The following is a 72,089-nucleotide window of genomic DNA, read 5'->3' as shown; positions in this document are numbered from 1 at the left end:
GAAGAAAATCGAAGTTTGCACTGGAAATGCATTTTCACAGTGCACAATCACGAACTTAAGTGGAGAAATTACATAAAATGCTTGGTTACATCTTAAAAAGTAAGAAATTATAGTTTTCCATAACATATTCAATTCATATTCGATGAATATGAAGGCTAGTCCAGTGAACTTTCGTCTTGATCCAATATGCATCAGTTTTATTTCTATTGCGATGGGATTTCGGGCATTTACCTTATGGAATGCTCATGACGTTTGTTTACCCAAAGTGTTAACCACAACGAAAGCTTCCACTGTTATTTGTTTGTCAAAATTTGCAATTATTTTCGAACCATGTAACTAAAAGTTAATTGTTGCATATTATAAAAAAGTATTGTTTCCTATTACACTTTTTAGCGATCTTTGTTGGTTATGCAAAAAATGTACCTCCTTTATAAATCTAAGAAATAGGACTAATATCGTTCTGGAACATTTTAAATGGTTTGTTTTCCATCCAAAAACCACTCACCACCCCATTTTTGTTTTCTTCAAATGCAACCGTAAATAATGAACTTTTTATCTTGCCTTATTTGACCATAATAGTGGTCTTATTGTGCATTTTGAAGCTTTTTAAATACTATACACATTTTTATCTTCAGTGAAGTTACAAACCATCACACTAACATCAAATAAACACCACTTTTCGTTTGATTTTAGAGCCAACGTTTACGGAACGTGCGCGTGCAGCTAGTTTTTTAATTTTTTTTCTCTTGGCTCTTTGTCTAGGTGCTTCATGCTTTACTTTTACATTAAATCACTAGTTTCCGTTAATTTCAAAATTTTCTCATACAAATTTAGCGTATTTACCAACACCATTCACGACTGTGCATAGTAGAAGTGAATTTTTAATGTTAGCTTCTATTTTTGCATTTCCTATGGTACCTAATCGTAGCTCTTAGCGCAGATTTTGTTAAAATACACAAATTATTACAAAGTTGCACTATACTAAAACTTATTTTGTCCATGCTTTTTCATCGTTTTTACAAGATTTAAGAGCCTGCCTTTATTCTAGTGAACCAAACAAAACACAGTGTTTTGTCAGGAAATGCGAAAAAACGCAACTAGTAGCCAAACGGTTTCTGTTTTTGGTTTTTGTTTTTACAATATTGTTTGTAATAAGTTACTCTTTAAAAACCCAAAACCGAAAATCTGTTAAAAAACAAAAGCTTTAAGTAAAGGAACTTACAAATCTGTTCCCTTTATAAAGATCCAATCAACACAAATGAGACCATCAGACAGATGTCAGACTTTGAAGGAAAAATATTTTATCCATTGCAGTTTTTGTTTTTAATATACGAATTTATTTGATTCCATTTGTTTCCTCCTAAGTTTATAATTTATATACCTACAAAACAAATACGTAAATTAAAGTAAAACTGATTTCATAGAAAAACAAAAAAAAAATAATATAACAAAAAAATATTTTCACTTAAAACTACGAAAATAAAATAATGAATATTCATATTTTTTAATATTCAAATGAATATTATTATAAGTATTTTTTTTTTTTTTGAGCATTAGCTTTGCACAAACTCTCATCTCAAACTGCTCATTCCCTAATCTTTTGTTTTTTGGCAAATATGGAGGGTCACATAGGAAAACAATTTTTTCACTGCGGCTGACGACAACGGTAAAGCGCTGTTATACTTTACGAACAAAGGTTTTACCATAAACAACAAAATACCAAGACTGGAAACTTTCGTACGTCTTTCCCCCCAAAACCCTTTGGTGTACAGTGTTGTCTGTGAATATATGGGAAAGCCACCACGTTGGTAAATGACGTTAACACGCACACATTTATAGATTCACGACATCAACCACACATCGGACAGGAAAAAAGCGATAGGTTCACGACATTCACCACACCTCGCAGCTTGTAGGCAAACGTCAGTTGACCGCATAAACAAAAAATACCAAGACTGGAAACTCGGCGGTACACTGACGTTTGCCTACAAGCTGCGAGGTGTGGTGAATGTCGTGAACCTATCGTTGTGTTCGTGTTGGATGTGTGGTGAATGTCGTGAATCTATAAATGTGTGCGTGTTAACGTCATTTACCAACGTGGTGGCTTTCACATATATTCACAGACAACACTGAACACAAAAGGGTTTTGGGGGGGAAGACGTAGGAAATTTTCCAGTCTTGGTATTTTTTGTTTATGGTTGACCGCCGAGTTTCCAGTCTTGTTATTTTTTGCTTATGGGTCTCACTGATGGAAACGCTCAAAGATCCTCTAAGTTGGAGCATAAACAAACTATACCAAGACTGGAAATTGAGCGGTCTAATGACGTTTGCCTACAAGCTGCGAGGTGTGGTGAATGTAGTGAATCTATCGTTGTGTTCGTGTTCGATGTGTGGTGAATGTCGTGAATCTATAAATGTGTGCGTGTTAACGTCATTTACCAACGTGGTGGCTTTCCCATATATTCACAGACAACACTGTACACAAAAGGGTTTTGGGGGGTAAGACGTACGAAAGTTTCAAGTCTTGGTATAGTTTGTCGATGAGTTGGAGCATCTACTGATGAAAAACTTCAATTTCTCACTTTCTTGCTGAGCTTCTGGAATGAGTAGGATATAATATCATTGCTCGCAACATCACTAAAGTCCATAAAGTCATCGCTGTCCGAATCATCGTTTAAAGAACGATCTGATCTCGGACCTCTAATAAGCCTCTGCGCTAGACTTTTGACTTTCTCCTGTTTTTCTGGATCGAGGAGATTTATCCACGCAATTTTAAAACGAGGGTGCCTCATCGCAGCAATTGCTGCACATTCACCTCAATCATTTACATCGAAAAGTCTTTGAATCGAGTCAAGAAAAGAATTTTTTAACTTTTCAACTACAGGACCACTAAATTTAGGTCTTTCATTGTCTCGCAACAGTTCCCTTTTTTTTTTTCACCGTCAAAATAGTTGGCAGGAGATACCCGTAGTGGAAGTTTTCCTCACCTTGTAGAATATGAATACCTTTAGCCAAAGGCGCAGACCAAGTAAGGTGGTCGCTTTTTACAAATAACATCAATTTGTTGGATATCGAAATGAGTTCGCGAGTCAGGAGCTTGTCTTTTAACTCATAAATTTTATTAAGACTATCGAAAAAACTATTCCAGCGAGTACTGACGGGTTTTTTCAAACTACACTCTACACCCTAAGAACTTTTGCAGTTCCTCTCTACTTTTTGGTGAATCCAAGCATTTCCATAGAGCCTCTCATTTTTTTACCACGTTTAATGTATCAGTTTTGTGGTTGGACATTCGTTTATAGCCTCGCTTGTGTCGGTGCTTGCTATTAAATTCAAGGTGTGTGTTTGGGTGTATAGCGTAACTTAACCATAAACAAAAAATACCAAGACTGGAAACTCGGCGGTCAACTGACGTTTGCCTACAAGCTGCGAGGTGTGGTGAATGTCGTGAACCTATCGTTGTGTTCGTGTTGGATGTGTGGTGAATGTCGTGAATCTATAAATGTGTGCGTGTTAACGTCATTTACCAACGTGGTGGCTTTCACATATATTCACAGACAACACTGTACACAAAAGGGTTTTGGGGGGAAAGACGTACGAAAGTTTCCAGTCTTGGTATTTTTTGTTTATGAACTTAACCCAAGGTTGATAAATGCTATATATTTCCAAGACAATTTGAAACGCGAGGAAAGCAGAAGCATCATTACCGTGAATGAGGAAACCCCTACGCATAAGTTACCATTGCTAGCAATATATATCTGAATGCACAAAGAATCTTTTACGTTTGATAACCGGATTAATAACAGTCTTCTATTCCGATGAGAGATAACGAGTTGCCGAGATTAAACCCCATAAATGCCTGGGTCCATTTTTGCAAGAAGGTTTGGCTGTTAATATTTATCCAAGTTGGGGCATGCACTTTTACGACACAACTTACTAATAAAATTAAGCTTCCAGTAGGGCCTATTTTTCCGATGTAAGGGCGAAGTAAACGATTAGCTTTTGTGAGCATGGGACATTCTTCGTGTCGATTTTCGGCAGTGACTCATCTGGTATTCTTTAAATTTAACGAAAATCGTTTTTTCACAATTTTCCTGATGCCTTGCTCATGAAAATGTTATTGGGTCTGAAGTAACGCCATCAATATGAACAAGTAATTTAGGGAATGGCAGCTCATTTAGATGCAACAAGCAAACTATCCATTGTTATAGTCTGTTCAATCTTTTCCCAAACGAACGGATCATCCCTCAAAATTTTCCAACATTGACATTGGTGCCATCACATCCTTTGGCTACCTACTAATTTTTCCAAAGACATGTTTTCTGTCAGGAAATTGTAATACAATTCTGGATCAACACATTTAGCAGTACCTGATGTTGAAGCAATGTTACCTAAGTATTTTGATTCTGGTTCACTTATAGGCGAAATATGTTCGTTGATCCATTATTCGTGGTAGCATTTTCCATTTTTGTACTGGTTGACTAACTTTTTCTCTTTTCGTCATCGAAGTAATAAACTGATCTCAGAAACAGACTTTTTTTTTAATACTCTCTTTGTCCTTTTTTTACTTCTTTCTAACTTTACTCTTGTCAATAATGATCAATTTACATAGATCCTTTTGATGTAACGTTAGGTTTTTTAATAAGAACAGGACAATTTTAGACGTTTTTGCATGGCAAGTTTTTCGATGCCTGTTTCCAAACAAATTTAAAATTTCAATTGTTAATGCTTCGAAGAAATATTATAGGCAGATAAACTCTTCCAATTAAAAAAAAAAAAAAAATATTTAAATAATTTTTTTTTTGACCCTATAAACCTCACCTTATTCACATTAATCTGCTGAAATCGGTGTATAAATAAGATTTCACTTGCAGTTCAGACCCAATTCGTAGTTGCATCAAACGTTTGTACAACTTTCCCCTAATTTTTCAAAGTTCAAGACGAAAATATAGGTACTTCATAAAGTAAAATTTCCATTCTTTTTTACTTAACCACATTAAAACACACATAACTTCTTAAAAAAAGCTCTTGAAAAAAAAACCAAATATTTGTTTAAGCTAACACAATAAATCTTCTTCACACATCAAACACTAAAAAAAATCCTAAAGTATTAATCTCGTCAACTCTCGAACAATAGCACTTGAGAATACAAAAAAAAATTCTTATATTAATTAAGAGCTGCATTCCAAATGGATTTAACGGTATCAGCAAAGTTATTAATCATCTCGAATCGCGCGAATAACGAATGGTCTTCCTGACATTTTAATCCTTCCAACACATTTTTGTGGTTTCTTGCATATACATGAGCACCTACCTCTCTATTCACTATAATTATTATCCGTGATTACATTCAGCGAACAAAGAAAAGCCTCCAACCATCCAGCGTTTTCTGGAGTCTGGACCTGAACTGGCCTTCGCACAGCTAGCCAGCGTCTTCATCAATGCTTCATACAGACACAAAGTCAACCCAGGCTTTGGTCAATTAACTCTTCGGCGGCAGCGAGCAAGGTGGTGCTGTTGATGGTGGCGGCAGTGACGGTGGCGGCCGGCTATGTTGGTGGTGACCATGATGATGAGGTGGCATTTGTTCTGGGACACTCTACTCCTGACCACAAAATGGAAATTTTATTGCTTTCAGCTCTGAACACAAAATTTCCCATAGAAATAGAGACTCCGCATACAACAGACACAATGTGTGTTGCGTGTATAGACTTATCGCACAGGGCATCAAGAAATAATTTCTGAAAAATATCCTAGCAGTTGATGACGTAACACATCATTATGGTAATTAACATATTTTTTTTAACTCAAAAATAAATAAATACAAAAAAAAAACGAAACAGAAACTGGAAAAGTGTCACACTATATGGCAACAAAATTATACCTACACTTATGGAGAACGATCATAATCTGAAACTAATCATCGCGCATAAAACGGCAAATTAATTGCCGTGATATCCAAGAGAGTATGAATTGAGCTGCCAGAGTGACCAGATAAGTTGTTAAATCGTTAATTAATTTGTGACGTTAAGCTGTTGCTGCGTAATCAATTCAAAAACCAGATTTGGAGGACCACCATGGCTGCCAGTCGTTGCTGTTAACACTGAATAAAAATTTAATCGGTTTATTTATGTCTACGAAAGACTGGGAGTCAATTAATTCACTATTATTTTGTCGAATGACATTTGTTTTCCATATAAAACTTAAAAAATGTGTGTATAGTAGGAAAGCTGTAGGAGGTCTGATATGATCTGGTCTCGACAGGCGACATGACTTTTGAAAGGAAGAGTTTTTTTTTTCTTTTGTTTATAAGAAAAATGAATAAGTTTATTTATCTAGAACTTAATGCTGATCCAGAATTTATAATTTTAATTGTAAATTATGATGAGTTTGTGAAAAGTGGGTGACTATTTAACGAAATTGCGACCTTTTTAATTTTCAAATTCTAAAAAGTCCAATGATCGGGAATTTGATTTCGAAAGTTAAAGAACCGAGCCTGCGTTAAGAATAATGAATTTATTGATGTAAATACATATTTAAAACAAAGCTCTACCGAGCATCAATACTAACTTTTCTTTTGTTGGCATTCAGCAACTAAATAAAAGCTCAGGAGACTCGTTAAACGCTTACGTTACGGAGTTTTGTTCAAACAATTATCCTTATGGTAAATTGGGGTACATTCATTATCGGGGCACATTCGTCAAAGTCATTTTTGGTTGAATGCACTCTAAATTTAGAAATTAAAATAACACTAAACGCATCTTTTACTGAATTAATGAATACGCTGTTAGTTTCACATTATTGTAGTTTCGCGGTAAAAAAAGTTGTGTATTGTTTTGTCATTTTGGGATCTTGGGAGATTTTTACTAATGAATAAGTACCTATGTACCGCTACAATACAATATACCTGTCCGGTTTATTCATTTTTCCCAGCTTCTTACCATTGAGTTCAGGCGGTAACTAGTTGATCTAAAAATGTGTCTTTCTCGGGAGGGCACATAAAAGTCGGTCGGTTTTAAGGGCCCTTTTTATCCATCCAGCTAAAGGAAAAAATTGGTGTCAAATTAAAGGTAATAATAACTTCTTTAATATTTCAGAAGTCATCCTAGCCATACCTACTCGAATCTTGGCAGTTTAAAAATCACTTTAAATGTTGGAAACGATAAAAATGAGTTTCTTGTTAAAGTCTTTGTTTTTGTGATTTAAGATATATTTTGTTTTCAAATCAAAATTAACAACAAGAATTTACTAAATACAAAAAAAATGTTGGGAACATTTTAATAGTTTTCATGTCGAAAATCCCCTATAGCATAGAGCCATAGGCTATAGTTCTGAGCAATTAACAAAACAAAAATGATGTGAAATTTTATAGTTATCGAACTTAAAGCCTAGCTGAAGCGAAACGAAATTTTCCATACAAAATTTCATTAACGAAATCTTGATCGAAAAATTTCGCTTTTCTTTTCGTTATTCAGTACGCAGCTCTAGCGAAAAATTGGAGAGTTTTCACTCATTTGTCACTTACTTTTTACTGTCCTGTGCATTTTTCTTGACTCAAAGAGCAGTGTTGACCGTTTTTTTTTCACTTTTAATTAATTTATTTCTCCCTTTAAAAATTATTTTCTGTTGATTTTTCTTGATTTTGAATTTTTTTTATTTTAACTTGGACAGAATACTCGATGATATTTTTTCGTTAGCATTTTCGTTGTCGACTTTGAAGACTTGAAAATTTTTCGTTTCTCATCAGAAGCGTACTAGGCTTAAACATGAAATTGAAAATTTCAGAAGTCTTCAAAGACAAAGCTTGGCAGTTTGGTCACGCATTCTATTCAATCGTCGAAAGCTATTAACGGATTTTTTTACTAGTAGACCGAGAGCCTACAGCAAATTTTGGGATTGGAGGCATAACCACAACTTGAGTTTGCAGTTTTATAGCCTCATGTCGTTTTCTATTGACGAATCTCAGAATGAGATTTGTGAATTTGACAGCTGAAAGGGGGGGTGAAGAGGGGAAATAGTGGACAAATCTCAGATTTCATGATCTATTTGCGTCATGAGATTCAAAAAAATGACAAAAGAATGAATCTGAGATTCAAGAATCTGATTCTGGATTATTATCAAGATTCACGCATACGAACACACGCACTTTCACACACACTCCTCTGTTTGACATTTGTCTGAACATTTGTTGTTGTTTTATTTTTTTTTATACGCACAGATTTCGCACACAATTACAAAACTAGATTTCATATTCTATTTGCAGTGGAAAATCTGAGAATTTTACACAAAAATCTCAAAAGTCAATAGAAAACGACATAATGTATTCTAAAAACGAATTTAAAAGTCTGGCAAGCAGCTGCAAACCACATACAGGCTGTATCCAGAGCTTTGGGCACCACATTTTGAGCGCAATTTTTTAAAGCTGTATTATACAGCTTTAAAAAATTGCGCTCAAAATGTGGTGCCCAAAGCTCTGGACTTTTTTCAGTTTTTCTTGGGCCATATTTTTTGGTAAAGAAACCCATTATTTGGCAAAGAAACCCAATATTCACATCATTTTTGGAGTTTATATGTTTTGAATGGGAACCAAATTCATTTTTTCTACGCCATAAATAAATAAATCTGTTTTTTATAAAGACGGTTTGAGCTTAAAATAATTTGTTTTTAATGTTTGCTTTACCAGTGCTTGAATAGGAACTCAACTATTGCTTTTTAAAACTCAAGATTTAAAGGAATTCTTATACCTGATTTGGGTCTATCTACTTCCGTCAGTTTTTTCGTTTAAGATTTTTGATGGGCAGTGATTATTAAAAATCAAAAACAACATGAATTTCCTTTTCAAAAGTTCTGAATATGTTTGTTCTCATTTCCGTAAAAAATAAAATGCGTCAATGAAAAGTACTTTGTGATTGAAACATCCTTTTTGCATCTAATGAGGGTGCACCTGGCGAAAAGGGTTATTGCTTACAAAATCTCAATATCTATTTGATTCTTAAGGCTGAGTGCTAGTAAACTGAAAAGTGTTGACATCTTAATAATAAAAGTAGACAATTCAACCTTTTAGGTACTTGTTATCAATTCCAACAAGTCAAACTAAATCTATGTGATCACACAACGAATATAAATTGAAATTCCATTCAAATATTAACTGTCTAAAAAAAAAACAACGAAGTGTTGGAGACATAAAAATATTTATTTGGACAAATTCGAAGGTCACAAGTCGAGTAAGTGCTAAAATAAAAAAGAAATACCTTGAAGTCGTAAAGCCAGAACTATAATTGTCGGATGCGTCGGATGAAACGGAGGGGAACAGCGCTCGCAACCGCACTCGACGGATGGAAACTTATCGAAAATACAAAGAAAACAACAACAATTGACAGTAGCTTCCGACTCCATCCGCCAATTATGGTTCTGGCTTAAGAAGTTCTCATTAATTTGCCTTTAACCGAAATTTACTTTTGAATACTACTTAGGAACTTTCGTAAATGAAAACCTTCAATGTATAAGGCGCAATTTTTTAGTGCAAAACCATTCTGATGTCAGGGTTAAAATTTTAAGTCTGTCCTGATATCTGTCCGGATTAACAAAATGTCCCGTTTTTGTCCCAGAACGATAAGTTAACTCTGCACTGAGAAATTTATTTTGAAGGGTTAACAATTCGAAATTTAACTCAAGGTTCACATCGAAAATCTTAATTGAATAGAATTTTTGTTAAGGTTTTCACTTAACTTCGACTTCAAAGTTTTTACTAAAAACATAGCAACAGAGAGCCTCTAAAACTTTAAAACTCATATTCAGTTCAATTTATTTGAAGTCGGTGTACAAGTAAGACATGAATCTTTTATAGTACAATTTAGTTCGGTTACATAATTTTATAGTTAAATACATAGGCGGATTCAGGGGGGGGGCACGGGGGCACGTGCCCCCCCCCAGAACTTAAAGTTCATACTTAAAGGAAATCAAACTATAAGAGTTTTAAAAATATATGAATAATAACAGAAAGAACTTGAGTGAAATTCTTGTCTATTTCTGGCTGAAAATGCGAATTTTGTTGATTGTTTCATCCCTTTCCCATGAAAAGCTCCACCTCACAAATAAATAAACGATTTTTCGATTAAAAAAAAAGTGAATTTTCAAAGTGATTTTGGTGAAAAATTTTGATATGGACATCGAATGACATTGAATGATATAAAAAAAATTCATACAGAGGGGTTAAAAAATTTGCACTTTTTTCGTTGTTTTTTTTCAACATTAGTGTTTTTAAAATAGCGGAACACGTCACAAAATTGCATAAACTATACATTATAGAACTGCTATATATGTAGAACAAACTTGCATTTCAGAAGTTTGCCCAAGTTTGCACCCCGAAAATAAAGACCCCTTGAAAAAAAAACTCCTCAAAAGCGACCCTTACTTATAGATTTTTATAAATATTATTTTATTGAGAAAATTTCTCCAAGGATACCTCTAAAAATATGTAAAAATAATAGTGTTCTAAATTTCAAAAGAATCGGTGCAGTAGTTTTGAAGTTATGAGGAGCACCGGCGGCGTTGAAAACATTAGTTGTGAGGATAACGATTTAAAGTTTTGAACTCTGGACTAAAAGACTAAAACGTTCCTAAGGGTAGTATTAAAATACTTATAACTTGGTCAATTTGGCTCCAAGAGACCTACGATTTGAACACAATATTCTTGAGGTATAAAACAATTTAACCCCTTGTAGCCCCATGTGACATTTCTGTAACAAACCGAAAAAGATTGCATAAAAACTCTACAAACTATTTTTTTTTCTTTTGAAGCTTCTAATATTATAATCTTTAAGTATTGCTTCATCGAAATAGTACTTCAAATTTCTAATAAATAGCACCAAAAGTTTTTAATTGACAGTTAATGTTGAAAGTTGGGCTTTTTTTGAAAATAAGCAAATTTGTATAAAAACTACGAAATTCAGAAAAAAAATAGTTTTTGTTAGTAAACCCCACTGGGTTTTATTTTTGGATTTTAGGAAAGTGCCTAAAAATTAATATTAGATAGTTTTTTGCTTGAATTTTTGAATTTTTATATAAAAATAAATTATTTAAACTTTTTTTTTACTCCCAAAATATCGAAATAACTAAGTAAATAATGACTTTGTTGAATTTTAAAAAAATACGTGTTTTATTAAAGATAAAGGCCAATCGATTGACTTATTAATTTTTAAATTTACGACCTTGGGTTACAAAAGGTTAATGCAAATAAAAAAAAAAAAACTGGGTTTCCCGGCAAAAAAGTAGGATTCAGTTTTTTTGTTATTCTTAGGAACTTTAATATTTATTAGAATGAAGTCTTTAGTATTTGACTAAAAACTACTAGGTCATTAACTAATGGTATAATTATGTCCATAATATTGCAAAATTTTATACAAAATCAATTAAAAAACGTAAACATTTTTTTTTCAAAATTTCATCTTTAAAACTAATTTCTCAAATCTATTTGGTGAAACAACTTAAGTCAAAAAATTAAACAAAGAATAGATTACTAACTTTAATATAGCACAGAATTGTACGTGCATTTTCTGATTTTACATATTTTTTTTCTTCCGGCTAATCCAGGAGTAAGAGGGTTAGCACTTAAGTGGCTTTTACTGTAACAAGAAAATGAAAATTTTTCCTTCCGAATAACTTTTTGGTCATTTGGTACCTATTTGATGTGGGAAATGTGCCTAAATATTTTTGGCCAGGTTTTAGACCACTGTGGGTCGTTAAAATTTTCTGCTTGTTAGTCAGTCGAATGGTACTTCACTTTATTTCTAACTGTTATTGCTGTTTTTTTTTGCCAATCCGTCCCTTGTGCCCCCCCCAGAAAAAAATCCTGGATCCGCCCCTGGTTAAATATTTAAGTAAAACTTATCATGATAAAAAGATGTAGGCTTTCTTAACTTTGAGATAAAACTGAAACAATTATTTTTTTTTTAACAATCTTCTTTTAAGCCTGAAAACACGATAATGCTCCATGTTTTTGGGTAGGTTTTTAAAATGGTGCAACGTCAAAAGAAAAATTATCCATGCTTTTTCTTACCTTTTCGCAATCCAAATATCAAACAAATATCAAACAATTGGTTAAACTAAAAATTTATATTTCGTTCGTATATAATACAAATAAAAACTAAAACAAAAAAAAGCATTTATTTTTCAATAACAAATGCATTCACTTCTTATACATTAATGTATTTTAATTACAATTTCAAAATCTTTTTATTCATTAACTTCATGAATTTAATTTTGAAAGAAAAAATACTTATTTTCTACATTTAATACGCGTGCGGTAAATAGTTTGCCAAACAATTTATACATAACAATTATTATTTTTTATTTGTAATATTAATTAAGTAACTCATATTTTATAATTTATCACAAAAAAGAACTAAAAAATAAATAAGCTATTACAATACATTTTGTTTTTTTTTTTTAATATTTTTCTGAAAAAAAAAAAAACTTAAGTGTCATCTCTATCTGCATGTGCTCACATCTCTACGCTGCTGACATATACTGCAAGTCACCTCGCAACACCACTTAAAAACGCATTTACAATTGACATTTTCCTTAACTATTCGGTGGTCATATCCCCGACTGCAGCACAGCAAATCACATCCGTCAACGCCTTGCGATGTAGCATTACACTCCCTACCATGAGTACCAATCGAGCCTGTTTTTGTGTTGACCTCACAAAAGTCTGGCGACTCATCGGCGTATACAATGTCGTATTTGCTAGGCATTTTTATGGTTTCGCTTTCGGGCATAAAGCTATTGCCATCATTTCTTGCAACAACCTTAAAAGCACCATCGAATCTCTCTTTGAGACGTGCTCCCACTTCTCTCAATGTTGGCATCTTAAGCCAACAAGTCTTGACCGTACATGAGCCTGATAGACCGTGGCATTTGCACTCTAGTCGCATAAAATCGCGGATTGCCTATGTTAATGGAAATTTTAATTTTTTGTTCAATTTTCAGTTTGATTAAGTTTAAACTTACCAATCGTCCCGCATTATTGTTATGAAGTTTAACTAGATTCCCCAAGTCACTACGTTTCCGGTACTTGGCATCGAGGAAGGCTCTGGCTTGACCAAGGCCAAAGTTTACATTGTCACCACATCCACCCCATTCCCAGTCGCCATCAGGAAGAGGAATATTCTTGAATATTCTTCTCTTTTGTTTCGCCACGAGAGGATGGTTCTTCTTTTGCGATGGATCTTGGTTCTCTGTTTCGAATGTACTGCCACCCATCGACCAAAGAAGATTCTTGCGGGGATGAGATTTCTCACAGGAACATTGCACCAGGTGACCCATTGTGCAAGCTTTTGTCATGGCAAATGTCACACCGGCTGATGTTACGGCATTCATAAAGCCTGTCTCTCTAGTATCTGTAAAACAAATTTATAATTTATTCAAACTCAGTAAGTAACGCGAATAATTTTTCAAAAGTGACGTGCGTCATTTTCTAAAGCGGCGCGGGTCATTTTTCAAAAGTAACGTGCATCGTTTTTTGAGGCACGGTATTTTCAAGAGGGACGTGGGTAATTTTTCAAAAGTAACGCACGTCATTTTCACAAGCGACGCGGGTCATTCTTCAAAAGTAACGCCCATAATTTTTTTAAAAGTGACGTGCGTCAATTCCAAATTCACGTCATTTTTCAAAAGTGACGCAAGTAATTTTTTCAAAAGTGACGCACGTCATTCTTCAAAAGTAACGCCCGTCATTTTAAAAAAGTAACAAGCGTTATTTTGCAATAGTGAAGTGTGTCATTTTTAAAAATTATTCGTGTCACTCTTCAAAAGTAGCGTGCGTCATTTTTAAAAGTCAATTTTTAAAAGTGACGTGCGTTATTTACGTTATCGATTCGAATAGTCTATTTATATCGCAGGACTATTATTTAGTTGGTCATCAATAGAAAATATTTTATAAATAAGGATTTACTCAATTTAAAAGCAGTATTAATATGTCAACACTCAAGATTCTATTCGTATTTTCTATAAGACAAACAAGGTCCAGTCACCCAACGTGTTTATTTGCTTAACAATTTTAGACCTATATTGTGAACTACTGAAAAAGGCCTTTAACACCTAGTCCATTGTAGTGTAGTGGGATTATTTACTGTTTGTGACAATCAAATACTTCCTAAGGTTCTTTCCTGTGTTTCATGTGTCTATATAAGGTGTCGTCGAAGCATTTACCGAATTTGAAACTCACTAATCACCGCTAATTGTTACTGTCTATTTGCGCCTCCCATGAGAGCAGTCTATGAAATGTTAAAATAACAAAAAAAAATGTATGAATAGCGTCACGCATTTTAACTAAGACGTAGGTATAAAGGTACGTGACGAGTTATTTATGAAAAAATAAATGACGGGGCAGTATGTCACCGCATATAGATATTCTAAATTCTACACCTCCTTCTGGATTTACGTGAAGGTAAACACTTTCCTACTTCATTTGACAATATTTTTTTTTTCGTTGTTAATTTTAACAATAGTCCGCTAATTACTTTGAAAATATTTAATATCATACTTATTTGTGTAGTTTGCAAAATAGGCTGTATAAGAACTAACAAAAAAATACTTATACGGAAGTTAAATGACATAAAAAGGTGGGTTTCATTATGTGATGAAATTTTAATATTTTGGTATCAATGATGGGTATCTAATCAAATAATTTTTGTTGAAATTAAACTGTGGCGCAATCAGCAGTGATTGTTGTCATCATTTTCAATTCGCGTTACTACAGGTCAATGGCATCCATTTTCATTTCGAACATTGGAGACCATGCGTTTCAAAATGAAGTGGGTGAAGATATAGTACAATCAGCTGAGTGCCAAAAGTCATGAGAAATAATTTCAATTGAAAAATGAGGAGGAGCAGTTAAGGTCAAGTCGAACCAAGAAAGGAGGCACAGGAGCAGAGATACCCAAAGGAGATGGGAAACTTCTGACGTCATGCAGGTTTGCCTACAAGCTCCGTCGGACATTTTTGGCTAAGTATGCGTGAAAAAACGGACGCTTTTGGCTAAGTATGCGTGAAAAATCATGCATTTTTGGATAGGTGTGCGTAAAAACACTGTGGCTACACTATGTGTGTTTTTCACATTTATTCACGAATACAAAAGAGATAACAACACGAAATAAACAAATGGGTTTTGGGGGGTAAAACGTACGAAAGTTTCCCATCTCCTTTGGATATCTCTGCACAGGAGTCTTCTCAAAGAGCCACACAAATTAAGAAGGCAAGATTTAGCCAAGAAAAGGGGAACAAAATAATAGCAGCTGAAGAAGCCCTTGTGCTCATAGTAAATACGAAAATGAGCAAGTTTCAATATAAGGCTATGCGACAGGAACTGAAAGAGCTTAATGCAAATATTTACCCGCCATACTACCTAGTTCAAGAAGCCAAAAAAAACTGCTACCCTGCAGAAGAAGCATTAACGGTCACTGATGTATCTGCACAAATAAAATTACCAGCCTCGTTAGATTTAACAGTAAAGCGCATCATTAAAGCCTAAAACGATCTTGAATCCTTCCAATCTCTTAATACAAAATACCCAGATTGTTTCTCTTCGCCTCATATCAAAATAGGGATGCGATGGAAGTTCAACGCAAAGCAGATATAAAATGAGTATGAATGATGCCGAATATAGCGACGAAAACCTATTTTCAGTTACTTTAATTCCACTTCGATTAATCGATCCAAAAAAAAATGTATGGCAAAACCCGAGGCCGAACTCAACAAGGTACTGCAGGCTGATAAAATTTATATTTAAAAAAGAAAACACTCATGAAAATGAAGCTATGCAAACAATAGTAGCGTTACCCACTTTTTTTTCAAAAATGAGTTTTTCATAAAAAATGGGTCTCTTAATAATAATAATATTTAATAATATTAATATTTTAATAAAAAAAAAATAGAATAATGCAGCTTAAATAAACTCAAAACTAGATGGCACTCAAAAGTGTTGTTTTAAAAAACCTTGTATCTTCAATCTCTTGTATTTTAACTGAATTTTATGGCTTACGCCACTATAATGAAGAGTAGGAAATGCAAAAACATATAAGTAATCTAAAGCCAACGAGCCTTCTTGTAAATGGTGTACCTAATAGCACATTGCAAACATGAGCTTCTTTTTACAATGGTTGATGGAAAAGTTTGTAGCGCGCTATCGCGATATAGGTCCTCCCAAAAATGCTTTATTTGTGGTGCCACTCCGAGAGAAATGAACACCAGAAATAATATATCGACAGAACCAGAAGAAAAAATGTTCAGCTTTGGCATTTCACAATTACATTCTTGGATTCGGGATTTTGAGTATCCTATAAGTTGGAAATAAAAAAGTACCAAGCAAAGACTCCAATAGAAAAAGGATCCGTGGCTGAAATAAAAAGTCTTTAATGCCAATTTCGGGATCGAATGGGGCTTTTAATTGACATGCCAAAGCAAATTGCTGGAAACACCTATGACGTCAACACAGCAAGAAAGTTTTTTTTTGAAATCCAGAAATAGGTTGTTTCTTAATTCGGTAAAATCTAAATTTTTTGTTATCAGTAAAAAACCTCTTGAACAAACATATTTTCTAAATAATGAATAATTCTGCTATTGAATTTGTGCAAAGGGCAAACAATTTGGGATGATTTTTAATATAGGACCTTGAACTGGAATACCAATATAAATCAATCAGTGGGAAAACATATGGAATGCTTCGGCAAATCAACGTTGCTTTTAACAATACAGCGCGTTATATTTACGGTTTAAAGAGATTTGATCATATTTCTCTTCTCTCTAGAAATATTTTTAATTTCTCCTCTGACATCTTATCTTATATATAAAAATGAGTTCGTTAAGTGTGTGTGGCCGATAAACTCGCGTTTGACTGGTCCGATTTTGGTAAATTTTTTTTTGTTTGAAAAGTATTAATATGTAGATGGTTTGTATCAAAAAAAATAATACCTTTTCTCCCATCTTCACATATATGTATGTCAATTTGTACGAGTAAAGAAACACTCTCACTTAAAAAAAAAACTAAACTTAATTTGTAAACAAATTTATTAGACAGGCTTTCAAAATAATTATTATCGTTTAAGGCCTGATTTTGACAACATTTGCGTACATGTTAATGGTTCACAAATATGAATTTAATCAGATTTTGTTGTGTCATGCTGTGTATATGTATTTAGGTATGTATGCAAAAAAAGAAACAACGATTAAATTCTATTTGTTTTGATCAAAAGAAGCTCAATTTTGAGGAGTACCTACATTCAACTTCGTGATGCCATTAATGATGGTAATGTTTATGATATTGGTCAAATCACTATTTTGCTAAATTCATACACTGTTGCACACTGGGGCCTACTGTATGGGAGGCTGATGTGATATTCTTATATATAGTAAATTAAAGTTTGGTTTTGTGTACGTTCGCTAACCGGCCAAACCAAACCGGTTGTCTGATTTTCTTTAATTTTTTTTAAATCAAAGAGGAATAAGAGTAGAAAGTTTAATACAAAAAAAATTGATGATTTTATAGGACATTGAAAAAAGAGGCTATTTTCTAAACGGTAAGTTTTAGAGATCTGATTTTTTTTTAAATTGATAGATACATTTATTGTTAGTTTGGAAAAGGTAATAAAAAGCCTAAAAAATTTCAAAATTAAGTTGTGAAGGGTTTTTTCCAGTCAAAACATGTGATATACATACCTTCGACAAAAGATTAATTACAGGTAGGCAAAATTTTGTACAGAAATTTGAATTACACCATTAGAAAGATACTAAAAAAAATTAGGCGTCTCATACGGATTTTTTTCATAGACCCTGTACTTTTAAATATGAATTCTTGAAAAAACAAAGAATTTTTAAAAAACTTTAATAGGACATATGGGTTTAAATTATGCGCATGCATGTGCAAATAATCAAATTTTTAAAATGATTTTTGACCGAGTAACGGGAAAAACAGGTTTTTTTGTTCCAATTTTTTTGGCCGTTTTTAACCGTTTTTTATTTTTATCTTTTTTTCTTCAACATATAAATGAATGAAATTTACGGTGTAGATAGATAATAAGTAAGACTATATTTGTACAAAATTTCAAATTGTAAACACAATCTTGAAATAACGGTAAAATAAAGTTCTATTTTTCAACACGTCAAATCTTTTGATCGAGAGCACATACAAATTGTATTGAGCATCTTGATGATATTGCCTTTCATTTGATAAATCGCACATAGCCGTACATCAACTACAAGCTACATAATGTTAAATTAAAAAGTTGAGAAATACCTAAAAACACCTGAGGAGATCTGTTGATGATGACCAGCCACCAGTGGTGACCAGTGTGGGAAGTACCGTAATCTCAGTTTGAACTTTTGATATGGTTGGCTTTAAAAAATTCTTACTTTTTTTGTAGGCATCGTAGAAATATCATTAAAACGTCATGTGAAATGTGAAATAATAGGCTTTCACATGATCTAAAATTTATTATAGGTTGTCATCGAAAAAATTGATTTATAGCGTTAGAAAATAAAGTAAATGTTTTTTTTTGTTTTTATTAAGAGACAATTAAATTGATTCTCTCCATTGCATCCATGTTGCTTACAATCAATTCTGAGAAATTCACATAGTGCCGTGCTTTTCAGAGCGTAGGAATAGCTTGCCGAAAATTGAGCGAACCACGCTCATGCACATTATGGGGTAGCATATTTTCGCTTACTCGCACATGCTTTACGAAAAAATTTAACTATATGTAGGTACCAAAAAGAGAGATCAAAATATTTTCTAAAGTGGAGTAAAAATGGGCGTAAAAAAGGGCAGGCTAAATAGCATACACATTGTTCAAATTTATAGAGAGCCGTTAAAGTGCGATATTGGTAAAAGGGTGTATTTGTAAAACGCTTAATTTTTAAAGTGCCGTAACAAGCCGTATTGAAATATTTATGGAAAAAACCTTTGAAAGAGTTAATAACTTTGCATTGTGAAATTTTGTGTGGTACAGCATTGTAGTGCATGAAGTGAGCATTTTATTTAGGCTACTTTTTGCTAAAAGTTCAAAATTGAATATTTTTAGACTCATTTACGAACTTTTAAAGTTTTGATCCCCTTTTTTTAGTTAGAAAATAATAACTCATTACAGAGTCGAAAATTAAAAATAAATACAAGAAATGGCGGAACGAAGTCCGCCGGGTCAGCTAGTTAGATATAAAACTTTTATCTTGGTCTTTAATACGTATGATTACGTAATACGTATGTCTTCCCCAATTTTCCTGTTTGAAATCCGAGCGACCGTTTTTGATCAGCGCTATTCGCTCGTGGAATTCAATATTCAACGTTTACGTTTTTTGAGATCTATTATGGAATTTGCAAGTCTAAAATTTAGCCAGAACTCTCTTCTCCAAATTCGTTACTACGCCATTTTTAATACACGATTAGAAGAAGGATAGAAACCTAAAGAAATAATAAAGACTTATAAAGCTTCTTGTTAAAAATTGATTTGAATTTTTTGATGAACTGAAACTTTCGTACTCCTGTCCTCGTGTGTTAAGACATGATTTACAACTAATAACTCTTACATGCATTGCAATCGAGATTCTCGAATGTATTTCTCGATTCCAGAAATACATTCGTAATTGTCTAGAGACGATTTATTCATTAATCCTGACCTGAAAACTCAATTCCTCTCTAACTAAGTTAAGACTCTATGGAATCATTTTGTTGCAAAAAAAAAAAAATGTACAAATACCGTCAGCTGATGATGACGCACATAAACCCCATTCAATTTCGCAATAAATTTCGAATAAGTTAACTAAGTTGGACACTTAAATTGATACTCTGGACACTTTAATGCGAATCAAAGTGGTATCCCTTAGCTTTGAGATGACAACGCGATAAAGGTAATTCGCCTCATATCGTGAGACTTTGTCGCGTCCTGTGAGAGATGTGCGGCAAACATTATACTCGCATATATACACACAACGACAATTTATTACATGACTTAATGAGAGAGATCTTCTTCTCTTTTGGTCGAACGAACCTGTGTAGACTTGGCATGGCTGCTTTAGCTTGTTATAACTTACATCGGAAGTGAAAATAATGCGCATTTCAAAGCAACTCTAAGGTGATTAGTTTCGAGGTCAAGAAGTGTGTGTCCATCACAAGCGCAGGAGTCCGATGTGCACGAGAGGTGATGCGCAATAAGAGAATCCCCTCGAGTATCCTTCCTATACGATATTGATGGTAAGGGAGCATCTTTCGTTGTACCTTATACCTCTATAATACCTTGCGCGCTGCGATGCGTTTTGAATGGAATTTATTTCGCCGACCTCGCTTTAGTTTCCGAAGGCTGAGCTACACACATATTTTATGCGACATTCGCCGCCAGCCTCGCTGACAGACAGATAGACACAGCCTGACAGACAGTTCCACTTGTTGTCAACACACAGACACCGATGCGATGGTCTAAAGCGTGATCTCATAAATATACACGAGTGCTATAACGTTGCCCCGCTCTAGCCGCAAGCCGCAACCTGTGCAACATCACAAAGTTGTATCTTCAGTGCTGCCCCATATTGTAGGTAAGAGTTGCTTGGGTATATGAATCCCAGATGCGCGGGCAGGATGTGAGTTGGAAACTTGCGCGTTTAAAGCTATGTGCGCATGTCACCTGAGTTGCGTTTGAAAAGTAGCTGCGCGTCAACAGCATCAGAGACAACAGCGACATGGAACGACATGTTCCATGAGCGATGAAATTATCATAACAAAAAATCTCATTAATTTAATTGGAAAATTGTTTTCACAAATCACATAGGTATACTTCAGCATTTTACGAAATAGTACAGACGCAATTGCAGTATACGCAGACAGACTGTACCGATATATAATTTTATATGTGTACCGACGTCGACGACGTCGGTTAGGGGCTTTAAACACAATTATACGCGTACATATATAAGCTACGCTACGCATAATGCTATGCAGTGCGATGCGCATGCGCACATGATGCGCGCACTCTTGTATATTTTGTGTGCGATACAACAAAACTATACCAACACCAACTATCAACGACAAACAAGCACCTTCGGGTTTTAGACTTTTCAATTTTCAGAGCTCGACTCGACTCGGCTCTGACTTACCTTTCATTAAAATTTTTCTCATGCTTTTGCGGAGTGATGTGCAGTTCCATCGCCGATTCTTGAATTGAAATTCACATTCTCGGAAGCCCAGATTAATGCCATTGATGATCTCTTTCAGCAGTACAGAATCATGCCGACATATTTCTGCCAATTTACCGCGGACACGTCGTGTCTTCTTGCACATTAAATTTGGATCAAGTAGTATGTTGGAACCCTCGGCCCTGTAAATAAAATTTATAAGAAAATTGAATGGGAAATTAATGTTGTTTAAATGAAAAAAGGTTATTTAACACACTGGTAAATAGTAGGTATGGATCGCACTGAAAAGTAAATTATTTTCTTAAATCATAGACTCGCTAATAATAATCTGGCACTACCTTACCTTGTTCTTTAATAAATACATGTACACTCGTACACAAAAAGAAAAACGTTTTTGAAAGATGTGATCCTTATTCTGGCCTCTTTTGAGTAGGATACAAGTCTAGGTAAAAAATTCACGTTTAAAAAAAATCGCCTTTTGAAATGTTTAGATCGATTTTATGGAGCGTTGTTTTACCCCCAAAGTTGCAAAACTCAAAAGCCTCTAAAAACAAAACTATAATTGTCCAAAACTTATGTCCTTTCTGACGTTTTAGCTCAAATTGACTTACGATAAACTGATCATTGAGAAAGTGCCTTTGGGCATTGGGCTGGAAATTCAAGTAACAGTTAAATGGTCACCAATTTCAAACGATCTTGATCATTGTTGACAGTGCTGGCCAGCAAACAGCAGACTGGCTAATGGAGACTTTTCACGAGTCGATTTTTGCCGTGCGGCGAAGCTTTTCGACTCGTCTGAAAGTAAGTCTCAGTAAAAAATCTCCTTGACATCTTAAGAGATTTCATAATCAAGAAATACTGTTTCGAGAAAAACTTGCAAGCTAAGTTGTATGTAGACGATGGTCAAAATTGGAAAAGAAATATATTTCTATTTCCAGACATAAAGTACATTCATGTGAATAGAATGGATTTTTTTAAAGAAAGGAATGCCCTTTAGTCGGCAAACAAATATTCATGTGATGAATATATACGAGGAAAAATTGAAAAATGAAAACCTTTGTGATGGATTGAAACCTGTAGTATACACTAGAAGACGAGCTGCTTAGCTTACTGGATTGTCTGAGAAAACTATTTATAGGATTGTAAGGAAATTCAAGTTGGGAACAGTGCAGTCTCCTAAGAAAAAAAGGCGTCAACGCCGCTGGCTGACCGACACATAGATAATTTTGATTTTGAAGCAATTAAAAGGATGATCTATACGTTCCACATTTTTGATAAGCAAATTGTGACCCTAGCAGGTTTAAGAAGCAAGATTTATGATCAGCTTTGACTTACAATTAGCAAAAAAAACCCTTTGGAGAATATTAAAAAATAAGGAATTTATAGGTTTTTAAAAACAAAAAATAACAGGAGCATCCTTTGTGAACGAGAGGACATAAAAATTCTAAAAGGATATGGAGTTATTTATTTATAGGTAGATATTCTGGCAAAGGTGAATTTAAAGGATTTAAAAGTTTTCAAACTTTCAAAGCAACAGCACTAACATAAGCAAACGTTCCTACAAGTTAAAAAACATGGTACCGAGATTCAAGAGAAAAACATATAGATACAAAAACACTGTGTCTCCCAAATAATGACTTTCCGTACGAAAAAATATATCATTTTGCTATCAGTGATACTCGAGGCGGATGTCAAAAGGAAAAGTTGAGTCTCGCTTACTGCAAATAGCGCACTGATAAAGTTGCTTAAAAAAAGAGCGCGGTTACTCCAGTGAATTTGTGACTACTGTCGATGGTATCAATATGAACATCTGAAATGTTGTTTGGAAAGATATGACAGTGGATATGACAAGATGACAGTGGTATTAACTTTCCTAGGTGAAATTTATAGTTCCACGTAATGAGGAAACTAATAAAAGATAAATCAACATTGATGGGCCAAATTAAGAAGGTGACTACAATCGTTGTATGGGTGGAGTGTATTTGATTGATAGCATTATGGGATACTATAAAATCAATAAACTAAGAAAAAGTTGGTAAGCACGAATATTATATCATTTATTACTTCAGCAGATTTTCAACACGAAAAAGTTGAAAGTTTCAACTTTTTGCAAATTTAGACAAAAAGCTCGAAAAACCAAGAGATTAATAAATTTAAAATCATCATTTTCATCAAAATGTAACTCAAAAATTGTATATATTCTAACAATGATGAAAAGTGGCCATAGCTGAAATAAAATGGGTGTTGAGAACGATTGCCTAGAATCAGTTGTTCCGGTCAATGGAAAATATTTCAAAGTTCAACAAGTCTATTTTCCCAGATTCGAATATAGCAAGTTCGGTAAGTACACCATCTGGGATATTAAATAATTTCAAGAATTTCTTCAAGTTTCCTTAAAATCTTTATTAATTCTAATTTTATTTACATTTAGCCTGATTATAGATGACAACACAGATATATCCACAAAAAAATGTCTCGTAATCGTTGTAAAGCAATTCAATTTAGAGATTGGAAAGACGTTTGACAGTTTCTATCGGCTAATACTACCGGATAATGGACAAAGCGAAACAATCTATGAAATTATTATAAATTCATTGAGAGAACAACATTCCACTCAGCAATTTGATTGGGTTTGCTTCTGACAACGCAACATCGTTGAATGGACAAAAAGTTGGGTTTTAGCATTTTTAAAGAAAAAAAATTTAAAGTTTGTATCACCTTAGATGTGTATTCATTCGGTGGACCTTATAAACCTCGCTAAAGCTTTTGGTATACCCAAAAATGTTGAAAAGCTGTGCCGAGATTTGTAAATACTATTTTAGAAGTGCAAAAGAAATAGGTGACCTTAAAAAACTACTAAATACTTTTGACGTTCCCAACCATAAGCTTTAAGATTGAGTGGAACAAGGTGGTTATTGAAAGCGTTCCACGTGTCAGACTGTGGAGTAGTGGATAGTTTTTCAAACAAATTTTGTACGAGCGAAATTTGAAGAGAAGTTTGAAAAAAACTATTGACAACTTAACGCCAGTTAATTTTATATATATCCTAGGTATAATGAATAATCTAATAATTTTATAAAAAAAGAATATCTTAATAATAAACAAATACATATGTAAATTTTAATATTGATTATGAAAATGAACTGTTCATTAAAAATATTAAAGATAGGTATTTATATCGGCCATGAAGCTGAAATTTGTTTAGAATAAAAAAAGAAAATATTTCCGATGATGATTTTATTTTTATAAAAAACAATATTTTATTATAGGGTAAAACCATACAATACGCCCCAGTTTACAAAACGCCCCACCAGTCTCGTACGCACACAGGTGTTGTTAAGCAGGCAAAACGAAAACTGTTCAAACTAATTTAAGTTGCTCGTCAATTGTGTTATTGAGTTGTAGTATTCTGTGTGCCCTGAAGAGAAAAAAACTGCAAAACAAAAATTTGGCACCAAAACATATTGCGGAGAGCGCAGGCAAAATTTCATTTTTTCAGAAAATATAAAGACCATATCAAATTGGTATATATATTAAGAAAGTTTAAAAAATGTGCTTCTTAGTTCTTTTTTGGTAATTCCTTGAGATGAGTTTGGGTTGCTATATTTTTGTATGCGCGTATTGCACTTCGAAATTTACAAAACGCCCCAGTACAGTGAGTGTAATACGCCCCAGGTAAATTATGAAGTAAAATACTCATTAACATTTTTTTTTACTTGCTATATGCTTAAGAATTGCATCAAATTACAAAAGGACGACACTGGGGCCATTATGGTCAAAAACGAAAATTATTACAGGACCGTTTTAAAGAAGTTTAGTATTCAGCGCATATATTGCCATATGGCGTTGCCCGAGTTTTTTTTTACCATGTATGCATACCAGATTGCAACATTTGCGGCCGCAAAGCATCGCAAAATTCTATATTCCAAAATCAAATAATTTAATTTTTCTAAATTAATACATTTGTACCAACTTTTTCCTTAGGGGCGTTTTGTCACTGGTGTGGGGCGTTTTACCCAGCAAACGAGTTACAAAACGCCCCACTTGAACTTTTTTTAAACGATTTATATAAAATATATGCTAACATATTTTAGTACATATTAATATGCCAAGAGTAAGAAAAAAGACTATACTTTTTATATTTACCAAAAAAAATATTATTTTCCTTTATTTTTTTTGTTTTATTGAAGGTTCAAAAAAAGTGGGGCGTATTGTATAGTTTTACCCTATTACATATCAGGCAATATGTGATGAAATAACTTTCAGATGGTTTTAAAGACAAGAGATTGTCGGTTTTGAGATTTTTGGACCCGCTTAGTATCAAATCTGATGAAGACATTAATTTATTTTGATTTGGTTTCGGAGTTTTGGTAGTTTAATAAAAATTTATTAACGAACTAAAACTCTTAGAATATAGGTAAATCAAAAGAAAAAGCTAATAGTACTTGTACCTACTATTTTCGAAATAACAGACATTAGAGAGTTTTGGTTAAAGGTCTTCGGACGCATTAGAAATAATTTGGATGATTTAATTTTTGCAGATCTTTATAGTTTTGTGACACTAATTTGTACCCTCCCACTCCCACATAGCAGCGTTTGTGCGGAAAACTATGTATCAAACAAATGCTTTTAAAGAGGAAACTTTCCAGTCAAATATTTCATCTAATACAAATTACAAAAACTTGAAAATTGGACACCAGACCAAAAACTGGTAAAAAAAATTGTCGAATGGGTACCTCAATGTGCAGAAGTTTCTCAAACTTAATGTGAGAAATGCGACGTAGCTCTGTCCTGCAAGAAAAACAATTTCTTAATAAATTTGGATTTAAGTAGTGAATATTATGGATTTTGATTTATTTTTGACATTTCTTTACATCCAGATGTATTTTTAGACTAGTGAATAATATGGCCGTTAATGTTTGTAATGCCTCTTAAAGCCATAACTTTTTGCAAAAGTACAAAAGTGAAAATATTTTTTCCTCGCTGTGCAATTTGTTTGTAAAAAAGAGTAGGTATACAAATTGAATTTTAGGCCAAAAGATTTCTCCTTTATTTGTTTTAATTTTCCAGCCCGAAAAACAACTAAACTACTAAAAACAATTTGTAGGTTTGCTCTTTATAAAAAAACAACTGCGCTAACGAGAAAAAAAATTTTTTCACTTTTGTACTTTTGCAAAAAGTGCTAATGTAGTCAAGGCTTTATTTTTTCAAAAGAAAATAAAAATCAAGCTAACCGGATAGGCCGTCGCGTTGTTTGGGAGTCTATGTTCACACTATCAAATGACAATTCCGTTCGGTAAGTTTGCGAGTGTGAACTCCTTCATGTGGTTAACTGGATTGCGTGGAAGCTTTGTGGATTGTATTGAACATACTTTTATTTACTGTTATTAATGGATGCAACCTGTATGATGAATGTTCTTCGACATTTTAAAGTTTTGATTTTATTTTGAAGCAAAAGCAATAATTGTATTTTAAAAGCTATTTACGTGTTATTAGTACCCAGGTAAGAAGTTTCTACATATTGAAATGAAATGTGATTGATAATAAAATATGCAGAGTCAAAGAGGCAAAATGCTACACTTTCTTACTGGATTGCACAAGAGATTCTAGTCGAGTTGAACAAATGTCCAAGTCCATAATACTTAGATTTTGTAATATTAAAACATAGAGGAACATTTCATCAGATTTCTGGCTGTATCTAGTAAGACTACAGGGGAGTTTCTGGCAGATGCAATTCTTAAAGAGCAGGAAAAAATGGTCTTAATGTATATTATTGTCGAGGACAAGGGTACGACAATGGCGCAAATATGGTAGGAACTAACAGTAAAGTAAAAACCCTAATTTTAAACATTAATCCTCGAGCTTTTTTCACACCATGCGGGTGCCACAGTTGGAATCTTTTGTTGGTAGATGCAGCTAGTTCTTCAACGGCAGCAAAAACCTTTTTTGGTTATATTCAAAAAATTTATTTGCTTTTTTCACGATCCATAAAGCGGTGGGAGTTCATTAAAGAAAAACTAAAATTAACATTAAAACCCTTATCAGACACAAGGTGGGAAAGTCGAGGCAGTAAAGGCAATTTTACTACAGTTTGACGATGTAGTGGAATGCATTGAAAGCTTAAAAAATTACACAGAAGAATCCGACACGTTAAGTGATTGCGACTCGATTTTAAATGAAGTACTTAGCCTTGAGTTTATCATATCACTTCACTTATGGTTTGAAATACTCTTGCGCGTTAATGTTATAAGCAAAATTTGGCAATCAATTGAAATTAATATCAGCATTGCTATTCAACACTTGAACACATTCTGCACTTGGATCAAAGAATATAGAGAAACTAGTAGCCCGTACATTTATAGACAAAAGCAGATATGATGTTGCGAAGGAGTTTAAAAACAAAAGGATAAGCAGAAAGAAAAAACTTTTCACTTTTCACGCAAATGCAATCTCGCCTGGACAAAATTATTTTTTGAAGTAAAGCAATTTATTATTGCTAGAAACTATTATTTATGCAATGAAAGGCAGTTTTATGTAAATAAGTTGAAAAACTTTAAAAACGCTTGTGATAAGAAAAATAAAAAAATAGTAGTATGAAATTTCATACACCCAAAATGTGAAAAATTATAATATCTAAAATAATAGAGCTTCTAGAAAGGAACCATTGTGATTTTTAGGCTAAGTGAATCCAAATGCATTAATTTCAATAAAAACATTTCTGGAAAATGTTAACAACCAGGAAGAAAAACACATACGGCGTATGAGTGATTTTTACTAAAAGTGAAAATTTCATTCGCAAATTATTTTGTTAATCGCAAAAATTCGATCCCAAATTTTTGATATTAAATTAAAAGAATAGTCAAAGTTATCATAAATCCATGTATCGAAGCAGAATAGTAGGGTATACTATAACAAAGCACTTTTAAAAAAAGCAATACAATCTACATGTGGAAGAATCTTTTCCCACTGTCATTTAATTGAACAAAAAACATTTAATATTTCCATAACTACTCTTTAATTATTATTCAATACCTGCAATTGTATTTTTCATTTGAAAATTGTATGTTTAAAAGCACACTCGCTCACAACCAATCCCCTAACAATGCTCACCAAATCAATACAAATAAAAAAAAAATCCAGAAAATAAACAGCTGAATTTGAACTTGTTTTGTCACACCACACACTTTACCACAAAAAAAAAGTGCATCATATGAGCCCATGTATACTTACCATCCGCTTTGTAAAAAAAATAATTCAAAATTTTGATTTTTAGAAAATCGAATTTTGAATACTCCTATGTGCGCCGCCTCTGATTCGAATGATCTTAAAGTGTGTAATTTAATTTAAAATAATAGCTGTGCTAGCTAGATTATTGTAGTTATGGTTTTTTTTTAGTTTATACATATTGAAATTAAAATTATTTCATAATTCAACAGTTTTATGATAAATAAAATTACAGATCTTTACAATTAGTGGAAATACAATTTAACCCAAATAAAACAGTGATAGATAACTCATAAGATATGGAGATTTAACATGTCGGAAATCAAAGAACGGTACCTATAATAATACAACAAGTGCCTAACCAGAAAAAAGGATTGTATGTAGTACCTAGAGAAAAAAAGGCCGGTGAATGTTTTCACGTAAGCAATACAAATCTAAATAATGAAGGCAGTAGTTCCAACAGATCATCAAATTTTCGTAAAGAAATTTTTGTTTCAGTGCCTAGTATTTAATTAGTTTTTGAATGTACTCTTCAATTAGAATTGCTATTTCAATTAAACCACAAAACAAACGTATTTTAATTTTTTTCTAAGATGAAGCACCCATCGTATTTAAATTGAATCATATTCACAGCGAATCATCACTTTTTCAATATAAAAACTAATTCGATTAAATAGCTTTTTCGATTAATTTCAATTAAATACCATTGAACTTCGCCTCTATCTAATGGTCGATCAAAAAGCGTTCATGCACCCCGCAATCAAACAAATCTAATTAAAAGCATTTATGAATTTCTATTGCCAACGATTTATCTGAATTCTTTTTCCTGATTATAAAATGATTCTGTGGTAATAATTAGCACACCTGCTGGTTTCAGAAGCCCCTTGGCGTCTTCGTCGTCTATCTAAATAATATAATTACCGAATATCATTGTTTTTTGCGTATACTTAATTCCAAAATACGAGTGTCTACATAACTAAATGGTCTAATTATATCACAATTTACCTTTATACTTAAACATGAAGTATCTCAAAGATACAAACATAATCTTCTTTAGATATCCTGTTCCTAAGCACACATCTATTTCATATTAAAGCACGCATTTTATTTCATATTTAATTGCTGTTGGTAATAAAAACACACGTCTCTGCCTCTGCAGCATGAATTTACCGATTTCCTTTCCCCATGTTCCAGAATTCAGGGCAATTGATAAAATTATAAATTGACTCTCTACACACACAACATCATTTCTCTGAAGAAGGTGCGCGCGGGCATCTGGAGTAGGAATCATATAGAAGCAGAGCGGCATGGTGGCGCGGCAGGAAGCAAGTGACTTAGTTATTTTGGCACCTTCAAGTCGATACGGGTTTTTTTTTGTTTACCAAATCAATCAACTCTGATGGGATTTTTTCTCTCATTTTTAATTTTTTTTTCGTGGAGGAGTACCTAGATACAGTAACCACAGACCACACTTACTCAAGAATTAGAAGAAGTTGAGGTTTTCGATACAAAGGCAGCCAAATATTGTTTGCAACCATATCATCGATTTAGTGGAGATGGGGAAACAAACAATGTCTGACGTAGTCGTCGCCGTTTTATTATCTTTTGATTGGGGTTTAAATTGTTGAAACAAAACAACAATTTGGTAACGATTTTGTTTTGATCGTTAAATTGAAAATGAATATTAAAAAAAGTACTATTTAGAGATTGTTGTGCACATTTTTTAAGTAAGATCATAATCTTAGAGATTTATAGCTTTGCCAGACTTAGACTAAACTCTGGAAAAAATATAATCAAAGTCTAGACCAAAGATTGAAGCCTTTGGTTAATAAAATTATTGATTTTATTATCAATGGAAGTTGTATTCTCTCTCAAGACTTTCGTCTAGTCACCTGTTGTAATGTTGGGGCCAACAAGAAATTGCTGAACTTGTTTGAAGATGGAGAAAAGCATAATCATCAAGAACAATTTTTTCTTAATGTAACTAGAGGTACCTATATCTATCCACAATAAACATAAGATCTCATCCGTTTTTTAACTTCATATCCGATCGTTAAAATGCTAGTTGTATTGCTTATTGATTGGCATATGAAAAATATTCAGATACCCCAAGTATCATGAAAATACAGGAAGTCAATATGTAATGAGGAAAAGTTGTGACTTTCTATATAGAACTGTTAACAATTAACATTAGCAAGTGATTGCTTTTGGGAAGTTAGTTGGACAGAAACAGTGGGAATATCTAACGGAGTAGGTTGTGGATGAATAAATTTAATTATGAAGTAGGGCACTAGGAGTCTGCAAACCGTTGAAAATATTGATTTTGTTTCCGGATAAGTTGGAAAGGACAGTAAAAGAAATTTTCTCTTAAAACTTTGTGCAGATCTTCAGCTAAGTCTATACATTGGTCTTAAATCAGACATTGATAGGTGCATGTTGTGCGACGAAATAATAAGTTTAAGATCTTATCTTTCCGATGACGACCCACACGGATCTCCATTGTTTGGTATTGAATTTTTTAAAGGAACAAAAATTTACAGGAATTGTTCTCAAATATTTGGGTAGCACTAAGAATTTTGATGACAATTCATGTAACAGTCGGAAATGGAAAAAGGAGTTTTTCTAAGCTCAACATTATAAATACTAAATAAAATTGGTGATCTAGAATAGAATCCTATAAAAGTAAGTTCAGGTGTTCCCGAAGGAAGTAATCTAGGCCCATCGTTTTTTGAGATATTATACATATATAGGTAAACGATTTTCCATCAGTCTTATCGATGACGGATTGCTTAACCTGTGAGCCTGTGACGATTACACTGGTCAACAAGGTTTTTTTTTACAGAAACTAAATTATACTTTTCTGTAGGTTTTCAGTGTGCTGAACTCGAATCCGAAGTTATCACATCACGTTTTTCAGATATTCCCGTTAGAAAATCAATAAAAACGTTTTTTAACAGTTTTCGAGGTTATGTTATAACGTGTAATTTGGAAAGGCATCTGAAAGACCTTTTTTCTGTTCAATCTTTTAGTCTTTGAAATATCTTCAGTTAAGTAGAACTCATTTTCCTATAAAATAAAAAAAAAAATAGAGACAGGTTTTCTTGGTGTTGGTTTAATGGCGAAGTGAGGATGAAATTATAAACATATTTGGACTCTTATTTCATATTTTCGCCTAATGTTGGAGCGAGCAAAATATGAATGTAATTACTAACCCGTTGTGTTCACACTTAACATGACGATTTCAAAATAAATCGGTTGAGTGATTACAATGTAAACATCAGCCTTATCTGTTTCCCACCTGATAAAAGCGGAAGTGTATCATGATGATATTGGCCGCATTGTTTCTTGTTATCTCGTCATATAGTTATTTTTTTTTTTTTTCAAACGGTGCTATAGTTAATTTGTGCGTTATTTTTTGATATACAAAATGCAGAGGAATTGCTAAAACAATCCTTATAGTTTCTGCTATATGGAGATGTAACATTCATTTAACAGTCGAGGAAATTCACAGAATTGGTACAAAAGTGCTATTTTGAATATTTTGGGTTTCCATTTCGGTACCAAAATGAGTCACGGGCTCCTCATATCTGCTGTTTACCGTGCGTAACCCTTTTAACTGGATGGGCTAGCGGAACCCGTCATCACATGGTCTTTGGAATTCCAATGTTATGGATCAAACCAAGAGAACACTCTTTAGGGAGACTTTTTATAGACTCCTCAAAAGTAAGCCTTAAGGCTGTTCTTTTGCATAATGGAAACAAAATCGCTTCTGTCCCAGCAGCACATGCCACTAACATGAAAGAGTCATATGAAAATATGAAGTGAGTTTTGGCAAAATATGTGGAGATTTAAAGGTTATTGCTATTAACTGCTATTATTGCTATTACCTTCAACTTGGCTTTACAAAATATTGTTGTTTTCTTTGTGAATGGGACAGTAGGCATAGAAATAAAAAAAAAATTGGCCAACTCGTAGCACTCTAACTCCTGGAAAAATGAACGTTTTGAATATACCCTTGGTAAAACAAGAAGATATTCTCCTATCACCATTGCACATAATACTAGGCCTTTTCAAAAATTTTGTAAAAGAGAAGTTCCCCAAGATAAGTGAAGCTAAAATCGAAGAGGGCATATTTGTGCGACCACCAATAGCGGAACTACTAAAGGTACCTATCTTTGAACAAAAATTGAATAGTCTTGAATAACCCGCTTGTGTTTCAGAAATGTGAAAAATTTTCTCGGAAATAATGAAGCAGACATAAACAGCTTATCAGTGAACTTTTGACAACATATAAAGCACTAGGGTGTAATATGTCACTAAAAATTCACTTTCTAGATTCGCACTTAGATTTTTTCCTAAAAATTTAGGACCAGTGAGTGACGAACATGGTGAACCTTTCCACCAGGATATACTACTGTCGAATATCAGAGAGCAAATATGTAGCAAACATTTAACATCCCTTAATTTTTCTTAGACTTAAACGCACTACAAACACTCGTTTAGATCTTGAGCGAGGAAACTTAAAATTCCAGGCGATCCTCAAAAAGAAAGAAAATTAAGGGATTATGAGGAGAAGGCACTGTTTCGGAGTGAAAGCGGTGGATGGGTTTCCAGGTTAACCGACTCTGGGCCTTGCAGATATTCGTAATGAAACATCTATTTTAAATATGTAGATGTAATGCAAGTCTGAAAAAAAACGAGTCTCTGTAGAGTCTGTACCTTCGGAGAAAATAATTTCCTCACAGATTACAGATATAGTATATAACTTTTCTTCTTTTATGTAGAATTTTATTTTGCATTATTTTAGGACGACAGTGATTACAATGAAGACTGTGTTAAAGAATTCTCGCTTCCATTAGGTTAAGTTCCAAAACTGTCAATGCACCTTTAGAACCTAAAAAACCAACAACGCCATCAAACAAACCTACCAAAAAAAAAAAAGATTGACTACACTCAAGCATTGCTGCAACGCCTCCTGTTCAAAAGAATGAGCGAAAAAGAAAAAAACGAAATGCAGCTATGTTTACAAAATTTCTAAAGGTGCAGAATTCTTTTTCAATGGGTTTCTGATAAAAGTTTGAAATTGCTTCAAAATGCACAAAGGACTTGAGTGCCGAAAAAAGAAGAAATAGTTAAGGCGACAAAAAGAATGCGGCTGTAAAGCAAGTTGTAGATATTTTTGCTGTTTCTGAACGAACGGTGTATAGACTTCTGAAGGAAAATAGACCAAAGACCACAACTCAACACCAAAAAAAAAAAAAAAAAAAACAATTTGATCGCAGAATTAAAATTGACGGTTTCGATAAGTGTACCATCTACCATCAGACAAATTGTGTCGACAGAAGTTTTTTCTGCCGAATCTGGTTAAAATACTGCATGAGGTAAAACTCAATGCCTCATTGATTTTAAGTTGTTTTTTCTCTCAATCTAGCTAGTATATATAATTTTGTCTCGCATTGAATGTTGTATAGCGTCAAATATTCAATAGTATTATTTTGAAGATAGTTCGATTTTTCAAGCCAAAGGTACGGAACTTAAATAGGGCTGCCAGACGTCCCAATTTCGGCGGGACAGTCCCGACACTGGGACCCTGTCCCGATATCTGTCCCGATTTTGTCCCGACAATCCGTTTTCATTCCAAAACTTTGGGGAAGAAAATCGAAGTCACTGCTATATGAAAATAAATGAATAACATTTGACTTTTCCTTACTAGGAACATGTGTGAAAAGTAAAATGATTGGTCCATTATTTTTTTGACTTTCTTGCATTAAAATTTTAAACATAAAAAGCTTTTAGCTTCAATTTATTCATTCTCAATTATTTATAAAGTCCATATCAAAAATTAAAAAAGAACTGTCAAATCGCATACAATTTTTAAAACTCCTTCTTTCAAAAGGAATCATTAAATTTAATGGCAATTGGTGCTTTATTAAAAGATTCATCACTTAATAGTATTTTATTTTTTATGGATGAAGACTTTGTTATTTTTCTTTAGGTTTAGTTTTCAAAAAATGGAATACCAATGGAAAACTTTGGAATCACACTGGTCTATTACTTTTTATTTCTTTTTATTTTTATAAATTTTCGATTTCATGTATTTTTTTGCTGTCCCGATTTGTCCCGACTTTTAAGACCTGTTGTCCCGACATTAATAAAATTTTATCTGGCAGCCCTAAACTTAAAGGAATATGTTCAAACAATGGATTTTGCAAATGATACTGAAAAAAGGCTGAGAGTGTTGGTTATGTTTAAACAAGAAAAAATATGATATCGTCGCTTTTCTTTCTCAACCTCGTATCTGCAAAATTTTGATTTTTTGTTTTTTTCCGGATTTGGCATCGTTTCTTTCCGTCTCATAAGTGTAACAAACCCATATCTAAATAGCTATCTTAAGTTCTCCAAAAATGACCATGCAAGTTCCTTTCATCTTACTTCCTTTGTCCTTGTTTACTGCAAAAACCTCGTAACTCGAAGTTACGAGGTTTTCAACAATTCCTCGTTACCCAAACTCGAAGATACGAGGTTGTTACACTTCATACATTGCAAGAGAGACCAATGATATTACTGTTGTTTTGTTTTCAAATGCAGATTATAATGAAGACGAAACTTCTCTTGAAATTCTTATGGGTAACCTTCAAATTCACCGTAATAAGAGTGATTTGTACAAGTTTGATTGATTTTCGTTAATCGTGTAGTCAACAAAATCGCGTTGATAAAAGTATTAAAAGTGTTTTGTGAAGCAAAATTAATTTTCCTTAGCGCATTTTCAAAGGTATAATATGGGCTTTTTGTATTTTTATTATTATAATTTTATACTGATAAAATCCGTAGATAGTGATATTTTTAAGATGAAAAAGTGGAGCAGGGGTGCAGAGTTGGTAAATTTGGCAAAGGGTAATGCTGATGATGACGAACCATCTACGTCGAAAAAAAACACCTGGTAAATTAAATAATCTCATTCCTACTATATTTTACTAATGGCATCAAATATGTTGTATATAGTTTTGTCATCTTCAGTGCATTCGTTAAAAACTACAAAAGTTCTAACAAATAAAGAGGAGAATGTCATTTTAGATGAAACGACTGGACAGTTTGTTTATCAAAATGCAGAACCGGCAAAAAGCGAGGCTATCAATGTAGACAATTTTATTTTGGATGAAACAACTGGTGAACTGAAGCAAAACCCATCATATTTGAGCTCAAATAGTGATGATTCTCATTGTGACTTCTCGGTTTCAACTGACGATACAAATTATAAGTACAGCGAATGCTCTAGCGATTCAACTGACCTGGGCACGTCTTTCAGGACTCTTGATGAAACCAGTGGTCTATGTTTGAATAAAAAAGCCAAGAAAGGGCAAGGCAATAAAAACGGATGGATGAGAAATCAATTAAAGCGAAGAAGACAAAAGGGAAAGCAGTACACCTCAATAAAAAGAAAGAGAGGAGAGGGCGTAATTGGAATGGAAGTGCGGGAACAGAGAGCTATGAAGCCCAAGTGTAATTCAAAGAAATGTGCGAGCAGCAAGACCAGAAAGTGCCAAGAAATATCAGAAGATGACAGAAGTGAAATTTTTCATACTTTCTGGGACGTTCTTTCTTGGGATCAACGAAAGCTTTATGTAAATTCGATGGTTGCACTAAAGCCTGTTGAAAAACAAACCACTGGCATTCCAAGCAAAAGATCACATACGCTTGAGTATAATTTGAAAGTAAGTGGCGAGATGAAATCTGTCTGCAAAAAAATGTTCCTAAATACACTCTGTATCGGTGAATGGTCAGTTTTGAATTGGGTCAAGAGTGCTAAAAATGAAATTAGTATGACAGATAAAGCTGCAACAGTAAAGAGACTCAAACCCATTAATATAACCAAAACAGAGCACATCAAAACATTTTTGGATGCAGTTCCTAAAATGCCATCACACTATTGCCGAAAAAGTACGAGTAAACAATACGTTGATGTAGATTATGGGACTTGGATGGAACTGTATAAAACTTTCGAAATCTACCTAAGTGACAACAATATTCCTTCTGAAGAAAAAGCTTCATATAAATGCTTTTTGACAATAGTGCATGATATGAATCTTGGTTTATATAAACCGAAAAAGGACCAATGCGATGTATGCTATGCATTCAAAAATGGTAATATTGAACACGAAGAGTATCAGACGCATATTCAGGGAAAAGAAAGAGCAAGGCAGGAAAGGGATGCAGACAAAGAAAGATGCTTGAAAGGTGAGGTTCAGCTATTCACTGTAGACCTACAGGCTGTTCAAAATATTCCCATGATTTCTGCCGGTGCACAATATTTTAAGTTGAAGCTGTGCGTTCATCAATTTACAATATACAATGAGAAAGATGGCAGTGTACTTTGTTATGTATGGCACGAGGGAGAGGGGGGCGTGGATTCAAATGTTTTTGCATCGTGCATTATAGACTTTCTTGAGGGACTGGAAGATAAAACAAAACCAATTATTATCTTCAGTGACGGATGTTGTTATCATAATCGAAATGTAACTTTATCCAATGCACTACAAAACTTTGCTATCAAGCACGAAGCTGAAATTCATCAAAAATATTTGGCAGTTGGACATACCCAGATGTCTTGTGATTCAGTACACTCAACAATTGAAATAAAAAAAAAAACAAAGAGCTCTTCGTTCCTGCAGACTTTGTGCGAATTATTAAGGAAGCAAGGTCTACAAAACCATATAAAGTACGTTACTTAAGCCACGATTTCTTTCTTAATTACGGGACAGCAATTAAATACTTCAAATCTATACGCCCAGGGAAGAAATCTGGAGATCCTTGTGTAGTAAATATCAAGGCACTCAAATACACCAATATTGGAATGCACTACAAGTTGAACTTCGACGATGACTGGAAATTGTTGCCCCAGCGTTTTGAAAGCAATGCCTCAAGTGAAGTAGAAAGACTCTACAATCATCAGTTACTAATTAAAAAAAGGAAAATGGATGATCTTCAGAGTTTGAAAGAACTTTTGCCGAAAGACTACCATACCTTTTATGATAGTCTAGCTCATGAAGAATAATGCTGCAACACATATGTATTTTGGTATTTCTTAAAATTGTTCTTTTCTTTTGGTAAATAAATAAAAAAATCTTGTTTCTTAATGATTAGTTTTAATACAGCAACCTCGTATCTAAAATTTTCAGTAAATCGCTTGGACTGGAACTCTTTATACTGTAACCTCGCATCTAAAAATGTCTCTCTCACCTGGAGAGCGTAATTTAATACAAGATTGAAACACGTGAAAATCATGCGTGTTGTAAGTTCAAATGAAATGGCATTTAAACATTTGGCTTAAAAAAATTACAGTACGAAATAATAAGTTTTTTCTTCCTTCTGAAAACCTATTGAAAGAGAGATACGAGGTTGAGAAAGAAAGACGACGATATGAGCATTTAATTAGTATAAGGAATTTTCTACAAAAATTGTTTTTGATCGGAAGATCGAGTTAGATTTACAGGCAAATAAATTTTGTATTATATTCCATTAATTCTTTTACAGATGGGGTCAAAAAAGTCGCAGTATTTTTCAAAAAGGGTCTAAATAGGCAGTTTTTCAAAAGGTCGTATCATCGCGTCGCACGAGTTAAAAAAAGGGGTCAAAATGCGACTAAAGTCACACAGCGGCAACACTATTTCTGGTCCCTGGTTTTAGATAATGGATCACATTATTAACGAAAGAAAAACAAAGCTCGGTCTTCGGTCTACGACAAAAAAAAACATAGGTAAAGATTTGACTCCGGTCACACTATAATATGGTTAAGGCGGAGTTGTTGAGTTTAGAGCATCGTAACACAGAGTCTCCACTGGGCATGAACGATGCCCTGTTCATGAACATGTCTTGAAAAAATCCAATGGAGGCAGAAAAATCCCACACCGACATCTTGTCGAAGAATCATGGGCATAATAGAATTGGTTAAGGACCTTTACAAAAGTCCAATAAAAAAGATTAACGCTGAAACATGGCATAGGTCTGTCCAACACTTTGAGCAGCTGGCCAATCTACTCTTTAAAATTCATTAAAGAGTAGATTGGCTTTTGATTAGATGTTTTAACTAAAAAGTATTATTTTGATGATGGCATTAAATTAGTCTTTAGCGAAATTATAATTAATAAAAAACAAACAAGAAAACATTGAATCTTTTTATTTCTAAATTCAACTTAAATATGGAAACAAACAACCTTCACCCATTACATTTAATCCTCAAGAGCAGGTACTTCCTTGTGTTGACTTATCATTCAGAAGAAGAAGTAAAGGCCAGGCACACTGACATTGTGTATTACATCTGACGGCCCAAAGCAAACGTCAAAGATTTTTATTTTACCTGTCCATCTGGTAACCCATATGCATCGCTCCGGTACGCTATACGACTTGGTGGTTTTTGTTTGTTTCCTTTCAATCGATACCGTCAATTGAGTTGACGGATAAGATAAATCCGAAATGCAAATATTTGTATATCTCATCTCTCTCACGATTCAAGACCCTCATAGAAGTTTGATGGTCCAGAATATCACTGCCGACGATTCTAAAAGTACATCTTCATCTTTGTTGTTGTATACAATAAATTGATGTGATGTGAAGATGCATTATGAAGATCCCACTCAATTCTTCCAGGGACCTAAATAGTCACAGCAGGGATGAAAAATCGTTTTTCAGCATTGTATCGAAAGTGGAATAAAAAGTGTATCGAATTGTACTTTTTGATTCTTTCAACTTTTATAAAAAGAATGAACGAATAACTTTATAATTAACAAAAAAAAGTTTCAAAAAGTTCGGAATATTTTGCAAGGCATTTTTGATTTTATGCTTGCGTGATACAGTGAAAAGGAGTATAGACCGTTTAGTCAATAAAACAGTAAATTTGCAGTTTAATTGCAGCTGTATTGATTAATTAAATTGATTAATTAATTTTTCTTCGATTAAAAAATTAATTTTGCTGGAGATTTTTGATTCTTTTAACTTTTATTGAAAAGTTATTCAAAAAATTAATTTTTTAATGATTTTTCTTCCCTGGTTTAAATTTAGGTAGGAGATTCGCGGCCACAAAATCGATTGCGATTTAAAGAAATATTCCGAGGGAAAAAAACTCCTTTGGAGATTCACGGTAAGGTCCAGTTTCATTAATTGCAATTTTTTTTCTTCGAAGAAAATTAATTAAAGCATTAAATTTACCCTTGAACGTTCTGTACAATTCAAGAGTATTGTTGATAAATATTGTAGTTTTAACCAAATCTTAGAAGGATCGAATACAAAAATGTATGCAGAATATCTATCTATAAGGTACATTGTTCAAGTGAACGGACAAAACTGTATCGAATTTAGTAAAAGTGTATTTGTGTAATTTAGCAAAGCCAAGTGTATCGAAAAAAGTACAATCGTATCGACTTTTGCAACCCAGAGTCACAGCTCTATGAAGACATTTATTTACACCTGTATTGTTTTTTTATGTTCTTGAAGTTTTCGCTTCAAAGCAATATAAACAAATAAAAAAACAGTCAAGTAGGGATTGGGAAGATGGCCAATTCAAATGTTTAAATTATTTGGACAGAGATTTTGAAGTACCGACAGATGATAAATTCTGTAAATGAACGTATGTTCGGCTAAATTCATAAACAGGTAGGTAAAATATTATAGACTTTGGGGAATAAGAAACTTGTGACAACAAAAATTAAAGAATTGGTGTTGAAATATGCTATCAAAATTATGGTTTATTTTAGCTTTCAAGGATTTCGCGATGGTCTAAATAGCATAGATTTTTTTGTCCTCGATGCCGTTTTAAAAATTTTACTTAGATTTACAGTTATTACAGATAGAGGAAATTTGCATAATCTATGGGTTAGGGAGTGGAATTCGCGAGTTAATGTTGGATTGGACATTGGAATCGTTTGTTGGTTTGTCGTAAACCGACACATCTATTTGTTTTTAATTCTAGATTTAGAAAACTGATTTTCTATTTCGCTCTGTTTTGAGTGAACATTTTATGGACGCGAATTACTCGTTTGAAAATTTCAATATAGTATCTACTTTGTCTTTTTTCGCGATAGAACATAGAAAACACATCAAAATCGAAAGCTGACATAAAAAGTTCGGACACTAATGGGCTAAAAGGATTTTCCATATTTGTTCTTTTTTCAATTTTGTAAAACTTTTGCAAAACGTGTTCCATACACGTTTTTGCAACATTTAAAACACACACTTTTTTCACGTTTATTATTGGTATATCAAGCAAATTAAGATATTTTTCAAATTCTGCTAGTGCGATTTGACACTAACATTTCATCTTCTAGAATAATTTCATTCAGCACTTTTTTAAACAAATTCGAAAGAAGTTTTTTTCGCAGAGAGACTTTTTACTGGATGCAGTTGTCTCACTTCATTTACCTAGGTACTACATTTGCTTAAAAATAAGAAGGAGGAAGAAATTGTGCTTACAAATTGGTCTGTAATCAGTTTTATGTATCCTTGGTAATCTGGGATGAAGATCATAGACATTTTCTATGTCGGATTGTCGGTGTATATTCTTGATAAAATTAAGTTTCTTCCATCATAATCAAGGGGCACGGTAGTGCCCAGCCAAGTTCTCTAGCAACTTTGGCACTACACCCTTATTTACAGGAAACAACTCAGGCCATTTTCGACCCCCCTCTAACTTCCACACCAAAGATGCCACAAATTTCAAACTCGCTACATTTGTTGAGCTGGTCAAACCCGAACACCTCACAAAATTTCAGCCTTCTACAATGAGTAGTCTCTGAGATATAGGGCTTCAAAAATCGCAAAAACCATAACTGACTGACTGACTGACTGACTCACTCACTGACAGATCATCAAAATTATGGAGAACTTCCCGTTAACGTAGAAACTTGAAATTTTACACGGTGATAGGACTTGTGGTGTATACAAAGGGAAAAATCGAAAATTTAAGATTTTCAATTCAGGGGGCGTGGCAACTGCCCATTTCCGCTGAATTTTCATCAAATATTATAGGGCATTTCTGATTATCGTAGAATATTGAAATTTGGTAGAATGGTAGAGCTGGTAGTTATTTGAAAATAAAAATTTGAAAATTTCAGCCAGGGGGCGTGGCAACCGCCCATTTCCGCTGAATTTTCATCAAATATTATAGAGCACTTTTGATTATCGTATAATATTGAAATTTGGTAGAATGGTAGAGCTGGCAGTTTATACAGAGGAAAAAAATTTTTAATTTGAAAATTTCAGCCAGGGGGCGTGGTAACCACCCATTTCCGCTGAATTTTCATCAATTATTATAGAACACTTCTGATTTTATCGTAGAATCTTGAAATTTGGTTGAAATGGTATTATTATTTAAAATTTGAGAACTTTAGCCAGGGGGCTTGGCAACCGCCCATTTTCACTGAATTTGAACCCAAACTTCAGAACTTGGTACACTTTTACATCTCAGTACTTTTTGTGCCAGCATGATTTCAACATAGGAGAACTTGGCTCTTTTTTTAACAGTAATGTTTTTGTTGTGATTATGTTAATTTGTATGGCGTTCTTATAATTGAATGCTGTTAAGAAATACTATGAGGAGCGAATTTTCTTCGTCATGCTGAATTTAAAAAATTCATTCTAATTACCTCTATGATTTTTGTCTTTAAACATTTTTTCAGTATGTGGTTCAAATAACTGCAAAATAGCCAATGATTTAACTCAAATTCGTAGTGAATAATTTTTTAATTCATTAAATTGTAAATTAACCCCAAATATCAATTTAATCGTTGGAGTGGCTGTGGTACTGTCAATTTTAGGCGTAAAAGTCTACTTTTTTATTTAATTTTTTAAACTTACCAAATAAATTCACTTTTTCCATTCCATTATACGAAGAAATTGTTGACATTTTTAGTCCTTTATAAAATAGGGTAAAAAATATCTCTGAAATCCTCACCATCTAAGAATTTAAAGGGTCGTTAATCTTTGGTTATTTATTTTTTTGCCACTTCATTTTCAAAGCTTTTTTTGAATTAAATTATTTTCATCTAAGAAATTTTATGTTTTCTGTCTATATGTCTCTTTAAACTTGTTAAGTGATATCCACTCATCTTCTAACCACAAGAATTAAATTTTGTAAAAGTGTAATTCGGTCATAAAGACTAGAATTTCTGAATTTACTGTCGGATTTTCGTCCACACAGCACAAAATCACTCGTCAAATGCGCGTGGCGTGACGAGAGATTACAAAATACGAACGGCCAAACTAACCCATGCTCTAATTGATGAATTTGCAATTTGGAGATGAGATTTGTTTTTCTTTTTTTTTTCTAAGCGATAAGTCCCTCATTAAACTGATCAGACAATTATCTACAAAAATGTAAGGATACTATTTTCCATTTGAGCGATCAGTTTGATCTTGTACGTGATTTAGGACTGTCAAGAAGGCATTTAGAGGTTTTGGGATCTCGAATATAGCAATGGAACATGGTAAAACATGATTTTAAAATTACATTTGCTCGGGGATTGCACTTTATATCTTTTGACCAGCGGTTTATTTTAGATGACTCTTGCAAAAGTATGTTTCAATTTTATTAATTGAGTAACTAAGGTGAAGGTCCCATTTACAAATATATTTGCTGTATTGTTACACAATGAAAAGCAATTCTTTTTAGTTACATCACCATTAGCATACGCTACCGAAATGAAAGATATGGAACGATGGACAAAATTTTACACTTATTTACAATTCTCTTCTGGATGCAAGGAGGCTATACAAATTTTTTGTGTTATCTTTGCGAATGGAGGAATCGATCCTTTCAAATGCAGTCACTGGCCTCCAAGAAATTCATTTAAAATAAGTAAAAAAAAACGTTGTGAACTGGTTAAAACCGAAAAATAATTTTGCAGCGGCTGCACTTCAAGCAATTTGTGTATTGCCTTGATGTCAAAATAAAAGAAGGTAAAAACTTAAATGATGGTGTTTTTTCATAGAAATCTTTAAATTTATTGAATTATTCAAAATATCAGATGTTTTGCAGTGTTACATCCGGAACGATTATGAATTGTTTATTGTTAATAAATAAAGTATATTTTCTATTGACTATAAATGAATTTTACACAGTATTCAAGTTGGATTCTATTGAAAACAATATTGTAACTAAAAGCGTCTATTGTCACGCCCCACATTGGGACCAAACAACCAAAACCATCTCAAAATTGGTTTTGACAAATGTAATCATTTCAAAAAAGTAATGATTGTGATAGCAAACATTGTTTTTAATATATTTTGGATAAAAGTACTTAAAATGAGTCTCGAACCTTACATTTCAATTTTTATTGTTTTTCGTCCTATTTTATATAAAAGTTTAAACTTAGTTTTCTCAGAAGTTTGTGAAAAAACCTTATAAGTGTTGCATATAAAGGTTAGAATCTCTACTTTATAAATCCGTCATTTGTTTTTGAATGTACTTCAAATTGATTGTTTAAAAAAAATAACAATTAATGGGAAGTAATTTGGCCAACTTTAATTTTCAATTATAAATTTCTCCTTTGCCGACGACTGCCGATGTCAAGTTATGAATGAATTTAGAATCTCATACTACTCAAAATTAAGGAATAAAATTAAAATTTTGCGCATATTTGCGCCATTTTGATTTACGGTCAAAAATGTATGACATAAAATTTTTTCAAAAATGTTTGCAAATCTTTTTTTTACTGTCATCTACAGGGTGTCTCAAAATTAATGATTCAAATGAATAATTCTGATAGGCCATTTAAAGGGCTCTTATAATTTGGTAACTTGTTTATCCCAAATATTTACGGTTTTCGAATAAATACACTTCTTGTGAAATTTCGAAAAATTCCTACTTTAAAACAGTATTTTGCTTCCCCTGTTCATAATTTATTTTTGTTTTTTTACAAATCTGTCCCTTAAACAATAATTGATAATTAAGAACAATTGACAAATGAAAAAAAAAATTATTTCGCTACAAATTAGTTTAAACAAAAGCTGTTTTGTTTTTACTCTGAAAAACCTTGTTTTGTTGAATTCAAATTATAGTATCTTTCATCCTAACTTCAATTTCCGAATCTTTTATACTTTTTTTTAAAACTGTGATAACTAGACAAGTTATAAAAATGATAAACCAGTTTCAAAATGTACAATTTATTTTTTAGGGTGTTGCTCTAAAATAAAAGTAGGAAATTAAGTTTCATTAAAACTCTTAACTAATTTGTAGCGAAAAGGCCAACAAAATAAATAATGTTTTGATTAAATAATTGATTCTTATTTACCAATGTTTTAGTGAACGTTTGTAAAAACAAAAATCAATTATGAACAGGGGAAGTAAAATACAGTTTCAAAGTAGGATTTTTTCGAAATTTCACAAGAAGTGCATTTAATCGAAAATGGTAAGAATTTGAGATATGTATTTTATATTATTACTTTTGGGATCCCCAACAAGCTTGACATTCCGAACGGATTTCAAGTCCCATTTTTTGCCGCAAATCAAAATCTGCAGATATGATTTTATTTTATTTCATCCCATTTTTTCAAACTTTTATTTTCTTACGCTATTTTAATTCTTATCTCAAGCTTTTGTTTTATTTAAAAAGTCTTCTCTATAAAATATTAATAATTTTCATATTCTATTTCGTTTTAATACTTTTTTCCTCTTCAACCTTTTTTTTTGTTGTTTGAGTTTTATAAAATACACAATAATTTTGATTTTATTAAGAAAGTGGTTAATTTAGTCTCTACGTTTTTAAATACGTATCCCTTTCACATTTTTTCTTTATTTTCTTACTTATAAAATAAATTCTACCTACAATGAATTTTATATTATCTTTCATTCGAATGATTTTTTTGAATTTATAATCTTTTAATTTTTGCTTTCTCATTAATATATTATATATGTGATAACTTCACTTATATTTAACACAAATTACAACGACTTAAAATATAATTTTGTAAATGAATTAAGCCATTAATTGATGAATTTGAGCTATTTTTCATAATTTCTGTTTTTGAAAATATTGTAATAAAAACATACATAATTTTTTTAGTTCTGATTTTTATTACATGTTGAAGCATATACATTGTAGTTTATTTGTGCCAAATTTCAAAAAAAAATATTGAGAAACAAAAAAGTTATGGAATTTTTGAGATGATTAACATCGTTTGGTCCAATAGTGCGCCCGTTTTATATATTAAGCACGTTTTTCAGTAATAAAACAGTTTGAAATAAGATTATGAATAAAGGTCATTCTAGTTACCAAAATAAGATTTTATTTTCATCCTTCACCTATTAAAGTTTGTTATTTCTTATTTTTCAAGAATAATAATAAATTAAAAATTGTCTCTTTTTCAAATGCCAAATGCCGGTTGTGTTTTTAGAAAAGAAAAAACATACATAATGGATATTTTATTTATATTTGTCTTAATTTTTTTCTTTTGCTTTTCAAATGCATTTTCTTAACATCACGCGTCGTATCGCCTTCGCCATTGAGAAAAGTGCCATTCAAAAGGACGACCCGCTGAAAGATGAAAATCTCTCAAACACACAAACAAAATAAAAATAAAAACAAAAACAAACTTTAATTTTAAATGTGCCGTTGTTGATGCGGATGATGTATCTTATTTTCGTCTTAATTGTCAATGTTGATCCTGCTGACTGCGATGCTGCAGCTAATGCGTTGCATGGCCACAACTCAAGATCACCACAAACAAACACTTTTCTTAACATTTTCCTCACCACTTTGGGATATGTGTCATCGCAGCAAGTGAATCTTCTTCTTCTTGTCTTGTTGTTGGGATCTTTTCTTCACCAAACAGTCAACGCGCTTCTGTTTACCTTCAAACCCTCACTCAAAGTAATCAAGGCATGGAATAGGTTAGGTTAGGTATATCTTAATTCAATTCTCGTGCAGTTTGCTGTTCGAAACTGATGAAAATGCTTGTTAAACAGTTACCACCATTTCTGTATAAATAGTTTGGTTTTCAAGAATCATCAAATATCAAACAGCAACAATATTTTTCTAGAATTTAGCCACATCTCTTCTGGGCTCACTTTATTCGACCTGGCATAGATTCTTCACTAGGAACAATATTTTTTGTATATTTTTTTTAATAAAGACTTTGGACAGAGCTCAGATAGATGGACGGTCGAACGAACGGATGAACGGACATGGACGTCGTCGTGCCCCAACGTCTTTTCTGCTGCTTCTCTATGATGTTTGTCGGCGCCTTTTGTGTGATATGTATTTTTACAGATTTCCTTCATCCGAGGTTTTCTTGTGCCAGCCTTTGATCTGGCCAGCTCCAGCTAGCTGGTCATATAGTCAAGTCAGCCAGCCAAAAAGGAGAGGAGGAGGCATCTGAGCGAGGTATATAACTATAATATTATGCGGCACGAATGTGGTTTTCCGCATTCGTGGTGGCCACTTTGTGTGTGCTCTATACATCTCTGTGATGCATTCATGGAACCGAACTGATAGATAGAACACACCGCACCGCATCGCGCCCGCTGCCGCGCTCTCGTTGATATTGGCTCATCTTCATGATCAATAAGTTTGGTAAACAGAGAATCACTTAGTTGGCACTGAACAATCAATCTGAAGTCATCACTTGTTGACTTGGAGCTGTTCGTTTCATTGTTGTTGGTGATGGTCAGTTATTTTATATAGATACATATATGCACACGAAACGAATGAAAGATATGTAGGTGATCCCACTGGAAGAAAACTGGGAGAGAGATGGATTTCAGACATTCACAGAGTGCTGAGCAATGAGCATTCAGGCATTTGATGGGTGCGCGATGTGTGAGAATGGCACTTGTTCTGGATTTTTGTGATGGAAAATTGTTTGTTTATGTAATCAAATCAGTTTAAGTTTATTTTGGGCTTCGTTTATCGTTTAACGTTTTAAGAGTTTTTTTTTTTACAATAATATTGATTTGTTTATATATGTATATTTTACAAGGAAATTAAATAAATTAAAATAGGTAATATTAATAAGTATGCTTTTGTACTTAACTATGGACAAATCAGGATACTTGGCTCTGAATTATTGTTATTCAAAAAAGATGTACATATTATGTACCCAAGTTTTTACAAGGGAATCTTATTGTTCCTACAATGGTTCCAGAAAGTGTTTTGAAGGCTACAATCCAACAACCAAAATCGGAAGAGGTAAGAAGTGTATTTTTATTAAGGAACGCCATTCTGTACTTGAATAGGTTTCAGCTCAAACAGAAAAACATTTATCCAATAATTGGTTTACAGAATTTTAAAGAAAATTCAGTTACAAACCACCTCATCTTTACCGCTCAAAATGTATAAGTCGCGTTCAAAGCATTTTTGTCGAAAAAGTCACTATCTGGAAGAAATAAAGTCGATCAATATATTTTTCCAGAAAAACAAGATATATGCTACGCTAATAGTTTTTATCTAAATCACTTGACTTACCATCACAAATAAAAATTATAAAAAAAAATTGCTGTTATGAATTTTTGGAAAGAAAAAGTCGTTGCAAAAAGCCACAAAAGTCGTTCAGCGATAACGCTGATCCCAAGAATCCCCCAACATCACCATTTATCCTGATACCATCAAAATGTTCAATAACACAGGTCGGCAAAAAAACAAAAAAGAGTCGGGAGCAAGAACTCTGTACGGCGATTTTAATTAACTTGAGTGTGCTGAATTCAAAACTGTTAACAGATTTATTCCATCACGTCTAGTTTTTGAGCTCTGCTCATCACTATTTTTGCTATAAAGTTCCAAAAACTAATCTTGAATGAAATGTTTTTTTACTTTTGATCTAAAATATATAATTTTCCGTAATATTTTGCCTTTTTTTATACAAATCAGGAATCCAAAACTGGAATTTACTTCAAATCTGCTTCAAAAAACCAGAAGTTCACTTAACCACCAAGATTTTGAGATATCATAAATTTCTATACCAAATATCTTTGAGAAAAAATTGTTTTGAAAAAAAAAAAAAATAAACATATTTAAGACGATAAAATATGGCTTTTGGAGATTGCATTAGTAGTTTTGAAAAAAAAAAAAATTTAACGGTGATGAAATTCAACGACAAAAGTACCAACAAAATGCGTTTTTGACCTGTTAATATTCAAATATTTCGAAAACGTGACGTGCCAGTGAAATTTTGACTTCGGATTATTAATCAGCATAATCCTTTAGAAAAGTATGGTTTGGTTCAAGCTCTATTTTCGTTGCCGACCAGTGTAATTTATCAAAAATAGATGAAAATTCAAAAAATCTTCGAATACCAAACAGGGTTTTGCTATATCATGCGAGTATGCAACGCAGTGTGGCTTTCGGAAAAAAACATTCAAATCCACATTGAATACTAAGGTTCCAGGAAAATGTTTTTGACACCCAAACAAACATAATTAAGGGGGCAATAATCAAGCACTTTAAAATATTTTTTTATGATTTAGAATCTTTTATTTAAAATTGACTAATCTTGATTTGATTTTTACAACATTTTAAAAGTAACTAACAACTAAGATAATTGATTTCAAATAGAACATTACTTAACAGACTGATATCTAAGATGTTTCAAGATAAAATAGAATTTAACAAAATATAATAAAAAGGTACAAAAATTAAACATTATATGTAAATTATAAGAACTATTTAAAATTAACAATAAGGAAAAGGCAATTTTTTTAAAAGATTATTTTTAGGCAAATTAAAATCAACAAGGTTATTAGAATTGTTGAAATCCATGCACATTAAATTAACAGCATTTACCCCAGTAATTTTAGGCATTTTTCACCCCAATCTGCGGAAAAATTCCTACTGGGCTCGATTTTGGTATAGACCTTCGTTACGGCGTTGTTATGAAGATGTGCAAAATCGACATTGATATCGCGTCCGCCTTAGAAGTTATAGAGGTCAAAAGGTCACGAAAATCTGTTTTTTCGCATATAACTCGTGACCTGTTGCTCGGAGGTCAATAGGGGTCTATGGAAAATCTGTTCGTCATAAAATTATCTACAAATATTGCCTTATGCATTTTTCTGTAAATCCAACCGATTTCGGACTATATTATAACGTAGTCATTCAAACTACATAAATTTGTTCAAAGTTTCGATATGACTTAGAAGTATTCTAATTTACAGAAAAATGCATAAGGCAATATTTGTAGATAATTTTATGACGAACAGATTTTCCATAGACCCCTATTGACCTCCGAGCAACAGGTCACGAGATATATGCGAAAAAACAGATTTTCGTGATTTTTCACATCTTCATAACAACGCCGTAACGAAGGTCTATACCAAAATCGAGCCCAGTAGGAATTTTTCCGCAGATAAAACCTAAAATTACTGGACTAATTGTTTAATCCATAATTTACTCTACTTGGTGGAATATTCTTTGTATTTATTGCATAAATGTTACTTTATTTTTGACTAAAACTTTCAGAAGGTGTCTACCTAGTCCTTGTTAACAATCATTTCTTTTGTTTTACGCAATAAAAGGTAAGAGTTTACTATAATATAAATTTTATGGATGGGTATTTAAAAAAAAAAGTAGCTTTACAAATCATGTTTTTGTTTTTTTTTTTAATAACATTTTAAAATTACAATTCATATTAAAATCCAACGTTCATTTTGTGAAATAATCAATATACAACGCCTTCATACCACTGCTATTTTTATTAACTTGCTAAAATAGCTGTGACATAAAAGCATCGTTTATTGTAATTCTTTATCGTTTTTACTGAACGTTCACTTTTTATTAAGTTAAAGAAAATTTCTTAAAACTACATTAGACTTTTTTTTTTACTCATAAATGTATACCTAGTTTTTCCATGGTTCTATTTTGCAAAAATTTTCAAAATATGCAAAATAATTAACGCAAACGATATTTTCAATATATTTTAATTTATTTTCATATAAAATTGAGAAAAAATAACACAGATCATCAAAATGTCATTTTTAAGACTTATGTAGGTCTTTGCAAGAATAAGACTTGTCACTTGCGTCGACTATTTTGGGCATTGTAATACCAACTTTTTACAAGCTTCATTTTTTGGAGCAATCTTTCTTCTTGGGCCTTGTTTTAATAATAACTGATCACAGGTTTATAGGTTCTCAATTGGATTAAGACCATGCCAATCCAAAACATCAAATTTCTGGATTGCAAAGAAATGCTTTATTTTTATGTATGTGGTAGGAGCTAGGTCCTGTTGGAAAATTAAATTTGGTACCGGAAGTGTCCTCCGAATGGTTGGGTAGAGCATTTGCATAAGAACTAAAGCTCTTGTACCCGCATACCTGGGTACTTGGATTTACGGGTAGGTATTACATAGGAGCGTTAATTTCGGATATCTGGATTAATTCAGGTAGCTGCAATACTCTCGTAAATAGGAAATAATAATCTGTGAAAAACTTTTAAAATATTTTGATTTACATTTTCTGGTAAGATTCGCGGTTATTTTAATGAAAAAACGTCATTTGAACGTTATCACTGTCGCTGGTATAGACAATTTTTTTTTAAATCCAGCAGTGCTAAGCTCGGATAATTATTTTTCCACCAGATCAACGCCAACGGATCAGACACATTGTAATCTATCTGCGGTTCTTTTAAAAACATATCCAATTCGTTTAAAAGTTCACTAGCTCATTTCGCTTTTATTAAAAAATTCATGGAACTTTGTTGCTTATTACCGATTTTTTCATTCCTTTCATTCCGAACATGACTTTTTACAGCATCTAATGATTTCAGACTCGACGTCTAAATTTTTGTGTCTTGGATCCAAAAGTGACAAAAGCGATCAGATTTGTTCCGTGAGATTAACCGTTTTCGGCAACTAGGCCTTGTTTTCTTCTTCGCCATTGTTATTGGATTTTGTCAGTCCGTAAAAAAAATAACTAAGTCGGTCGTGATGTATTCTGTCATTAACAGTACTTTGTTCTATCAAGAATTATCATTTCGAGTTCCAATCCATTTTATCGATGGTTGTATCGTCGTCATCACAAAATGTTTCCCTTTTGATAAAAATAGATCCAAAGTTTTCGTATTAAGGACCCACTCTTCCAACTGAATATTTCACTAAATAATAAACTTTTCGACAATAAGTTTCACTGTCCCTTTAGAACGTACCTACATCCACCTACTACCTTCCATCAATTTTTAAGTGTTCTTTGTAAGGATATAATGATCCTCAGCACATTCGGCCAATCATATTTGATGCATTTAATCGAATAGATAAAATCTGCATGGTGTCATCCGGAAACCGGAAGTGCTTTTAGTACCACTTAGATATTAGGTGACATTTCAAAACTTAATTTCGCAACTATCCAAACCTCATTGACATAAAATAAACAAAAGCTCTGATGCAATAAAAATTCAAATAAATTAAACTAGAACGCAATGCACTTAAATAACAAAAATGAAAAAAACACTTTTTATTTTAGATCCTTATCTCATCAAAATTAACTGCATTCTCGCAGTCCGTTGATTGAGTTCCGAAAAACGCCTCACATCTCAACGTCATTCGCTGGGTGGTTTATTTGTCTGCGGTAATCCCAAGTTGCAACCATAGGGTGCAGTCAAACTTCAAATAATAATAGACGCGCAAGCGATCATTGATAAATGAATCTGTAATTAGATTTTAATTAAATGATCTCATTGCGCGCAGTGTTTTCTGTTCATTCATCCGTATTCGCTTGCAAATGCGATGATGTGTCAGTGTCGGTCGATGTTGATTATTTTCTCAACAAAAAAAATCTAGAACTAGTACGCGTTTTTCGCAGAATTGACATCTGATGACATAAATCACTGCGCCTCTTCTCCTGGTTCGTTGCAATTTAAATGTATTAATCTTTTATTGCTATGCGTTTGCTGCCTGGCTTGTGTTGAAAGTTGTACGTTGAAGTAGCAGATCCAGTCACAGTTCATTATTTTCTTGGTCTCGTTTTAATAAAATGCATGCAGTAGCATCAGCACACTGCTAGTTAGTTGCAAGTCCACAAAAACCCATCCGCGCATCAGCCACCATCACACACTTATGCCGCCAAATTAGATAAGCGGATGAATTCTGTCATCGGATGGACACATGCCAAATGGGTGTCTTATTATTATGATTATCGTTGCGATTGCGGTGGCGGTAGCGGCAGTTCCGTCCGCAGTTCGCCTCTCAGTCTCCGCGAGTGTCCGTAGTATTTTCTATGAATACATCTTTTCAATTCATAAAAGCGTAGCAAATTTCATGGTCATCGCAAATGTTGCAGCCAAATGGTCTTTCTGAATCAAAAGGACAGGATGCAGCAAAGAGATGTGGGGTGAGGTCGTATATCCCACTATACCTCACTCGAGTGTAGAGGCTAGCCGGCATGGTTGGAGGTGTTAGATATTATGTCTTTCTTGGCCGGCTGTGCTGCCAGATTTTTTTTTTTAGCCAACTTATAGACACACAGGTGAATAATTGTGACTCTGTGTCTACATTAATTTTTGTATTTTAATCATACAAAAAAAAAATATATTAGGTATATACAATTTTGTAGCTGTATTTTCAGAACGTTTGCAGAATGATAATTATGTCAAATGTGTGATAAGTCGCGTGATACATTTGACATTTGAATGATTGCACAGCTACAGGGTTAAGATTAAATAACATCCGTTTATCTTTTTGGCAAATAAATAATAACTTTGAGTGTTTTTGTGTTATTTTTGGAACACATCAAACGGAAGATGCTGAATTTTGTTATTAAAAATAGGTAGGTACACAAAACACAATTTTAGTTTATTACTTCATGTGATGTTTTTTTTGTCTGGCTGATTTGCAAACATTAGAATAGGGGTTTTGTGCTTAAGAAGACACGTTGCCTGTTTGCTAGATAAGCAAGCGAGGGATATTTTTGTGAACGAATTAAAAAAAAAACTCAAATTATCTGCCACAACCACGAGTTTGCCTCTGTAGAATTACTGCTTCAACTTAAAGGAATATTTCTATAACATCATAAAATGCTGTAGGATTCTGCAAGTTGAACCAAGCTTAGTGTTTGAGGTAAGTTTTCGCAATATTAACGAAAATAGCGAAAACAATTTTTACTTGAGAGATAAGTACCTACCTACTAGGATATATCAAGTTATGCATTCGTACAAAAATAAATTGCACGACTGGGGTCTCACGTACTTGCTCTTATTGTAAAAGTTACTCTTATGTTAAAGCTTTTCATTGAACAAAATAAGTTAAAATTTGATATTTTCACGGAATTTCATAAGTGGTACAGAAAAAATCTGTTTTATAAATAATTAAATACCGTTTTAAATGATATTTAACAAAAAACTAAGTATGCCATATTATTTTTTGTATTAAAAAGAGTTTTTAGAAAAAAATTTTCGAAAATCGTTGGAGCCGTTTTTTAAAAAAATAATTTTTTATATATAAAAAATTTCAAACATTTTTCCAAAAAAAAGTTGGTATGCCATTTTTAAGAAATAATTAATTTACAGATAAAAACGGAATTTCAAAATTTTTTACCAACCCGTTTCAAAAAAATTGATTTTTCAAAAAAAATTTTTTTTAAATTCAAAAATGTGTTTTTTGAAAAATTTAAAATTTTTTAAATAACGATAGTTTAAAAGCAATTTAAATTCAATTTCAGATGCAGTTTTATTATTTTGAAAAACAATTTTTTTAAATTTTTATTTTGTTTTTGTTTTTATATACCTACCTACAATAATTATACATTTATACTAAACTAGCTGACCCGGCGGACTTCGTTCCGCCATTTCTTGTATTCATTTCCAATTTTCGACTTTGTAATGAACAAAAAAAAGGGGATTAAAACTTTAAAAGTTTGTAAAATGAGTCTAAAAATATTCACTTTTAAACTTTTAGCAAAAAGTAGCCTAAGTAAAATGCTCACTACATGCACTACAATGCTGCACCACACAAAATTTCACAATGCAAAGTTATTAACTCTTTCAAACGTTTTTTCCATAAATATTTCAATACGGCTTGTTACGGCACTTTAAAAAAACAGCGTTTTGCAAATACACCCTATTATCAATATCGCACTTTAACGGCTCTTTATAAATTTGAATAATGTGTATGCTATTTAGCCTGCCCTTTCTTACGCCCATTTTTACTCGACTTTAGAAAATATTTTGATCTCTCTTTTTGGTACCTACATATAGTTAAATTTTTTCGTAAAGCATGTGCGAGTCAGCGGAAATATGCTACCCCATAATGGCCATGAGCGTGGTTCGCTCAACTGGTTCGCTCGGCAAGCTATTCCTACGCTATGAAAAGCATGGCGTCAGTGGCGTAGATAGCTTTTTGCTAAGGGGGGGGATAGATCTAGTTCGCAAATTTTTGTTTATGTTTTAATAATGCTTCTTTGTATTGTTTTTATTCTCTTTAAATTGGAGAAAGTTCTTTCGGTAGTTGACGTAGAAACCAGCAGTGTAGCTAATATCTTTAATAAAATATAAATACCATAACAACTTTTTTCGGTGCAGCTTTCGAGCGCTTTCAATGAGTTCATAGAGGAAGTATTTTTCTTTCAAAATTTTTTTGTAAAAATTTCATATTTTTTCCAACTTGGCACTAGAACAAAAATTGTGACTAATATTTCTATAGTAAGTTGGAATAGGTGATCCCGTACATGATCGTATTTTTTTTATTAAAAAAACAAAACCGACTTCCATGGATCAAAACTGGGTTTTATGGTTTTTCTAATAGTACTGAACAGGCACCAGCTTTTCAATACCTACAAAAAGAATTATCAAAACTGGTTCACTCGGTCCAAAGTTATGAGGTGACAAACACAAAAAAAAGTACAGACGAATTGAATAACTCCTCCTTTTTGGAAGTCGGTAAAACAGTTAGGAAATCCCGATTGTTTAAATAATATTTCCTTCTTGGATGAAAACTATAAGGAAATCTTATTGTTTTTGTTCAATTTTATGTGGTCTAGTTTTTGGTAAAACTCAACAGTTTCATTAAATTTTTTAGCTGCTTTGTCTATTTCAGACGAAGAATCCTTAGAAGGAACCGAAAACCCTTCTAGTGTGTTTTCATGGTTTGTACATTTTTCTCCAAGGCCCATTACATAGAAATCGAGAAAAAGATTGAAAACAGTAACACGAAAATATTCTTTACTGTACTTTGAACCGAAGGGTTCGAACGATTCTTTTGTCGCTTCACTATTCTCTTATGTTTAACGCCTATGTCAAGGATTTCAGCTAATTTTTCCCATATACAAAAAACTTTCGAAAATGAGTCTGCCCGTTTAATTTTTAGTTGATCCCTTAAATCTTTAGCGAGCTCCATTGCTTGGACCAAGTCTAAATTCACTCTTTGAAACACCGACTTAATGGCAACGAAAGTTGGTAAACCATATTTATAACCTTTAAGCTAATCAAGAACTCGAAATCCAAAGCGTTTTTTTTTCAAAGTGCACTTCTTCAACTTATTTATTCATGACTGTTTATATCGATCCCAATGGGGGGGGATATATCCCCCTGATCCCCCCCCTATCTACGCCACTGCATGGCGTTATGTGAATTTCTCAAAATTGATTGTAAGCAACATGGATGCAATGGAGAGAATCAATTTAATTGTCTCTTAATAAAAACAAAAAAAACATATACTTTATTTTCTCATGCTATAAATCAATTTTTTCGATGACAACCTATAATAAATTTTAGATCATGTGAAAGCCTATTATTTCACCTTTCACATGACGTTTTAATGATATTTCTACGATGCCTACAAAAAAAGTAAGAATTTTTTAAAGCCAACCATATCAAAAGTTCAAACTGAGATTACGGTACTTCCCACACTGGTCACCACCACTGGTGGCTGGTCATGATCAACCGATCTCCACAGGTGTTTTTAGGTATTTCTCAAGTTTTTAATTTAACATTATGTAGCTTGTAGTTGATGTACGGCTATGTGCGATATGTGCGATCAAATGAAAGGTAATATCATCAAGATGCTCAATAAAGTTAAATACAATTATTATGTGCTCTCAATCAAAAGATGTGACGTGTTGAAAAATAGAACTTTATTTTACCGTTATTCAAGATTGTGTTTACATTTTGATACAAATATACAATTATAGTCTTACTTATTATCTATCTACACAGTAAATTTCATTCATTTATATGTTGAAGAAAAAAAGATAAAAATAAAAAACTGTTAAAAACGGCCAAAAAAATTGGAACAAAAAAACTTGTTTTTCCCGTTATTCGGTCAAAAATAATTTTAAAAATTCAATTATTTGCACATGCATGCGCATAATTAAAACCCATATGTCCTATTAATTTAAAATTTTTCGCAGTTTTTTAAAAATTCCTTGTTTTTTTCAAAAATTCATATTTAAAAGTACAGGGTCTATGAAAAAAATCCGTATAAGACGCCTTTTTTTTTTTAGTATCTTTCTAATGGTGTAATTCAAATTTCTGTACAAAATTTTGCCTATCTGTAATTAATCTTTTGTCGAAGGTATATCACATGTTTTGACTGCAAAAAACCCTTAACAACTTAATTTTGAAATTTTTTAGAATTTTTTCATTACCTTTTCCAAACTAACAATAAATGTATCTATCAATTTAAAAAAATCAGATCTCTAAAACTTACCGTTTAGAAAATAGCCTCTTTTTTCAATGTACTGATACCCCTATTTACCCTATAAAATCATCAATTTTTTTTGTAATAAACTTTCTACTCTTTTAAGAAAATCAGACAACCGTTTTGGCCGGTTAGCGAACGTACACAAAACCAAACTTTAATTTACTATATATAAGAATATCACATCAGCCACCCATACAGTAGGCCCCAGTGTGCACCAGTGTATGAAGTTAGCAAAATAGTGAACTGACCAATATCATTAACATTACCATCATTAATGGCATCACGAAGTTGAAAGTAGGTACTCCTCAGAATTGAACTTCTTTTGATCAAAAAAAATAGAATTTAATCGTTCTTTTTTTGCATACATACCTAAATACATATCCACAGCATGACACAACAAAATCTGATTAAATTCATGTTTGCGAACTATTAACATGTACGCAAATGTTGTCAAAATCAGGCCTTAAACGATAATAATTATTTTGAAAGCCTGTCTAATAAATTTGTTTACAAATTAAGCTTATTTTTTTTTTTTTTAAGTGAGAGTGTTTTTTTACTCGTACAAATTGACAGCTATGTAAAGATGCGAGAAAAGGTATTATTTTTTTTGTATACAAACCATCTACACATTAATACCTTTCAAACAAAAAAAAAATTACCAAAATCGGACCAGCCAAACGCGAGTTTATCGGCCACACACACTAAATGAACTCATTTTTATATATAAGATTTCTATAAATTCCTAAAAATTTTATCAACTTCAACCCTAAGAGCAAGTTCGTGCGCAGTCGTGCATTTTATTTTAGCTAGGTTATGCATTTATTATGAACCGTTATTGTTAAATACATTTCAATTAGCGTACCTACCTGGGAATAGTTTATTCAGTAGTTGTTTCTAAAGTAAAATCGGTAAAATGGAAATCTTACAATCTAATAAAGGTGGTAAAAAACTATTTTTAGACGGATACGGGTATAATTTTCGTGCGAAAAATAAAAAAAATTACTTTAGATGGTGTTGTGATAAAAAGAAAAATTTGGTTTTTGCAAATCCTTTACTGTTACAATTGAAGAGAGTGGAAATCATGAAATAACTCGATCAAACATAACCATGAACCAAGTTCGCATAAAAAGAACTTTGTCGCCTCAATAGGTAATGAACTTAAAAAAACAAGCAAAACTACTTTCTTACAACCGTCGCAAATAATACGAGACTCCACTGTGAGTTGTGGCAAAAAACAAAATTCTCGAGTTTGGGCTGGAAACGATGAAATAGTTGAACCGAAAAATATCCTTGAAATTAACATTCTAGATTCTGAAAATGATCTATGTGTTAAATGAACATCGGTTTAACGGAGAGATTAAGATTAAGACATTATACATATTAGGGACCAAATCAACATTAGAATGTTCCATCTATCAGCCAGCAGATATACGCAGAGCTTCCATATTGTTCCAACTATCATGCTACAGCTTTTCAGCGTAGGTATATGGCCAGATTGGACGTCGAATTTTGCCTCTTGTTTTTGTTTAATGAGCAAAAAAAGAAAGAGTCATATGACAATTTTTTTAAGAAATTACTGGAAATTTCCTCCCTAGAAAATATTGTTTTGAATCCAATAAGAACCATATCAGATTACGAGCCAGCCATTCTTTCATCAATTAAAAATTGTTTTCCCAATGCTGATCATAAAAAGTGCCTTTTCCATTTTGGTCAGATTCTGTGGCGTAGAGTTCAAAAGGAACGCCTAGTAGATAAGCAAATACGGCAATATTGAAGCTTTTTATTTACAATGCTCGAAAGCCTCTCTTTTGTACCTCCTCCGGAAGAAGTGTCTCTATATTTTACGGCATTGCAAGCAGATAATTCTGATACCGACTTCACAAAATTACTTACATGGTTCAATCGCCAATATTTAGCTTGGCGATATTTGAGGATGTTGGATGTTTAAAGGTCCCAAAAATTAAGGGTTTCGTTTTATATCAAATAGTATGGAAGAAAGAAATTCTTAAGAATAGAGCTATTGATCTGTGAAACATATATTTCAAAAGTGTCTTTAGTTCTTGAGAAAAAGCTTCTCAAAGTTCAAAATAATACACAAATTTTAAATGGACCTGACCCCTTGTTCTGAACGCCTTATTTCGCTATAAGCGAAAGGAATCCTTATAAGTTTAGATTCGAATTTCTAATGATGTAAAACTAAGAAAAACAAAGAGCTCGATATAAAACTTTTATATCATTAGAATCGCCACTTTATTGAATTATCATACAAAATTATGAAGAGTGATGTGTAATTATATTTATGAAACTCAAGTGTAAAATTCAAACAACAACCGTAACTGTATGTGGGAAGAAAATATGCACGCAGCAGACATCAATTAGTAAGTCAAATAGATTTTTTTACCTATCGAAAGTAACACTGCTTTGTGACCTTGGTAATGTTCTTCAATAAATTAATTCTATTCAAAACAAAACAAAAATGCCGCTTTGAACGCTAGGAACAAATTATTAAATATTTATGTTTTTTTTAATGTATTTTTCTTTTTTGTACGACTAATATCAACTGGTATCAAATTAACTAAAACTTAATTTCACAACACGTCCCATAGCTAAGCTAAAACAAAATAAGAAATCTGTTTCAAAAATCTCCGCTTTCATCTTTCAACCATTGTAAAAAAGCTGATTGGTACGCATTTGTATTTACATGAAATATGCGGCATGGCACAAAGCATTAGCATGCAAACAATAACGAAAGTTAGAATTAAAATAAAGTAATAACAGTTACATTAGCCATAAACGAACCATGTTATTTCATAGCTAAAAGGGCCCTGACATTGAATATTGTTTTCTGGAGAGATGTTGAAATTACTAGAAGCCTAAGGTTAGGACCTAGAAGGTGCATAGCTTTACGAATGTATAATTATTTTCTAGGTCACTACACATGACAGTTTTCGAAAACGTCACATCATCGGCCCGACAAATGATTGGTATTTTAGGACACAGTTGTTTCAATTGTCAAATATTCATTGACATAGCTATCCTTTTTTCTGACCAGTGCTCTGGCCTGTTCTAAGGAATTTGGGCAGTTTTTTTCAATCGAAATTGAACACAACTTCACGATTTTTGAGTTCAAATTTTCAATTATTTATTTGTATGCACAAAAAGTTGAAGTTTTTAAATCAGTTTCAGTTATTTAAAATATTTAAAATTTGTGTCTAAGAATTCATTAGAGAATTACAATTTTAGTATAACAAGTGCAAAATTATGGAGGTGGAAAGTTTGATGTCCAGGCATTTTTTTAAATCAAAATAACATTTAATTAAATAATTAATAAAAACTTAAGTCCTGGATCAGAGTGTGATGCCTGTACCAAGTCACTAAATAAGAACGCAATTGGTGTGTTCTACTTGCATTTTGCATTTTCCTCACCAAAGACTAATTTTTCATCGAACACAAACATAAACTTTAGGAATTACATTACATTACATTACATAACTCCATTCATTACACATTTCTTTCTAGAGGTAAAAAAAACTGAGGTATTTAATACAAAACTGTAATCCAAGATGGCGGCCAAAAGGTGAATATCGCAAGTTCTAAAAAACAAATTTTTAGATTTGTACCTATTTTCTATTGTAGAAAAAGAAAATTAAAGATGATACAAACTGTTGGGTCAGATTATAAATGCACTAGACTTTGTGCTCTACTATAGTTAAAAACGGTTAAGGTTTTTCGGAATATAAAAAAATATAAAAACGTTTTTTGATACCTGAGCTAAAATAATTTTTTCTTTTGTTTACATTAATAAACCAAAGTTTTTTTTTTTGCAAAAATAAAAAAAAATTAGTAAAAATAAACCCAGTTTAAGATACAAAGTTAAGAACTCACAAAAAATGAATATTATGACAAAAGAAATCAACTTAATTTGAGCTGCTAGGCATTGTATTTAAATAATTAATCTTACTTCTTTAAGATCGTAAATTTCAGTAAGAAAATGTTGATATAATTTTATGTAAGATCAGATTAACTAATTGAAATCTATTCACGAAAAAATTTGATTTCTTTAGATTTCATTAAAAAATCAAAACTAACAAAATACCAAAATAAAATATAATTTAAGCTCCAAAATTAAAACAATGCTCATTTAACTCAGATACATAAACACGCAAGTTCAATAACTTTTCCAACGACAAACGTTTCAATTAATAAAGTACTTCACAAATATGAGAATCGTTCGTAGCCTTAAAAAAAAAAAACATATATAAAATGTTGATCTAGGTATTTGTCAATTCAAACTCTGATTACTTCTCCATTTTCTTTACAAATTAACAAAATAGTAAAAAAAAAATCAGTACTATATTAATAAAATTAAAAGTAGAATTAATTCAAAAATGTTTTTTTTTTCTGTCCCAAAACCTAATTAACATCAAATTGTATCTAATTTTTTTTGTCTTCATTAAATTCCAACATGTGTTTCAATTTACTAACAAACAAACAAAAAAATGGTTATCTTTTTTTTTTTTTTATTTCTACAACAAAAACAACAATTCTAACCATGACATTGTTCTCTCACCATAACTTCAACTGCACATACACCTCTAATTCGTATCTTTTTAAGATGCTTGTCAAGATAAGAAAAGAAACATTCACTTAAAAAAAAAAAATTATAACTGATAACAGACCCATCCCCCAGAAAACACATTAAAATTTGTATATTATTTCACATATCATTTCACTTTCACTCAAATTAAATTAAAAAAGAAAACAAAATTATAGAAAATTAAAATTGACATACCATCCAAAGCCTGTCAGTGGCATTGCAAATATTAAAATTGCAATAACCATAAGAAGCCGCATATCTTAATAACTTTCACTCGCACGTTCTAACATCGATGCGATTTGAGATTTCGTTTTCGTTTTGTTTAAATCAAAAAAAATAATCCACTCAAAACTTAACAATTTAGTTTAGTTTTTTCGAAAAACAACATTTACCGGCACCAACAAATTAAATCGACACACTCAAAATGAGATCCTTGCAACAAGGATACAAGAAAACAAAAAAAAGTGTATGGCAACAAATTATAGGATAATAGATCACAAAAGAAGCCTTAAAGCGGTCTTATAGGTACAACTTTATCACCGTCTTTAAGTGTTACAATTTGCTTAAACTCCTTCTGAAGCAGGCTTCACTGAATTTAAACTGATTTTTTTGTTCTTTAAGCGGGACTTGAAAAAAGAATGACCGCTTTTTAGAAGCGATGATTTTTTTGTGATTTTTTTTTGTAGTGCCTTTGCTTTTGTTCTTCAAGCGGTTATCTTAGTTAATCTCCTTTTTGGAGACGGCCGCCGCCGTTGAGCGTATCGTCACTACAAACGAGCAAAAAATTATATCGCGCGCGTACAAAACATAAAAGCGATTTTGTCTCTCATCCGCAAACGAAACGAACGAACGAAATATACGAAAATTTTTAGTTTGAAGCGAGATTCTGCAGCCCGCCGCACGGAGGAGTGGAGTAGTACCTCTATCTATAGCGAAAAACAACCTGCTGTTGCCGTAGAACTGGGACTGGAGCTGGAGCTTCACTTCGCCACTTAATGGTATAGAGAGTGTGTTCCGATTCTATACATAAATGCTATACACACAGTTTTTTTTTTTTGTATAATTTTTTTTTTTTTATATTCTCTCGTCTTGAATTTTTTTTTGTTTTATTTATTTTTTTTTTTGTTCTCCTTAGTATTTTATTTTATTTGTTTTTTTTTTTTTATTTTGTAATAAACTAACAATCGCATGAAGAACCGGCGAGAGTATCTTCTCGTTTATACTACACACAGAACTAAATGAAACTAAGGGAACAAGATGTATTCTTCATTTTTATTCGACTGCGAGTATAAGAACGTAAAGTATAGGTACGTCTTGGTCTTGAGAACTTGAGATACATTAAGTATTAAAAAAGAAGCAAGAGCAAAAAAAAAAAAGCACCAACGGCGGCATCTATACGCGACGGACAACACAAAAGTGTGTTTCTGAGTTCTTATATTCAAAATTTTCGTAGATTTTTTTTTTTTTTATTTTATTATATTTTTTTTTTTAATTTCTTTTCTTTGCTTTTATAGGTATTTTTTTTATTTTAATTTTTCGTTTACATACTACAAACGTGATAGGTGAATGAAGGTGTTCACTCATTTTTATGAATGTAAATCTCGAGCACCAAAAAATAATGCTCTCTTTCACTCAAGATTTTGTTTGATTTTTTTATTTTGTTTTTGGGCTTTTTTTTTGGGTTATCTTGATCTAATACATAGATTACAACTTTTTTGAGTGGATTTTGGGAGAAAAAAAATATATTCTTGGAGATACATTTAAGATGCAAATTAAGATATTCTCATTCACAGTTGATTTTAATTATTATTAGATGGTTTTTAATGGTTTGGTTGAAATTTTATACGCGTGAAATGAAGGGAAGGCATTTATTCATTCATTAGGTTAGTGATACGAAGACTTTGTCAAAATTATAGTGTTTGATATACGCATAATATAGGAATTGATTGTCGCCTTGTCGCCATGTTGCCATGTCGCGATGTAGCCTTGTCGTCATGTCTCCTTGTCGCCATGTCGCCTTGTCGCCATATGTCGCCTTGTCGCCATATGTCGCCTTGTCGCCATGTTGCCTTGTTGCTATGTCGCCTTATCGCCTTGTCGCCATGTCGCCTTGTCACCATGTCGCCTTGTTGCCTTGTCGCCATGTCACCTTGTCGCCATGTCACCTTGTCGCCTTGTCACCATGTCGCCTTGTCGCCATGTCGCCTTGTCGCCATGTCGACTTGTCGCCATGTCGCATTGTCGCCATGTCGCCTTGTCGTCATGTCTCCTTGTCGCCATGTCGCCTTGTCGTCATGTCGCCATGTCGCCTTGTCACCATGTCGCCTTGTCTCCATGTCACCTTGTCGCCATGTCGCCTTTTCACGTTGTCGCCATGTCGCCTTGTCGCCATGGCACCATGTCGCCTTGTCGCCATGTCGCCTTGTCGCAATTTCGCCTTGTTGCCATGAAATAAAAAACGTGTTGTAACCGAATGTTTGCATGTGTCTGCATAATTTCAATTATTTGATCATCAGAAAATGGGAAAAGTACCGAAATTATTTCACAAATTTTTTTGTTACAATATCTGAAGAAATTAATCATTTCCATTACTTAAAGTTATGTACATATGCGTTGGTGGAAAATAAAATCACCTTTTACTTCTATAATACAGAATATTGCATTTATAAATATTTATACAAATTCATGAAATTCCAGGAACCATTCAAAGGCGTTATAATTACTCCATTCCATCATGTGTCACTCAAACTTGAACAGACGTAAACTAGATCCCACCGAAAATGTATCATTCCAGCTAATTACTTTGAGTCATTTCTGTTTTCTGAGTAATCTATGTAAGTAGTTTTTTTTTTTGCACCTGATCTTGCTCTCTTTTATCAATTAAAATCGATTAATTTTGTTTGGGATATAAATCCCCTCTTCTTTCTGAGATTCTCCTTGCACATATTTGCGAATATATTTTTCTTTTGGAAAACTCATCTTTTCTGAACAGCAAAATTATCCAACTAATGTAAAAATATTGCTGTTTAAAAAATAAAAACATAGATATTCTACTCATCTACTGTCCGAATTGCACTCATTACGCATTGAGAGTTATAGCATCTTCGGCGGCGGACGTTTTGGGGCAGCACGGAACTTCTCATCTAAACAAGTAAAAGGCATATCGGGCTTATATTAACGCGGACAAGAGTATCGTATCGTCGGCTAAGTGGCACAGAGTAGAAGGTACTGACTGGATGAACAGAAGCTATTTCATCATCATTGTTGTTGTTTTGCTATAGTATTTCTACTTGGAAAAGAATATTGCTTACAATACTCTTACTGCCTCCTTAAAAACTTTGTAGCTCATAAAATTTTTTATTACCCACGGTGTAGTGTGAAATAACGTTTTCCTTGCTATTGCCGAAGAATTATGTGTGTTATTTTGTGATTTTTGTGTATGTTGTTTTTTCATACAAAAAACCAACAAACACAAAATTTTTAAGTAGCTTTTTCCTTCGAACAATTGAAAAATGTTGTTATTCTTTGGAAAAATACTAGCACTTTTGTCTGTGAAATGAAGTAAAGAAGATGCTTTGTATAAATTAATATACCATTTTAAAGTCTTATGCCTGGTTTCATGGAAATTCAAAAGATTTTTTAAAAATAAAGATCTAATTAGAAAAATTAACTATGAATTTCTTATAAAGGATTTAGTTATAGTTCAGCTTATCTAGCTACCCTATCGAGCCATGTACGCCCAAGTACATCACAAATTGGCGCCCGAGCAGAAACATCTTCGTCGTTCTAATGTGTTGTCCATTTCCAACCAAAAATTCCATCCATAAAACAACTATTTACAAGGATATTGTATTTTTACTTATGACCGTCAGCAAAGAATAACAGTTTAACATTCGGATTTCTCGCTTTTCTTTAAGCATTATCCTTTAAAAAGGATTATGTTAAATACCAAAAGCGTGATGAAGCTTCTCCGATGAAAATCAACTTTGATTGGAAACTCCTGCAGGCCAATATCTGGTATCATTATACAAGGATTGATTTTATTTACACTGTTATGGCCAATTTCATTAAGTCCTTTTAAATATTTATCAGGCATTTACGTCATTTAAAAATTTAAAAGCCTTTTAAATGTTTATGAAACCTTAACCGAAAAATGCTTATAAAATTACACTTGTGGTTCTCAAAGGAGTCCAAATGTTTAGTTCCTATCGAATAAAAAATATCGAATTATTCGATACTTCCCAAAATATTCCTTCATTCGGTAGTTCAAAAGCATTCATTCATTCATTCATTCGATAGTTTTTTCATTCGAAGGATTTTTTAATTCAGGGTAACTCCACGGAAGTTGACAGCCAAAAAAATGATAGTGAAAATATAAAGAATTTTATATCTAATGGTTTTCAAATACTAAATACCTAAATTTTTAGGATGATTTTGTATGGGAGCTAAAATTTAGTTCGAACTGCGTACAAGCCTTAAGATTTTAGAATATACCCAAGATTCACCCCTTAAATTTTCGATCGAGCTTAATTTTAGCTCCCATACAAAGATCAATTTAGTTTTATAAATTTCATTAAAACATAAAAACGTAAATTTTGTTTTTAAAAGTACCAAAACATCTATTAGAATTTTTTAAGTTTTTTATATATAAACATTTTTAAAATAATCAAAAAATTGAATTTTCAAAAAAATAAAGTTTTTTCAATATTTTTTTTAATCCAAAAATTTTTTTTTGAAAATGTTCCTTAAATAAGAAAAAAAAATAAAAATAATCTGTTTGAAATTTCGACATGGTTGGCTTTAAAAAATTGTAACTTTTTTGCTAGATGTTGTACAAATATGATTGAAGAAAATATTTAAAGCTTAAATATAAACCTTTCATATGATATAAAATTTACTATAGGTTGTCATATAAAAAAAGGATTTAAAGGTAATGGATAAAAAAAAAGTTAGATTTTTTCGATTTTTTTTTTTCAAGAAAAATTCTTATTTTTAAGGTTTCACTTTTACCATGTGCATGATTGTGACATGATGATGACATGATTTTTTTTTATTATTCAACTTAATTTATAAATTTAAAAAAATGAGGATTTTTTTAGTAAAATATGGGAAAAATTAACATTAGATCACACATTATTTTAAAAACCCTAGATTAGGACGGTGGACGCGTATTTTTATCAAAAAATTTAAATAATTGGTTCAAAAAAATCTCGAGTCAATTACTCTGATGTAACTTGGGATTCTGACCTTAATAAATTATTTATTTTGTAAATAGCTAGTGCTTTGAAATTCAAAGTTATTAATTTTTTCTTGAATGTTAATTTATTTCAAAAATTCAATTTTTTCTTACAGTGACACCTCCGTTTAAAAATATGTCACACACGTTTCATTTTTGAATTGTTATAAAACAACATTTTTTTTAATAATTTCTTTGAAATATATTTTAACTGGCAACATTATTAAATCTCCTTTCATATTGAATACGATATCCACGGCTTTTCAATTATGAACACTACACAAAATGAAGTAACTTCAGCCGTTACAATGGAAATACCTTTCAAAAATCGAAAAATAATTTTGGCCACCTAGATTGTTGCAATACCCCTTTATGCAGGGGTTAGCTTCACCAAAACATACATGGATTTTTCCACCTCCATTGGTTTTCTTTTTAAGGTTGGACTTTTTCAAGGTATGACATCTGCAAACTATGTCATTTTTAAATCCGGGGCATTTTTGAAGGGCATTTTCGTTTTAATGCAGGGCATTGCCCCTAATACCCACCCCCTGGCTACGGCCCTGGCGTGAAGTTTTGTTTAGCAACAACTGAACAGGGAAACTTCACAACAAAACTATCAGCAGATTCTGTCTTAAGTTCCTAGACGTTTTAAACGAATCATTGGCTTTTTGGGGCAAATTACAGATGTTTAGACCAAATTTAATTAGGGTGACCCATCCTTTTTGTTTCCACTCAAAAAAACACCCTCTTAACCATGATATTTTTAAAGACCCTTTAGATTCTTGTTTCTTATCTTAAAACTTAAAAGTAACATAATTGCTGAGTTTCAATAGGGTACCACTTGCAATACACATTTTTTCAAATATACCCATATTTTCTCTGAACCTAAAAAAAAAACACCCTTTCACATGAAAAAAAATTTATAGATTTGTTTTATTCGTAATTCCTATGGGAAAGAGAACATATTTAATGAATTTCGTAAGGGTACCTTTCATACCATTGATTTTAATAGACTTATCGCGGATTTTCCCTATTTCCCAATAAAAACACCCTTTTACCTAAAATATTTGTATTGACTTTTTGGGTTCTTGGTTTATTATATAAATGAAACATTTTTTACCAATTTTCATGGGTTTAACAATTTTTTCCCAGTTTTTGTGGTACTAATTCCGAGTTTCATCATTTCTTAAAAAAAAAACACCTTTTGTATACCAATCAAAACTTTTACACCAAGTTTTAAAAATTAATAAAATTTAAGTCAGCTGTTATGATACCTATCTCACACACAACTTAACCCATCAAAAAACACCCTTTCACCAAAAATAATTTTAAGAACTTTATGAATCCTTTGTCCCTGGTTTATCTAAAACCTTCATCCCAAATTTTATCAGTGTAGCATGTTTTTCACATGGGTTTCGGTTATATTTTACCTGCGCAAAAAAAACACCCTTCCACCCAACTTTTTTGTATAGACTTTTTTTGTACTTGGTTCTTATCCCAAAAGCAAACTTTTTGCCAAGTTTCATGAGTGTAACAATTTTTTTTTTTAATGCCTATTTTACCTGTACTATTTCATGAACAAATTAGTCTGAAATCTGAATGCGCTTCTTAAACTTCGTCAAGATGTTCTCAATAACCATAAAGACACCGTTGTATGCTTCTTTGATGACCAGAAAGGACTCAACACCGTTTGGATTGAAGAGCTCTAGTTCCTAAACTTAATAGGTTATCATGTTTTTTGGTTTTGCAGGCTTAAGGTTCAAGTTTTGTTTTTATTTTCGATTTAGAAATCTAACTTTAAAATAAAAAAAAAAAAATAAAGTTTGGTGCAACCAGGCATTAAGTGAGTAAAATATAAAATAATTTCTGTTCTGAAATAGTGGCAGAGTGGGCTGCTGGTTGATATAAAAAAAAGATATTGTGTGTGGTAAAATCTCCCTTTTATTTTGTATAGTTGAAACTTTTAAAGAGTATCGGCTCTTTATGATACATTGTTCTGAAATTAAGTGTTCAATGGTTATAGTATGCCTATTTTCAGTATATTTTTATTATATTATAAGTAACAGCACTAAATAATAGTTTTTTTTTTGTGGTTAATTTCAGATAAACATTGGATAGACATGTGATGAAGATTTATTTAATTTTAATTATATTGACTTCCAAAAATAGATCATTTATACTGAGTTCAGAGTTTTTTTCATTATTTTCTTGGAATGGAAATAGTAGAGTTGAATGTAAACGTGTGACAGGTGAGTTCTATGCCTACGGAGAATACGCAGCATGTACGGACTAAAAAGAAACAAACATTGTTATCTGCTCTTGTAAACATTTGATTCAATTTATTACAGTGACTAGGTGAAGTATGGGATGAGTTAAAAATTTTATTATAAGGCCGTGTGTGAATTGTGTTAAATAGTTAACCCTGTGTAAAATTTTTGAAGCTATTGACGCATGATTAGCCACGGGTCGTTTGAACGCGACACTACTCGAATTGTCTTGCACTCCAAATTTTTTGATGCAGAAATGTTCCTTGGGGTCTAAATAGTAAGAAAAAAGCTTTTTTAAAATTTTCTATCGAGCTATTCGTTTTTTGCGAGCTTAATTTGTTATGAAAAAACGTACTTTTACGTACTTTCACTCACGTTTTTGTTAATAACTCTGTTAATAATAATGGTAGAAACTCAAATAATGGCTCTATTTTTAGAAAAATATGACTCAAATTGGTGTCATTTTTAGATCTTCAGATATTCGAATCTAAGTCCGTTCATTTTTTCTGCCCTATTCGATTTCACTAATCAAAAAGTTTTTTTTATAGAAGTCAAGGTATACTTTTCTAATGGTTTTTCGTATGCTGAACTCGAATCCTCCGAAGTCAAAAAAATTCCATCACATCAAGTTTTTGAGATATTACCGTTAGAAAATCAATAATACCCTTTTTTAACAGTTTTTGAGGTTATGTCCTTTTGCGTGATAATTTTTTATATTATATTCATCTTCTATTCCTGAATAGCTATAATGCACCCGTTTTGCCCATAATTGCAGGATATCCACCTAAAAATGGAAACGAAATATAATTTCTCATCATCTTCTTCACTTTCATCTCTAAATGATGAGATTCTTCGTCGTTTTCCTGTTTTCGTCGATCGGATATTCTTCTTTGAATACTTATTTTTACAAAAAACAAATACGAACTAAAGATGGGGTTTGGATACCCCATCTTGCCTGCAGAGCCATTTTATATAAAAAAAAAAAAAAAAATAGCCAACAAGGAAACACAATGCTTACCTTATTGTAGATAAATGAAAGCTTCAATCACAGCAACACCTCACCAGCTAACGTTATTAAATAACCCGCAGTCATGTGTCAAACCAGAAGAAAATATGATAAGCAATTTGCTGTAAAACACTTTTTCTAATTTATTTTCGAGCTTACGCACTTGTGAACCACTAACCACCGGGACACGGCAAGTATAATGGCGGCCCATCGGACGATTAATGAACGAGCGTGATTGATCAATTAAAACTGTAAATTTAGCTAGGTACCCCATTTTACCCCACTTCCCCGTCTTGCCACCCTGCCCCCTTAAGGCCTTATAGAACCGAAATTGTTTGTTGGACTCCATAGCTCTAATTAAAGCTTCCATTTCCATTTTTCATTAACTTTGAGTTTTTTTAACTGTACCTATACTACACGGAGAAAACAGACCACATAAAATTAAGCGGATCCCGCCTTAAATTAGGCGGATCTCTGCATGCATGCATTAATTTCTACTTACTTACTCACTTAGGGTGACCATGCGCCGTAAGACGGCTACAATCCGTTGTGGATTTGGGCTTCAACCATGAAGCTTCGCCATCCAGCTCTTTCTTTAGCTCGCTGCTTCCAGTTTTGCACGCCAAGTTGATTGAGGTCCTCTTCCACTTGGTTGCGCCACCTCAGAGGAGGTTTTCCTCTACTGCGCCGTCCCACTGGGTTGGAGTCGAAAACTTTCCGGGCGGGAGTTTTGTTGTCCATGCGCTCCACGTAACCTAACCATCTCAGCCGCTGCAGTTTTACTCTCTTGGCTAGGCTAGTGTCCTTTTACAACCCGTAAAGTCCGCTGTTATATCTTCTTCTTCAATTATCATCAATCGCACGAAGAACTTTTCTCTCGAAACAATCCAGGATGTTTTCATCCGCACCATATAACAGGACAGGGATGATAAGTTTTAGTTTCTCGAGAGAGGGCTTTGCTGGTCAAGATTACACTTAAATGGTAACTGTGGTGTATACGTAACATTAAAAATTTTTTTGTATCCAAACCAAATAGTGAAATTACAAAAATAAGAACTTTTAAAAACGCGATAGTAAAACTCATATAATTAAAGCTTTTGATAAGTAATTAATATTTTTTCCCGAATTTTCTTTCACCCCACTGTTTGCATTCTAACATCTGACAAGAGAAACAAATCTCTTGATTTTTCAAAAAGGCAAATCATTCTCTCTGTTGACAGTAGCAAAGCGAAGAAGGAAATTTACGATTGTTTACCAAACGATTTCGTTTAAATGTGATTTTGACTTTGAGTGAAACTTTTTTGAGTCATTTTTAGCAAACAAGCATGCGAGTGTAGACATTTACCTGCCAAATCCACCCACAGTTCCTGAGTTCCCGAGAACACACCAGTCAAGTTGGTGAGATATTTTCTCCTGACTAGATTCAAGAATGAACTTTTCTGAGTTATTATTGGATTCAGTTCTTTTAAAATATCAGTGTGCGTCTGAGAAAAGGTCTACCTTCTGTGTTTTCGAGCTATTGGGAAGACGAAAAAAATAAATAAATTTCAAATCAGCTCTGACTCTGATTTTCTGCGCTACTTTGTGTCTATGAGGGGGAAGCAATGCAAAGTGCTTTTAAAAGATGCATCTTTCGAATTTTAGTTCTCGCATCTGTCATCACAGTGGCAAGCGTTGTTGTCGTTCCCTTCACATTGCTCTCTCCATTTAATTTATGAATTTGCATAGAAATGCGAGCAATTGATGTCGTAGGCGTTCAACGTGCCCCAGTCGAATATCTCAGGATTGCTCTCAGATTTTTAATTGAATATCAAATTAACGTTCAGATAAGAATTTCTTATCTGCCACTGGATCATGGCATTTTTTTATTTCTTCTTTTTCTCTTTGCCTTCATTTTTTCCCAAGTCGATTGCTTCTTTATTTGAAATTTATTCATTTAATTCATTACAATCATTAAGATAAGAAATCGAATTA

At 32.7% G+C, this 72,089-nt stretch overlaps 1 protein-coding gene and 1 pseudogene across 1 annotated transcript; one reads left to right on the top strand and one right to left on the bottom strand.

Moving 5' to 3' along the window:
* Positions 1-12,299: 12,299 nt before the first annotated feature.
* Positions 12,300-62,634, bottom strand: LOC129921178 (protein Wnt-1). Its single transcript, XM_056002884.1, has 4 exons — positions 61,802-62,634; positions 21,139-21,359; positions 13,012-13,400; positions 12,300-12,950 (listed from the first exon to the last, which is right to left on the bottom strand). Exons 1-4 carry the CDS (start codon positions 61,861-61,863, stop codon positions 12,489-12,491), a joined length of 1,134 nt encoding a protein of 377 aa, XP_055858859.1. The 5' UTR covers positions 61,864-62,634; the 3' UTR covers positions 12,300-12,488.
* On the top strand, positions 35,266-37,535 carry LOC129921177 (uncharacterized; annotated as a pseudogene).
* Positions 62,635-72,089: the final 9,455 nt, after the last annotated feature.

The sequence above is a fragment of the Episyrphus balteatus genome, chromosome 1 (assembly GCF_945859705.1).
Source record: "Episyrphus balteatus chromosome 1, idEpiBalt1.1, whole genome shotgun sequence".
Classification (NCBI taxonomy): Eukaryota; Metazoa; Arthropoda; class Insecta; order Diptera; family Syrphidae; genus Episyrphus; species Episyrphus balteatus.
Note: the sequence above shows the minus strand (reverse complement) of the source record. Positions and strands in the feature narration are given on the sequence as shown.

Bases quoted from the DNA above. Each gene is read 5' to 3' on its own strand.
- LOC129921178 (XM_056002884.1), bottom strand. From the start codon at position 61,863: ATGCGGCTTCTTATGGTTATTGCAATTTTAATATTTGCAATGCCACTG. The intron at 21,360-61,801 runs GTATGTCAATTT...TTTTATTTACAG, and splicing joins CCACTGACAGGCTTTGGATG to GGCCGAGGGTTCCAACATAC. The intron at 12,951-13,011 runs GTAAGTTTAAAC...CCATTAACATAG, and splicing joins ACAATAATGCGGGACGATTG to GCAATCCGCGATTTTATGCG.